A 72089-nucleotide genomic window follows, 5' to 3' on the forward strand; every position below is an offset into this window, starting at 1 on the left:
TTTCATAAGAAATTAATTTATTACTTTTTCAATCATAGGAGTGAGGGCTATGGTAATCTCCCATTCCCAAAACAAGGTATATAATAGCAAAGACAGAGCAAATGCCTCTTTTATACAATACTGTTTCCAGGAGAAATCAATCAAACAACTAAGTGACAAATTTTAACAAGTAAAAGGTTACTTGCCAAATAAGATAAATTGGAGACAGAAAAAATGGTAAAGGAATGAGAAGAAGACTGAAGAAAATGCCAGTGCTGAGACAGTTGTCTATTCCAAGATTAGTTTTTACTTAGTGCTGCTTCACTGACATGCCATATTTCTATGTTAATGAATTAATATGCTCTATTGCAGGTGCTACATGCAAATCTCTGACACAACATTCACTGGATGATTCCGAGTTAGTAATTCTTTGCCAACCTTATCTGTCTCAGAGTTTTTTGTGAGCCTAAGATAGGTGGGGTGATGTATAGCACCTTAAAAAAATGGGATACATGTTATTCTTTAAAAATGCTACAATAAATCTGGATTTGTAGTCATGCATGCCAGATTTCATACATGTAGAATTGTTATTCACTTACCATTGCATTCCTATATGTCATCTGTACAGGAATGTTAGTAATAAAATAAAAATAAAAATCTAAATGTTTTACTTTAGATTATCTTAACCTAGTCAAATACTGCTAGGAGTATTTTAAATAGCATATTTTAGTATAGATTATTTTTTAACAATTTGTCAATCTTTATAGAATTTTTCCAATAAAAGACATTATTGAAGGATGAGCTATTTCTGTCTAATTGCAACTGAAAAATTACTGTATTTAGGCATTGTTACTTTTTTCACCAGCATTATTTACTGAGTTGCTTGCTCATCTTCCCTTAGTGAAATATTCAGCTGGGAGCAGGAAATCAAAAGCTCTTTTGGGGCAATAGCATCTACACTGATTTTTCTTGTGTTCTACTTCTGCTAATTTAAATATGTATCATTTTATCTATGTATCTGGTTTATGTACAACAAGAACATAAAACTGGTATGTCTAAAAAAAAACATTTGTAATAGGAAGCAACGTAAAACTAAAATTCTACCAGTCATTCCATCCAATCAAATGTGATTACGGACTTGTGTGACAAAAATGTTGCAGAAGGCAAAAGAATGTCAATATGCTTATTTTTACAATTCAATTTTTTCTGGAACAGTATTGCAATTTTACCTTCCAGAAATAATATTACCAATTACTTAATGATTCCTTACATAGACTCTAGGGATCCTGTCCAATAGTGGGCTTTCTCATAAACATTTCATAATTGTTACTGCACCAATCAATTCTGCCCAAGCTGAGAAACTAGAAAATTGTTAATTTAAGTCAACTGATCCTAGCAATTCTCAGTTTTGTACTTGATGACAGAATAGATTGTGATTGCAAAATGAGTTCTTACTTTGTTATGTTATCATCACCAGTAGGTGTCTTCAAAGTTCAAATATTGAGCAATTTGAAACCATCTCACTGCCGTATCCCAAGCTTTCCAGGCCATAGTTCTCATCCTTGGCTTGGGTCAATAAAAAGTTGTTTTATTATTTATTCATTTATTTATTTGTCTGCCCCTCTTACCATAGGGTAAGTCTGAGTGGTTTACAGTGTTAAAATATTACAATATTAGCTGTTTCCAGCAGCAAGTTTTTTTCTAATGCAGCAAGACCAGTTCTGCCCCTTCCATTGTTTGGGAAAAGATTGCTTACTACCTACATTCAACTGTATGCTAAAATTATACCACAGCAAGCTACAATGCCATAAAATGACTACAAACTTTAAAGAACGTCTTGCTATATAGAATATCCTGGCATAATCTTAGCTATGGCAGTGTTTAAATTACGCTGGAGTAAACAGATTACAGGTAATCCTTGATTTACAATAGTTCAAATAGTGACCATTCAGTTACAATGACACTAAAAAAAATGGCATTTTTCAAACTTACGACCTTTGTAGCATCCCCATGATTATGTGATCAAAATTCAGATGCTTAGCAACTGGTTCATACTTATGACTGTTGCTGTGTCCCAAGGTCATGTGATCACATTTTGCAATCTTTTGATAGCAAAATCAATGGGGAAGCTAGATTCACTTAACAACCATGTTACTAACTTATCAACTGCAGTGATTCACTTAACAACTGTGGCAAGGAAGTTCGTAAAATGGGGCAAAACTGACTTTAAAATGTTTCACTTAACAACATACATTTTCAGCTCAGTGGTGATCGTGAGTGGAGGACAAGCTGTATTGAAGAATAGATGGTGTGTTTTAGAATGAAGATGTCTTTGGAATGTAGACCTTTTGCACATATATGCAGAGAATATATTTGGTCTGCAATATTGCTCCAGAGGGAGTTCTAAAAATGCTTTTCTCGATGTATCATTGCTTTTCAAATACAGCTGGAGTTCAGAAATAAAATCCATTTGCTAACCTGTGACATCACATGATTCAACTTAAACCAGCAAGTGTTTGCTAGCTTCCCTACTACACTTATTTATGGTTGTTTTAATACAGGAAATCGGGCTCCCCTAAAATAAAATGGCATTTTAAAATGGAAAACATTTTTAGGAAATAAAAATGGAAGATGGTTGCTGCCCAATGCTTCATTTGAAAATGTGTCCACTGCAAAAAAAAAAAAAAAAAGAGTGATTATGTTGGGATGTAAAAGAGCATTTTGAAGGATTGCAGGGAACCACCTTAGTAGTTTTTCTTCTGTATGAGCATCTTTTTAACCTTGGTCATGCCTATAAAAGCAGCAGATAATAAAATATTTTCCCCAATAGCTGTTTAAGGATGCCTCTGCCATACTCCCAAAATTCAAATCTATCCACTGTCCCCAAAATGCTTACTTACTCCTGGCACAAGTTATCTCAAACCAGACAATTTTCTTCAAAAAGAATAATGTGTACAACATCAAACACTTCCTCTTCTAGTGAGAAAAATTTAAAGGATCTTTGCAGAAAATTTAGCATTAAAAAAAGAGCAGGGTCAATATGAGGCAGCCTTTATAGAACCTCATTTTAGCTTGTGAAGGGTAGCATTTTGTGACTAAGGAATCTGAAAAGTTGCCACCAGATGTTCTGTAATAAGCTGTTGAGCAGAGGCCCTTGAAGGGTTTGGATACCAAATGCCTGTGTGAGGTTTACAATACCTAAGAAAAAAAAGGCCCTCTTAGTGACATGGATACCATGGGCTTCTTTGGCATTCACAAAAAGATTACCAAGAATTTCTGTCCCTTTAAATAACAAACACCAGTTGTTGTGGGTATGTCTAATAAATGGCGTTTACAATAACTGTAAAGTAGAATATCCAGCTTATTGACCTTATAAATCAACAACATTAATGTTTTAATGCAAGTGAAAGCCTAGGAATCTGAAGAAGCAAGTGGCTGAATGCAAAAACCCAAGGCTTTGAAACCTGGAAAGCATCAGGTTCTGTACCAGAATGGTAGAGAAACAAGCTGCAACCAGTTCACAGAATCACACCTGTGAGTGCACCCTTTAGTTAGAACAGAAGCACATAAAACAACCTTGTATATTTTCAGACCAAAAGATTAAGATTGATCAGAATTTTTTCATCCTCAGTTCCATGTAATTTTCCTTCAGAAATCAGTACTATTTTCTATCCTATTGTTACAAGTACATCCCCATTTAAATGAAACTTAAGAAGTTCCAGGACAGCAGAAATAATGTACAAGAAAATGATTTTATTTATTAAAGGAAGCCAGTTTACAATGTCTCAAGTGAGAGCCATTTAAAAGAGAGAAAGCAGTTGATATCTAGAGATATTGAAACAGAGAGCAGTAACCATATTCCACTAATTAGAACTATAATTAAAATAATCCATGGAATACTATGAATTATATGCAGCATCTCTTATCTGGAGTTCTGAATTTGGAACTTATTTGTATGGTATATAACTGCTACCATATAGAGATATTTCTTAGCAGGCAATAGAATATTCCCAAAGAAAGATTAAAAAATTCCCAAATACATATAAAAACAGTTAAGAAAATTGATACAAATCTTTTATCACCTACTTCTGTGTCTTATCTAATGCAATCTTCCATTATATTCCAGAGTTTCTCAAATTCATGTTCATTGTGTCAATGACACTATCTAACTATCTTATCCTCTTCCCTTCTTCTGCCTTTAATTTTTCTCAACATCAGGATTTTTTTCCTATGAGTCCTCTCCTTTCATTTGGTGGCCAAAGTATTTGTATCTGTCCTTCCAAAGAACAATCAGGCTTGATTTCCTTTAGGATTGGCTGATTTGATCTTGCAGTCCAAGCATCTTGCAGTCAACAGTCTTATTCAACACCACAGTTCGAAAGCACTTGATAACATGGGGGACCAAGTCAAAGGGTAGAAAAGGGGAACCAGAAGATCCACCAGCAATATTAAAATACGAGCTATGTTGACCAATTAGAAAGAGACAGTTTTTAAAAACAAACACTTTCATCTTCCCGCTGTTCCGCACCAATGTCATCTTCCCTTCGAACCAATAGGAGGCAGCGGAGAAGTACAGAAGCGGAGCCCAAGGGCTCATGGGTAATGTCGTTTTTCAAGGGCAGCTTTAATTACAACCGCCTTGAAGTGAACTCTATTTCCCACAAGTCGCGTCTGGATTTTTTTTTTTTTTTTTTTTTTTGGCTTAGTGCTCCTGCAAGCAAGCTCGGGAAAGATATCGCACAGCTGATTCGCAGCGTCGGGCCTACTGCTCTTCTCCCCCTCCCCCCCATCTCACCTGCTCGCTGCCTCACAGGTGAGGAGGAGCAAAAAGGCAACTGCATCCTAACTTCTGGGCGGGAGGGCTGTTCCGGACTTTACCTGAGATCCATGCTCAGTGGCATTAGCGAGCCTGGGAGTAAAAGCCTTGCGGTCCCTGAGATTATAAGAATTTATACGGGTAGATGCTAAATAATAGGTTTGTTCTCGCTCTTAGAGCTGCGGACGTATTTCTGAACTTTAGAGAAGTTAGTTTTTCCACTTCTGTGGGGTATATTAAATGCCTGTAATTTTTCATTCGTGTACTGGACACAAAGCAGAATAGTTACCTATTTTATCAGTTTATAGAATGCCAAAACAGTCCTGTTTGTTACCGCTTCTGTTATTGAAAAGGACAGGCTGTCAGAGCAGATTTTGCTTCCAGAGGAGAGGAATCAATCTTGCTCATATAGATTTTTTTTTCTCCTATAGATGGAAGAAGAGAAAACACTAAACAGCATGAAAACACAGAGGGGCATTTTGTTCCCAGATGACCAAATAACAGTATTACATCAGCAGATGATGGAAAACCGTGCATCCTATCGTCAGAAACTGCAAAGTTCCCAAGAAGCACAACACCGTCAGGCAATACTTGTTCAAAAGCTACAGGCAAAGGTAAAAAAGCAATTCTGTTACCAGTGACACCCAAAAGAAAGTGGTGATGTTATCATCTTAGATGCACAAATAAATAAAAAAGTTACTGAGGTGTTACTGGGGCTGTGCAAGAATGGAGAAGAATCTTATTCAAATTCCCACTCAGTTATGGAAATTACTAAGGAACTTGTGGAAAAGCAGGATAGAATTGTAAAAGATACATTTAAAAATGACCAGCTTGTGCTTGAAAATTGTTCTAAAACTGGAATTTATGTGAATATATGTACATAGGCATTTATTTATTTATTTATTTATTTATTTATTTATTTATTTGTTCAACTTGTATGCCGCCTTTTTCCAAAGACTCAAGGCGGACTTATAAGAGAAAGCACAGAAAAAGAATTAATTGATAACAAATGTGAAACTATTTGAAATGTGCTGTAGCACACAAAAAAATATACACTAATTTTCTGTTTGTCAGGTTTTGCAATATCGAAATTGGTGCAAAGAATTAGAAAAGCGTCTGGAATACAACAGTGTGAGTAATATTAGAAGTGACTAGCATGATTTTTGTAATTATGTGTTAATAACAGTGTGCCATGGAAAAGAGGAAGGTGCGTGAAGTATATTCTATGAAATACTTGGTGTTCTTTGAGATTGGTTGTTTGCTTGCAGACATTTTATTATTTGAAGGTAACATCAGTGCTAGTGAGCGTGAAGTTTGCTCCTTCTTTATGGATATAAACTTGCCCTTCAGTGTTGGTGGTATGTGTGTTTTTTTCCTTGGTAGTTCCTTGATTACAGTATTATTTTCTGCTTGTTTGTCTGGTGTCTGGTGATAACCCCTGCTTATCTGGGTGTTAGCTGCTGGACAGGCTGTGTTCTGATCGTTTTGTTTCCTTTTTAGTTTTTTGTGGTCTTTTGAATAGTGTGTAAATATGGTTAATTTATGTGTGTCAATTGATGGCTTTGTTTGAATGCTAAGCTTCCAGGAATTCCCTACCAGTTTGGATTTAGTTTGGTCTAGAATGCTCATTGTTTTCCAGTTAAGGTATCCCAACTCTCACAAGCACTGCTGATGTTACCTAGTTAGATAATGAAACATTTGCAAGCAAATAACCAAGCTCAGAAAGCACCAAGTTCTGAGCTACAAATATTCTCTTCTGTCCTGAGCATCTTTTGTCCTGGGCTTTGTGTCCATGATCCCACCTAGTACTTTTCTGAGTTGGCTAAAATGGACTCTCCTTTGCTTTCAATTTCTGTTTCTGTATATCTTGAACCCTAAGATGACTTAATTTTTTTCAAAATTCCCTTTGCTTTTATATCTTGAACCATCTTCCTTATTGGTTAAGGAAAAATTGTTCAATAGAACTGATCCCCTTACTTCTGCACCTTCTTAGAATGAAACAATTAGAAAGACCACTGAGAACATTTTTAGGATCTTCCAATCTTAGTTGTTACCAACTGATTCAAGAAATCCTTGACTTACAACCATAATTGGGACTAGAATTTCCATTGCTAAGCAAGACAATTAAGTAAGTCATACCTCATTTTATGATCTTTTTTGCCACAGTTGTTAAGCAAATTGCTGCAGTTAAGTGATTCACATGGTTGTTAAGTGAATCCGGCTCCCCCTATTGATTTTGCTTGTCAGAAGCTGTTTGGGAAGGTTGCAAATGGCGACCACATGACTCCAGGATGCTGCAACTGTCATAAATACAGGTCGGTTACAAACACCTAAATTTTGATCATATGACCATGGTAATACTGCTTTGGTTGTAAGTGTGAAGATGAGTCATGAGTGGCCATGAGTCATTTTTTTCAGTTCCATTGTAACTTTGAATGGTCGCTAAACAAATGGTTGTAAACCTATATTCAGATAGTGGATAATTATTGTTATTCCCCCCTGAAAATTCTGGTACAGAAGGCCATTATCCTCATCTGATTGGTGGTTTACTGGACATCCTCAGAATAATACTCCTTTTCTTGTATTCTTACAAATATGTTCTTGATTGAATTCTCCTCAAATTACTGGGTCTCAGTATGTGGGTGCACATATAATGCCATTCCCTGTTACCTTTTGTCTGGTGTATTCCTTTTGAATATGTTTCATTTTCTTTCCTGGCATTCCATTCATGAATTTCATTTTACCAAGTTTCAATAATACCTTTCAAATTGTATTTGCTTTTGTGTATTCTTCTTTGACATAATATTCTGTGCATTTCTATAGGTCCACTGAAATCATCACATCATGTGTTTTGACCTATACCTTCCTATACTTTTATGCTTTGGGCACTTCTACATCCTGCATATCTCTCCCAGTCCTATTATCAGTATTTGGCATAGCACTGTTTTCTGGATTCTGATAACCATCCCACTTCAGAGCCATGCGCTTAGTTTAATTGTAATTAAATGAATATGGCTTAATACTAGGCCACTGATTATCCATTTGATCAGTGTTTGAACATAATCTGATTTTTAATTAAGACTTTGCTTTCTCACAAAGGATTCTCATCCACATCTACGGGATCACAAAGTGGAACAGAATCTAGAAAATGTATTGGTTCATTTGGAAGAAGAACAGCAGAGGTAAATTAAATCTAATTGTAGAAGTGTGTTGAGTAACAGTACAATTGCAGTAAAGGTAGTCCTTGCTTTGTGATTGCTTTGTTTAGTGACTGTTTGCAATTACAACAGTGACGAAAAAGTAATTTTACATCCATTCCTTGCATTTATGACCTTCACAGGTCCATAAAACAAAAAAACCCTGAAAATCATAAGCACAATTGTAGTTTCAGTTAGCAACTGATTCGCTTAATGATCAAGTTGTCAGTCCCAATTTTGGTTGTTCAGTAAGGAGTATTTGTACTGATGCTAGCTCATCTTCTCAGAATCATGCTCATTTGTTTAAACTATCACTTTTATATATCAGATGTGAGAATTTGGGTAGAGTTAATATCTTGCTTCGGAAACACTTGGACAAAGCCAATGAAGTGAATGGGGCACTCCAGGAAGATATCAATAAATTGACAGATGATTGGACAAGAGCCAAAGCTGAATTAGAGTACAAAGAGAGTGACTGGCACAAGGAACGGGAGGTAAGAGTGCATTTTAGTAAGATTACAGAAAATGTAAGGAGAGTAATTTTTTTTCATAGGCAATCTTGTATTCCAGTTAAATAGAAATTCCCATGCTTCAGATTGAACAGCTATTTGCTGATAAAGATTAAGAAAGTTGGTAAATATTAAGTAATCAAACTAAGGATATAAATGAATGTATATGATTCTAGAAGTCAAAGATTGCTAGATCTTTGGGAAATGGGAACCAAATGTTTCCTTTCTTAATAATTGATCAGCTAATAGCCATATCTTGAAAATTGATTCATATTTCAGAAAAAGAATAGTAAGGATAAAGTTTAAGGATACAAGCCTTAAGAAGCTTTTTTTTTCTTTGAAAAAGTGTATTCCAAATTACTGTGGTGGGGTAAAACAGAGACAATGTTGTCACTTGTAATTTTCTTGTTGTTTCTAGCTCTTTGAACACTATAGGCAATCTGAACATGATCGTATCCTTGGCATTTGGCGGCAAGTGGTGACATTACGTCGGCATTTTTTGGAAATGAAGACAGCAACCGACAGGTGAAGAGGAATGGATTCTTCTATCAGATAAAATTATATACAATTAAATTGTATGTGGAAATGTCCTTTTTCTATATATCAGTGAAAGAATTATGATATGTTTCTTTCACTGCTGAAGAGGAAGGAAAATTCTTACCTACTCCATCTCTCCTCTGAAGACTTTTGGTTTACTAGTGTTTGAGTTCCACTATTTATAGATTGGTAGAACATGGTATTATTTATTTTTACTCTAGGGATCTGTCTGAATTAAAAGCTGACCAAGTGAGGCTTTATGGCTCTATATTGATCAATTGTTTCCATGTGAGCTCGGATGCTCAGTTTTGGGAGACCAAGAATTTGGAAGATTCAGTCCTAAGATGCCAGTTGCAGGAACGGCAACAACTTGGTAAAAAATTAGAGAAAATAGATATGGAGAAAGAAAAATACCAGCAAGCAAAAGCAATTGTGACATTACATGTCAAAGGAGATATTTCAAAGGAAGATCTTCAGAGCAGGTAAGTTCCATTTAAAAGGTCTACTTTTAAATTAAAGGACTCTAGAATTTTAACAATTGAGGGACACGAACTCCAAACTGGCTGGCACTCCTTTATGTGGGATGAGAAATACAAAACACATTCATATTTTAAAAGACACACAATAAGAAACTCATTACTACAAATTTGGCTTAAAATTAAAAAACAACATTATATGAAGATACCAAATTGGCTAGCACCGGCAGAATCACCGGCACCCAAATTTAACAGATAAGACAAAAATAATTAGATATAAAGATATAATTGACTATCAAGGCAAATTAAAGACAAAACAACAATTGGAGACAGATTTACACAGAGAAATAGACTGGTGGACCTATACTCAAATACAATCCAAATACAGAGAACATATAAAACATATGAAATTTATAATCAAAAACAAGAAATAGATAAAATTATATTAGATTCAGAAAATAAATTAATTAGTAGAATTTACAAATTTCTTCTACGCTATAAATTGGAAGAAGAGACAGTCAAAGAAACGATGATTAAGTGGGCTCAAAACATCAAACACACAATACCTTTGGAAAAATGGGAAAAGTTCTGGCAGGTAAACCTAAATTTAACGAAAGCAACGGCGTACAAGGAAAACCAACTGAAAATGTTTTATCGGTGGCATATGTCTCCAACCAGATTGGCAAAAATACAACCTAAAAACAGCCCGATTTGTTGGAAGTGCAAAAAGACACAAGGGACTTTCTATCATTTATGGTGGACGTGCCCGGCAGCAAAAAATTTTTGGTCTAATATCAAAAAATGGTTGGAACAAATAACAAAAACACAGATTGAAAAAGAACCAGAAACATTTCTATTAGGAATCTTTAACAAATCATACCCTAAGGATATCAAATATCTCACAATTCACATATTAACTGCTGCAAGAATAACCTACTCAAAAAATTGGAAGCAAGAAAAAACACCAAGTGAAACAGAAGTAATAGGAAAAATTTTTGAATGCGCTGAAATGGATAGGTTAACCAAAGAATTATAAGAAAGAGAAGAATCAGACTATTATAAAATATGGAATAATTGGTATAATTGGTTAAAAATCAGAAATATACAAAAAATATAGGGGGAAATATTACCGATTTAAATATATATATATAATAAAAAATGTTATTAGATTAAGGAGAGGTGAAGGAATATATCATAAGTAGAATTGTAGAATGTCACTCTGAAAAAATGCTTAAGAAGAAATTATACTCTTTTTGTGTATATGTTGTATAAATGTTTGTTGTGTATATGTTACGTATGTCTTTTTTAATGTTTATATTCAATAAAAACTACTTAAAAAAAAAGGTCTACTAATTGTTCTCACTGGTTGTAATTCTTTATTCAAATTATACTGGCTGTTAGTGCCAAGACTTTATCAAGGAAGACATTTTTGTTACAAATTATAGTAAGAATGAATTATACTAAATAAGAATTTAATTAGTAGGGAAAACTGGAAAGATAGTGTTAACAGAATTTGGGTTTGCTAGGGTTATCCTGTTCTTTGTAATTTGGATTATTTTGTTTTCGTTATTTTGAACAAAGAGAAACCCAGTGCACAATAAATCAGTGCTGGATTATGTTGTACAAGGAAAATCTGCCTAATCTGAATGATCAAGAAATGTATTCATACTGATGTATGCCAAAACTAAGCTTACGTAAGGGGAATACACTATATTTCTTCAAAAATTTTGAATACTTTGATGCATTTACTATTGGCCCAAATAATTTATCAATACAATTCAGTCTCTCTTGGTAAAAATGCAGATCTACTGATAATTGTGATATATGAACAATAGTATGCAGGGAAAAGAAGGTAAAATGCATGGCTTTATATATACTGGTATATAGGCTATATTTTAAAGTAATATAATTTTGGAGATTGGAGATACTTTCTCTATTAAAAGTGTGTATGTAAGTAAAATCATGGCACACTATACCACAATTAGTGATATATTGAAAAGGGAGCTTGGTTTCCAGATGGTGGCATTTAGTTCCTGTAGGAATATTCTGTCCACATAAAAATTCTGCTTTAGCACACTGAGAAAATGGATACAGGAATCCCTCTTTGGCTTTGGAAAGTTTATCAACTGCAAATGATAACAAAGATTGTAAAGTGTTTTGCTCCTTCAAGAGATTAATGTAAATTATATAATTAGATCCCCCCCATTTTAAAAATGGGGGCTCTGCTGAGAGGCTGGGATTACTAAATGCATAAAAGTATCTGCAGGAGTCTCATTTTCATCTTGAGCTTTCAGGGACAGTGAGCCACTTTTAGAAGCAACAAGGTAAAATTGTGTTAGCCAAAATATCTTAGTCTGGAAATATTGCTGTTCTCTTTTCAGAGTGCTGGAGTTGACTGCTTTGCTTGAAGAGTCTCATAAACAGAATGAAGAGAAGGAGAAGATAGTGAAGGCTCTAAGAGAGACGGTGGAAATGCTGGTATGTTGTCAAGGAGTTAGAGAAAATCCAGCGGAAGAGATACTCAGTTCCTTGGTTTGTTACCATTTAGGAGACTTTCCAAAGCCAAAAAATATTCAGTTCCTTGATTAAAAACTCAAAGTTATACAGCTTACTTCATGCAATTTTAGTTATAACTGCTTTCAGAAGTTAAATGTTGGAGCACAAAATGTTTTGGAAAGAAATGTACTATTTGCTACATCAGTAAATACCTAATGTTTATATTATTATACTATAGGAATGGGAAAACAAGTTGTGCATTTATAAAGCCAAAATTATTTTTGCTAATGGAGTTCAAAAACATGCATGCAATGTAAACTGAATATCAATTTTAACAGCTAGTTAAAAAGTACTAATTTCCCTGTACTGCTCTGGAATCCTGTGATACTTGATGGATTTGCCTACAGGTAGAACTCTTTTTGGTATGCTTTCATATATATTTTGAACAGTGAGATATGTCCATTGCAGTTTTATTGATATGTTGTCATTCAGTATTCCCATTAAATTATGTTCTAAGTCCCAATGTTTGTGAAGATTCAGATTCTATAAACAGTGATTCAATTCTAATACTTTATTATTTTCAGAATTTGAAGATAGATTGTAATCAAACACCAAGCAAAGATATCAGTGAAGAGATATTTTCTCTGCAACATGTATTAACAGAAATTACCCAGGTAATTCAGGATAGCTTTTCATGATTCTGTTACTTTTTAAAATATAAATTAAATATCACATTCTTTTGTCAAGAGGTACACGGAGGAGCATACTTTGTAGTGTATGGCTGGCCTTTGTCCACTCATAACATAACTACTATGATGATCTACTAACTACTATGATGATCTACTAACTACTACTAATACCGATCAGGCATTACATTATAGACCCCCAATTTACAAAAAATGTAGAAAAGCTTTATGCAAAAGATTTACTGATTTACAATAATTGTTGTCATCTCAGACTATAGGGGTTTTTAATAACCAAAAATCCATAGTTTTAAGTCAAATCAAATCAAAGTAATATTGCCCTCCAAAACGCAGGTACTTCCCTGTGTTAGCTGATTGCTTATACCTCCCTCCACCAGAGCATCTCTAAACCTGCTGAAGAACATAGTATTGATATTTTTTTAAAGGACAACAAAGAAAGTGTCATCCTTAGTTCGAGTATAAAGTGGTTTCCTATTGAAGGAGTTTTCTGGGGCTTTCCCTTGTCTTTTCATGAGGGAGGACTTCTTTCACTACCCACTTGCCTTTGCACAGTGGTCAGATAAATTTTATCTCGCTTACCTGGTACCCAAAGGTAAAAAAGACTTGAGCCATAAACAGCTTTATAGTTAATAATCAGAACTTTGAATTGGACCTAGAAGCCTTCTGGTAACCAGTAAAGCTTCAGCAAAATTTGTGTTATTTTGCTATCCTTGTATTATCCAGTCATCAGAGTCCAATCAGAGTGGATTGTCACTCACTGGAGGCTTTTCAATAGATTGGATAAGCATGGTGCTGGACTAAATGAGTTATAAGACCCCTTTCACATTATATTTTCTGTTATTCCACAAGAAGAGGTAGATTGTTGGTTATGGATTTCTTATGTGTTTAGAAGGAAGACAATGCTTTTCTTAATCTATTAGAAATATGTTCATAAAATTGTTTTGTATTTAATAACAAAATAATCATATTATATTGTTACTTTGAGACACTCTGGAGAACATGTTCCGTTGTTTCAGAAAAATCTACCTTCCACTATGTGATGATAGTCATTTAAATGGGAGAAGTTGTTTTATATTCCACCCGTCATGTAAGTCATCACTTGGGAAATACAGACACTCTCATTACATATTATTTGGATTTAAGGTATTTGGAGGAACATTAAGGTTATGTTTTTTCAATTGTACATCTCCAAAATTCAACATAATAATAGTGTCATTATCCATGGAGCACCTGCTTATAGATCTACATAATCAGGCTGTTATTCCACAAACTCATGAATTGCAAGTTCTGCAGTACTCAGGTTAATGACTTATCCATTGTCCACTAGAATCTTTCACAAGAGTAGAACCTATTTAGGAGATTCTGGGTAGGTGATGGTTTTAATATGAAAAACTAGCAGAGTGATATTGGTTTGGATTTCAGGCACTTATTAGTGAGAATGATGCAACAATTGGCATCAGGCAAGTTGAAAAGTATGCTGACCCTTGTGGTATCGTGGAACTGAATACTGGCGATTCAGATGGGACCCTTCTTCTTTTACGTGATGTGCTTGCTAGGAGAAGAAATCAAGTAGAGGTAAGAGGACTGATAAAAATACTTCTTTCTTCTATAAAAATTTAAACACTTGATCTCTGTAAATATCTATTCACTCTCCATTCTCTCATCATGCATTTTTGTTAAACCTTATTTTCTTAGTTTTTTTCTCCTTTTGCAGCAATTGAGGCAACAGCTATTGGAAAGTCAAGATTCTGCCACTGCTTTGGAAAAGCAACAAAAGCAGCAGGAAGAGCAGTGCAGCTTCCTAAGAGATAAGGTAGAACAACTAGAAGGAGAACGAGACACATATGCAAGCCAGCTTCAGCATTTACAGTCTGTATTGGAGACTTACCGTAGGTATGCATTAGGTTAGCTTTCTCTAGCTTTAAAGTATCAGCCTTCAGATGTGTTGTGTTTGCAATTCCTGGAATTCTTTTGCCTCCCCTGATTAAGAATTTTGAGAGATGTAGCCTCAAAATATCTCGCAAATGCCAGTAATTCTTTTTTTAAAAAAATATACTATTAATTAGTAATATTAACATTTACCTTATGTATCTGTTTGTTGTTGCCATGTTAGTTATTATTCATTTCCAGCAGTATAAACAACTACTTAATTGGAGGCTGCTGTTTCACAGTGATCATGAAACCCTGGACAAATCTAGAATGGAACTGCAGCAACAGCTGGAAATTTTGGAACAGGAGGCCCAGCATTTACGCCAAAGTAATACAGAGCTACAGTTGAAAGGAGATATGGCAGATGGAGAGAAAGAAGAAAAACAGGATGAATTGGAAAGGCTAATGCGTGAGAGAGAATACATGTGAGCTTTTTTGCTTGTTTTCTTCACACATTCCCCAAAGAGCAAAAAAAAAAAAAAAAGACCTGCTCCCACATTATCTGTTCTTTTTTTAATGTAACTTTTTCTCATTCATTCTGTTGGAAGATTAATTTTCTATAAAGACACATATATTTATCTACTTGTTCTAGTTGTGGTTTTAACATAATACCTTTTAGTAAGTTAATGATAGTGTTGACTAGGTTACCAGCTTTAGTGTCAGATGAAACATATCCTCAGAATTAGGGTAGAATGTAATCAGTTTGGGCACATTTTGGCTAGTATACCACAAAAACAATTAAACCTTTACCTATGATAGTCTGTGTAAGCTACCTTGCAAGATAATATACTTGTATGTATATTTAGAGCATGTATATTTAAAATTATTTAGAAAATAAATCCAGTATATTGACACAAGCTGCAATGCTTCAATATTCCAATCCTGGAAATAAGCATCTTCAGTTTATTGATACAGCTTGACAGGAAAAAAAAATAAGAGTGCTTTTCTCTCTATTCCCTCCCATGTACCGTATTTGAGTTTTGTAAATTTTACTACTTTGAGTGAATTAGTAGTATTTAGGCTGCAAAACCAGCTTTCAGTACTCTCTTAGGACAGTTTTCTTAAGGCAGAATATGAAAGATGTTTTAATAGAAAATACATATATAGTCTCCTTTTTTAAAATATTTTTTTTTCAGTCAGGAAGATCAAAATGCTCTTGAAGAAAAGCATTCATTAATAAAAAATGAATTGATAGCTATGAGAGAATCATTGGAAAAATCTCATCTTGATGGAGAACTGATGAAGCAAGAAAAATATGAACTTGCTTTAGCATTAGAGCAGGTACTATTAATGTACTTTTCTTGTTGAGACCTTATCTTATACTTGAACTTAAACTGGAAATGTGTAAAGTATAAATGTCATATTAAATGTTATATACTATACCCTTTCCTCATTTACTAACTACATTCAGATCATGTTTTCATAAGAGTGTTCTCCCCCCTCACAGGGCTGAAAGATTGCTTAAACAAGCTATCTCTTCTTGTGCTGCTTTTCTCCACAGTGCAATGCTTCCTTAAAAAGTTAACAAGCTCAGCTCTGTGACCTTAATTAGTTGATTAGAATCCTCCTGCTGGCTGCAATGCTGCCTGAAATGTGTGGGACCTTAATTAGTTTTATACTAAACGTTTTTGTTATCAGGCAAAATGCATTTACCACAAAATGTGGTAAGGCTAATAAAAATGTAATTTATGTTATATATTTCCTGAGTTTTATATATAATTCCAGTTAATAAGACTTGCATTTCCTCATTATAAAGAGGGAATGCAAGTCTTATTAACTGGAATTATATATAAAAACTCAGGAAATATATAACATAAATTACATTTTTGTTAGCCTGGCCATTACAGCCATTCCTCAAGTGGGTTAAAATATAAAACAACTATCACCCATATCCTCCCACTTACGACTGTATGATTGTAACCTTGTTGCTGGTATCCTTACAATTTATATTGACTGTTTCCTAATATGATTTGATTGCTTATTTGTTCCCTATGAGTATCAGTAAGTGTTGTACCTTATGATTCTTGACGAATGTACTTTTCTTTTATGTATACTGAGAGCATATGCACCAAGACAAATTCCTTGTGTGTCCAATCATGCTTGGCCAATGAAAAATTCTATTCTATTCTATTCTAATCTGTCCTATTCTAAGTATGTTAGGCATGGAAGTATGTTATCACATAGAAGACAATTACAACACCATCTTTTCCTCTCCTTATCCGTAATGCTACTCACGAGATTACATTGTTTGGCCATAATTGGATGAGCAGAATTTGGAGCATTTTCAAGCCACTGAATAGAAATTTGTCATAGTGATTAATAGATGTTTGTTTTTAATGTGTTTCATTCTGTAAGGCTGAAGAGTCTCTTGCAAAGCTCACCAGTGTGCACAATAGGCTGAAGGCAGAAACTGCTAACCTTCATGATACAGTTACAAAGATGAGTGCCCTTAATGAAGCACTAGCGCTGGATAAAGTGAGTTTAAACCAACTAATTTTGAAGGTAAGAACATATTCTAGATCCATTGTTTTTATGCTGACTGGTATGTAGATTGAAAATAAGGGATATGTTAATTCAGTGATTGTGTTCACTCAGAATAAAAACAAGTGTTTCTTCAAGCTAAGATTATCTTTATTAATCGTTGGTCTTTCATTACATTCAGTTAGAACAAGAAAACCAGGCTCTCTTGGACAAAGTAGATCACCTGGAAAGGAGAGGGGCTTCCTTGCAAAAGCAGCTTAACCAGACAGAAAGAACAAATGAAGAATTAAGTGCAGAGAAGTTTCGGTTGGAACAGTTGCTGCATAAGGCCGAGGAGCAGCAGGAAAGCTTACTGAATGAATTGAGAATATTAATAGGTGAAAAGGAAGAGGCAAATGAGAAGCTGAGTCAAGTGAGTATTAAAAGCTAACCTGCATAAATATATTAGAGCATTGTTTCCCATGGCAGAGGTCGATGATTGGAGTACAATCAGGCAGGAGCCCAGCAGGGTTTAGTACACCAATTTATAGAAGAAAGTTGGCCTGTGGTGCCAGACGTTTTTATTGTAGGGACGATTTTTTTTTTGCTGTTTTTATTTGTTTTACGAGTTGCTCAGAGTAGTTGTTTGCAATATGGGCAGCTGTATAAGTTCTTTAAATAAAAGTACATAATACAGTTTAAATTTAAAGATGTAGTAGATTTTAGTATTTGTTTTATTGATTTATCCTGGTGGGTAGTATACAAATTTTTATACATATAAGTAAACAAATAATGAAATAATGAATATTTCCTTTTTTACTATGGTATCTATTGAGACTATTTTGTACTAAACTTTTTTTTTTGTTCTTGTAGGTACATCATCAGAATGAAACATATCATACTAGTTTGGAACAAGCAAATCAAGAGCTAGTTCATACAGGGGAAATGCTGTCCAAGGCTTCTAGAGAAAAGGAATCGCTAATGCGTGAAAAAACTGCTTTGGAAGTACGATTGAAAGTTGTTGAGAGAGACAGACTGACTCTTACAGAGCAGGTGTCAAAATTTAGGTAAGAAAGTGATGGATGAAGATGATTTGAATAAATAACTATCTGTTCGTGGTAATCTGGATTCTGAAAAAATCTTCATATTTCATAATACAAAGCTCTTGTATTAGTGATAGGTCTGCCCTTGCTGAAAGCAACTTAAGAAATACATAGCAGTTACATTATTATACCACATTATTAAGCCACTTCTTATACACCATATTATAAGAGCCATGGTGGTGCAGTGGTTAGAATGCAGTACTGCAGGCTATTTTTGCTGACTGCTGGCTGCCAGAAGTTTGGCAGTTCAAATCTTACCAGGCTCAAGGTTGACTCGCCTTCCATCCTTCCGAGGTTGGTAAAATGAGGACCTAGATTGTTGGGGGAAATATGCTGACTCTGTAAACTGCTTAGAGAGTGCTGTAAAGCACTGTGAAACCGTATATAACTCTAAGTGCTATTGCTATTATTCAAGTCTTATCCAAGTTTTAAATTATGCATATAATTTGTTGGATTTCCTTTCAAGGAATCAACATAGTGAACACACAAAGTGTGTTCTTTCCAAATATTAACTATCTGGTATCAGCTTGCAAAATCGATACTTACTAAAGTTATTATTGTTTATATATGGAGATTCTAGCTGGAGTACTTCAAATGTGACATTTTTTCTTATTTCAGGTTTCATAGTGTTGTAAAAGAAAGTGACAAAGACTAAATGCCAATTTTATGTCTGATTCTTGTAGGTCAGGAAAGGATCTTTTGGAATCAAATTTCTTCCAGGCTCAACAGCAATTATCTCAACTAGAAGTTACCCGAGATCAATTGGAAATGAAAATTCAGACAATTAGCCAGGCCAAAGAAGTGATACAAGGTGAGAAATAGTTGGAGTTTTCGTGAAAGAGTAGAATACTTATATTTTCCTTGGTTAATGGAAAATGAGATTAAGTAGAAATTCAATTTCTTCTTTGCTTATTATTTCAGGAGAAGTGAAATGCCTTAAGGCTGAGCTGGAAGCTGCAAAATCAAAAGTTGAACAAGAGAAAGAAGAAAAAGCACAGCAGCTCTCACAGATAGAGCAGAAGTACCAAGAAACCTTCAGCCACTGCAACGCTGTACATAAAGAAGAAATGGACATACTCTCCCAGAAGCTGGCAAGCATTTATACAGTTACTCTGTCATTGGTTCTGTTTCTCACATGATTGTTATACCTCACACTATTATATTATACACTATTTATACAACCATTTTTTTCTTTTCTCCAGATGCTCTGTTTCACCACAACCTATGTGTTCTCTTTTTGGTCAATTCTTTTTTTGGTCATTATATGACATTAGGGCATAGTATCTTGTCTTTAGTAAACCCATTTCAAATCTTTGCATAAAGGCAGAGCCTTTGCTTTAGTGGTTAAAGAAGAAATAATTCTTTTTTCTCTTAAGTATTGATTAGATTTTTGCCTGATGTATTTCTAGAGAAATGAACGTGAACGTCACCAAATAGAATTGGAACAGGTTGTCAAGGAGAAAGAAGAGATTGAAAGTGTCTATGAAAGGAAGCTGCTGGAACTGCAGCAGAAAATCACTGAAATTCAAACCCATATGGAAGATGAGCTCATTAAAGCTGAAAATGCCAAACAAGAGGTAGTATGGCTTGTATTAGAACTTCCTTCTCCACCCTGAACACCATTAGGAGTCTAGACTTTATTCCTCAAAATTCTCTTGCCAGTATGGTAATTGCTGAGACTCTACATATGTGGAAGTTTGTGCTTCAGCCCCTTTGTTTTTCTCTTTTATTATATTATTTATGACTCCAATATATTGTACTAATATGGAAGATTATTGCTACTTATTCCTCTTTTTTATTGCTTTAGATATTTAAAAAATTACAACTGCATATCTTCCAATTGGCTGTTTTTTACACACATACCATTCACACATAAGCCTGCCCATGTTAGGTGTCTATCATTCCTTTAGGTTATAAGAACTCTTGAGATGAGGAAATGAAAATGTAGTAGTGATCAAAATAGAATTGCTACTATGCAGAATCTGGAGTGATAACAATTCAAGATGTTGAATTGAAGAGATATTCTCTTACTTGTGTTAATTTTTAAGCATATTTAAGACTTTCACATTTTATATATCTTCTGTGCTGACTTTGGTCTCTTGGGTTTTTTAAAACTACTTAAAATTGGTTTTTGAGTACTTATATTCCATTTCGTGCCATGCATTGCTAAAACACATTTATCCCTGATTAATATCAGGGAATCTAATTTGAGGATACATTGTTGAAACTGCTGTTTGTAATTTTAATATAAAAGCTTCATTCACACTGACTAGGTGAAAACCTATTTCTGACTAGCTTCACCCTTTCTGAGAATTAGCCAGAAAGCTTATGAAGCAAAATCAGGAAGTTCAGTAAAATTGTTAGTCTCTCAAACAAAATAATAGAACACAATAAAGAAGGAATATAAAGGAAATTTCTTATTCTTTATTATCCTTGTGGTTAACTCTGAATGTCTTGCAATACTTCAGTAATGTATTAGTGGTATTTAGGAGCATCTCACTTCTACCCTCTACTTAATAAAGGAAGTATCTGAAACATGTAGAAGAAGAAATAGAGACATACAGTATAATGCAATCACTGGAGTTTTCTTTTTATTGTCTTTATAGAGTTGTTTAGGCTGTCTTTCTTCTTTCATTAACATTTGGAAGTAATTCTATAGTAGTTGGAACCACTGGGCCTATACTTAAAAAAACATATATTTGTAATTATAACCAGCTGCACTAAGAGAATGTAGAGAATAAATGTTTAAGATCCAAAAGGACAAAATTTGTTAAGAAATTACATTAACTTTTTGAAAGCTTCTACCTCTGAGTTTTCTATGACCAGAGAGTTGGGGATGGACAGTAGGGGAAGAAAAGAAGAGGGCAGGATGCTGTTCTAACAGGAACAAAAAGGGAAAAGTATTTCAAGAAAGTATTTCAACAAGAAAGCAATTTTTTCTATGGGGAAAACAAACCAGAGACAAATCATCAAATGGGGGACTGAAAGAAAAAAACATATTTTCCTTGAGTTACTTCTGGGAAAAGATACATGAAGCTGAAGTTCTAGAGATGCATCTCCAAAAAAAGTTGAGCTTAAGTCAATTCCTCTCTGGCACCTCTTTCTATTTCTCAAGTTTGGTGTGAGGATAAAGTGGAAAGACATAAGATAATCTTGTATGTTTATCTTCTTAAGGTACTATGTGTGTAATTTCATTTTCTTTCCTGAAATTCTGTTCTAGCATTGGTTCGGCAGTTTACAGTGACTATGCTCAGTTTTCATAGAAAACTGATCATTTTCAAATAGAACAAGGGAGAGGTAGGCCTCATGGTGATATACAAGAAAACAGTATATTTTATGAAAAATGTTCAGCATAATTTGATTCTTTTTAGGTACTAAATTAAATTTTAGAGTGGATATAAATTGTTAAAACAAATACAGTAGATGTTTCTGATATTTCATACTTAACAAATTGCATTTAGATTAGAAATCTTGGGAAATGAGTCTTTTGAGAAGGCCTGAAATGCTCATGCTTTACTCAAGTCTAATTGTGCAGCCTGGCTTCAGGTTATTGATTTCTTCTAGCTTTAAAATGCTCATGTATTTAATGGATCCAAATATATTTCTATGTAATCTCTACCTGTATAGGCTCTTCTAGAAAAAGAGAATGAAAAGAAATTGTTAAGAGAGGAAATCTTCCAAACAAATGAGAAACTTGCTCAGCAGCTGGATTGTCTTCATCAGGAGATGAAAAAGCTTGAAAAGAGGGAGCAGGTAAGAATAAGCAGATTAGTGAAAAATACTGTGAAACCTTCCAAGAACCCAGCTCAAAGCAATATTAGATGTATAAAAACTACTCTTTCACATGATACAATACCCTCATTTGTCTTACTGTATAGAGCCCAAGTTCCTAAAGGTTATATAAGTGAGGGTTAGCAACCCTGTTCAGGCTGGTGGATACATTTGAAATTTTTGAAGTATGTTGCAGATTATGTTGCACAATTGTTGCCCTAGGAAGTGGCTATCATGGTGAGTTTAGCATTGCAAACCTCAATTTATCAAAAGGCTTCATCTTATATCCCCTAGCTTCCATGATATTCTATATAGCCCAAGCTCAGGGGTGTTAAACCCATGGCTTGTGGGCAAGATGCGTCACGCTCTGGCCAACCCCACCACCATTTTAGCAAAGGGGGAAAAAGTTGCGATACATCATGTAACTATGTGAGTTTGCCAACCCTGCCCTAGCTTTTTTTTTTTTTTAATATGGCTGTAGGCAGGGTTGAAATTCCTGGTTTTCACCAGGAATTTCACCCTGGTGTAACCTTTTTTTTTTACCCTTTGTGCATGCGCAGAGGGTCCAAAATCACACATGGACATGTGTGCGGAGCGTGTACTTCCAAACCAGTCTGGGTCTGGGGGGGGCATTTTTTGTTTGTGAATTAAGATGGTACTTAAGTTAGCATGCTGTCTTCCAGTTTGTGATGGGGAAAGAACTTGATGGGTACCAAGGAAAACATCTGGTGGCTACTGGAATCCACAAACATTAGCAAAAGCAGGTAGATGCTGAGAAAGATTCAGGGCACATCTTAGTGGACATGACTTAAAACCAATCTATGGGTTATCATATGGCAGAGATAATATCTTTCTCTGCCACCACAGCATCAGCATAATACTATCCAACAATGTTTTTTAAATAACTTCGTTCAGTTCTAGGTTTTGAAATGATGAAAAGATGCTCTTCACAACCTACTGTAACAAAGCTTATAGTACATTTTATTAGTAAAATTGCTGGTAGACCAACTGCATCCTTCATTATTTATTTATTTATTTATTATATTTTTATCTTGCCATAATCATAAAATGTCTTTTATCCACTCACAATAATAAAAAACCCAACATATCCTAGAGATACATTATAAAAATCGCAAAACAATACATGATATTAAACTCCAAAAGCCCTCTGGAAAATCTTTACTTTAAACTTCTTCCAGATCCAGAATTTGGAAATAAATGAATCATTTCATAGGGCTGATCCCATGATGAAAAAAAGAGGTTTCTGATCCCCTAACTTCCTGGAAATGGGTGCCTCTGCTGGCAAGATTGAAGTGATTTGGCCGACTCTAGTGGCAAGTGATGAGAAAAAAATGGGTGACCTTTTTATTTTGGGGTTTTGCAAGACGTGTAATCTAGCTCAGTGTAGTTCTTGGTTGAACATTTTCCTTTTACAAATCTACCACTGTTTTCCAGCCAAATTTTGATGGTGTACTTGAATAGTGCAGAAAAAAAAACCACAATCAAATTTAATTGTTTTCCATATATAGCCATTATTACGCATAAAACCAGTGAATGAGGTGGCTGGGTGGAGTCACTGAAGCAGTCTGCATGAGTTTAAATGGTCTCTGGGAGATGGTAGAGGACAGGAAGGCCTGGAGGAAAGTTTTCCATGAGGTCGTGATGGGTCGGACACGATTTCGCAACTAACAACAACAACTACTACTCATAAAATGTGTATAAGTCATGGGTCAGAATAAATCTCACATTACTTCTTAAATAATAGATCTACATTACTTCTTACACAGTATCTCGTCCACATTTTCATTATCACAGGTATACATATAATTTAAAATTCAGATATACAAATAGAATTTATATAGGAGAATATAAGGCTTGATGGCACTATTATTGAAAGTATATAGATTTTATATTGTTTTATTTTTTTGATTATTGTACGCCGTTCAGAGCCTATGAGAACAGAGTGGCACAGTAAATCAGTCAATCAATCAATACACACTTCTGAATGCATATGCATCCTGTCAGGTTCCGGTGTATAAAGAAAACTCCACACACACAAATGGTGGTTTGAATCCTTTACCGGCACGAACTAACATCCATAAATCAATACAGGAAAATTTTGTTGGAAATAATGCTTTGTGCTCCCCATCACCTTATAAAGCTTTATCACCCAGGTGACCTTTAACCCGGCTCCTCCCCACTCATTAATCATTGTTCCCTTAGATACTGCAATTAAGCATTACTCCTGCATGCTCCCACCTCGCTGGCTATTCCTCCAGTTTAGCCATCATTACAGACGTTTCCAAACTTCTCCATGACCCTCAGTCTCTCAGCCTTCCCCAACAGCTGCTCAGTCAGCAGCTCCCAGCTGCATTCGCTGTCCAGTCCATTCAGAAAGCTTGCTGCCAGGCTGGGAGACGATGAAGAGGCAGGCAAGGAGGGATCTTCATGTTGCTTGGTGGCCAAGAGGTAAGCTGAGGAGCTAGGGTGCCATGGGAGCTACCGCTTTGCAAGAACCTCTGCACCCACCGGAACGGCAGACCCGACACATGGCCGCGTGTTGGGGCAGACACATGCAGGTGTATATACTCCTAGATTGTATAAGTATGTAGAAACTTAATAAAAGAAAAGTGTTGTTATAGAAACTAAGCCTGGATATGCACAGATATAGTTTGAAATTTTAAATCCCAATTCTTACATATTTATATATTGGCAGAGTAATGTACAACTTCTGGAAGCTGAGCTGAAAGATAGCACAAATACAATGAAAACATTGAAAAAAAAGCAGAAGGAGGAAATAAAATCTCTCAAAGAAGAAATAAATCTCCTACTTAATCAGCGAAACAGTTTACAAAATCAGGTGATTTTACTTTAACTTATTCTTGCCTTGGGTTACTTAATATGCAGCCTTTCTGAAATTGTAATGAGAATCTATGAATGTGGGCTAAAACTGAGCTTGGTCAACTTTTCCAAAACATTATGGAAAGCTGTACAAATAAAAAAAATGAAAACATTTCTAAAAGAAATATATATTATTTTAAGAAAAGCCAGATATTTTGGGTTATATAACAAAACTGATTCTGGTATCTAACTTCCTTCTGCCAAATTAATTTTTTTCCTATCTCCTAATGGTGTAATATCCCATCACATTGGTACCATTTGTAGTATGATCAGACAAATATTGAAATCTTTAAAAAGCTCAGGCTGATATTGAATTAATTTATCTTGAGATGTTTAAACCTCTGCAGCATTATCTCTTCATTTATGGTAAGTCATAATCAGTGGTGATATTCAGCCAGTTCTATCCAGTTCGGGCAAACCGGTAGTGGTGACTGCGGGAAGCTCCGCCCACCCACCCGGACATCATCATGTCCCGTTTCTGACGCTCTGCACATGTGCAGAAGGCATGCGTGGAAGGCACGTGTGCGCTCACATTTGCGAACTGGTAGCGAAGATAAGTGCATACCACCCCCTTATCATAATGTACCATCTTTACACTTGTGTCTAGTATAATGTACCATTGTGTTGACATTTGTGAAAGCTATATGATCTGCCTCTTCACTATTTTATTCTCTCTTTTAAGATACAAGAGTTGGAGTTCCAACTGATGGCTACAAAAGATTCTTGTAAACTGTTTAACCAAGAGGCTCAGCAGCATTTAAGAGAAAAGCAAGAATTGTCTGAACGGAGGGAGCTTGAAGTGTCACAACTACAAAAGGTGCTAGAAACAGAGAGAAAACAGAGAGAGGAGGTCGTACAGCAGAACATTAAGTGGCAGAGACAGAAGGAAGAGTTGGAACAAAGAAACACAGAACTGACAGCTATGCTGCAAAGCCAGTGGGAGACTGAAAAACACCTAAACAACAAACTACTAAGAAAGCAAGAAGAAGTAGAGCACCACCAGACCACTCTTCAAGCCTTGGAAAGAAAGCAGAATCAGTGGGAAAAGGCGGAGCTTCAGAATTCTGAGCTCCAAAGGCAATGGGAAGAGGCCAAATCTCAAATCAAACTGCTGCAGAATCAGAAAAGGGACACAGAGCTTCAGAACAGAAATCTGCGGCAACAGAAAGAGGAGGTGGAACTTAAGAATGCCAAACTGAAAGCTGTACTTCAAAGGCAGCAGGAGGAGGCAGAAGCTGAAAGTGCCCTGCTTCAGAGCCATTGGGAAGAGGCACAAAAACGCTGTTCAGAGTTGCAGAATTGGAAAGAAAAAATTGAATATCAGAATGCAGAATTTCAGGCCCTTCTTCATAACAAGCAAGAAGAAATGGAAAATAAGGATACATGTATGAAGAAAGAACAAAACCAGAATTTGGAGCTGAAGGCAACATTGCAAACCCTGGAGCATGACCGAGCTAGGTAAGAACAAACTACAAAAAATCGTAAGTGGAAAATGAGGATCTCAGAGACAGTTACTTTTTGCTGATTCTCTATAAATATTAAATGTGTTTTTTTAGAATGTACTTGGTGAAAACTTCTCTTAGAAAAAGACAGGATAGTCCTTGATTGTTTATTCCAAAAGAGAATTTTGTAATTTTATATTTACAAATTGGCAGCCTTTTATACGTCTTAAAGTTTATTTCTTATAGTTTGCATTGTCTGACCAATTATTGTAGTATCCTGCCAGGAATGTTGCTGCCATGTAATGATTGCAATATAATTTCATGCATCTGTATCTGTTAATGCTGATATGATCTCCCTTGTTTTTATATTACATTGTTTACATTAAGAGAGATGATCTCTTGATAGTTTAATCTCATATATTCCTCCAATTATGTGACATGAATAATTTTTGTATTGGTATCTTCTTTTACAGATGCACACTGTGCTTGACACATTTTTGTGTAATTATTATTTTCTGGCATATATACTGAAATTTTGCCTTTACATCATAATTTATAACTGTGTACCATAAAAGAACTAAAGTTGCATGTTGATAGCATCTAAAGGAAAGAAAATTGGGTTTTTGAACTTAAATATGGTTATCCTACAAATTTTGCTTTTTTTTTTAGCTTGATTCTCTCATTGGAGGAGAAGGAGTTCAGACTCAAGAAACTGCAAGAGAGGGACGATGCTCATCAGGATGAAATCACCAAATTGAATAGTGCCTTACACCAAGCAGAAAAGATGCTTGCTGAGCACAAACAAGAAGTGCCGGAATTCATTAGCCAGGTATCATCCACAACAATTCCTTTTTATTTTTCTCTTTATTTCCAGTTTCTTATCGATGTACAGTAGTATTTTTAGAATAAAACCTGATTTCAGTGTTTTATTTTTTCTAATACATTGGCCTCTTTCTTGCATTGTTTGGAATAACCTGACTTAATTTTTCCTTTACTTGCGTAAAACTGATATAGTAATATGTAGTGCCCTACAGCTAGTCTTTGATTTCCATACAACAACCATCATACAGCAACCCTTCAAAGTTATATTACACTGAATGAATGATGGTTATAAGTGGTTCTCAGAGTTCTGGGCATCCCAGTACCCTTGTGGCCATGTGATCGCAGTCTGGATGCTTGGAAACCTGTTGGCACTTAGGACTGGTTGCCAGGTACCCCATGCTCATATGATCAATATTTACAATCTTCCATGCCGGTTTCCCCAGAAAGCCAAAGGGGAAGCCAACAGGGAAGATCACTAGTCACTGGGTAAGTTTCCCCCATCTGCACACCCGCAGCCTCTCTACGCTCATATCCTGCTGGCCACTCATGTGTTTTCACATATCCTTTCTGACACTTCTCATGTACTTCTGTGCATCTTCCCTGTATCACACAGTGCTTCTCGCACACTCCCTTGTGCAGTCTTCTTAACCCATGTAACGCCTCTTGCACACTCTTGCATCCTCATGAACCCTCCCCAACCCACATGCACCCTTCACACACATCCTGCCTATACTCCTCAGTGCCTCTTGTGCACCCCCTCATACCACTGTGTACCCTCCCCCACAGTGCAGTACCTCTCATGATCCCTTCACAAATTTGCACATCCTCTCATACCTTCTTGATTTACATGGCACCTCTCACACCCTTCATGACCTTCCCCCACCCACCCAGTCTCACTGCCTCCCCCACCTGGCAGCAGCCTGTTATCTGCCTGGAAGAGTGGCTCTTGCAATTTCCTGCTGTCCACCCCCCGCTTCCCCCCCTGACTTTGATTGTTGGAAGCCAGCAGGAAGTTGCCTCACCTAATGACCATGGGATTCAATTAAAAGCAGCAACCAGAACTGCAAGCACTGGTGCCACTAAGCAATGTAGTCACACTTTACAACTGCATCCCTTAGTGATGGAAATTCAGGCCCCAACTGCCACTGTAAATTGAGAACTACTTATATTTGTAATAATATACAAAGCTTATTCTTTTGTCTATTTAATTAACTTTTCCCAGTTTGTCTTTTATTTTGTCTAGGAGGTATTTACCTGCCTTAGAGTTATCCTTGTTCCTATGCCCAAATTTTATTGTTTTCCCTATAGATGGAATCACTCAAGCAGATGATGGTACAGAAGGAGGCAACTTTGATAGCTCATGAGGAACAGCTAACTCAAGATCTGGAAGTTTCCCATGCAAATGAACAACATGCCAAAGACACTATACAAAAGCTGGAGGCCGAAGTGTCCCAGTTACGCTTAAGCCTATGTAGCACAGAGAGCAGGGCAGAGGCACTGGCATCTGAATGTCAGCGTGTTTGTTCAGTTCATTGGGAGGCCCAAGCTCAGCTGATAAAACTACATTCGGTACTTCATTACATGCTGTGTAACAGTCCTGAGCCAAAAGTTAGAGGGCAAGGAGACCAAAACATTTCATCATTCCTTAACAGAGGTAAGTCTAAGGAGCAAGTGAATGAGCATTATGTCATTTTTTTAATCAAGTATCACAGTCAGAATTCTAGTGTATTAGAACTATATTTGGGGGGGGGGGAATTGTAGCTAACCTTTATAATTCAGCTTGTTATTAATTAAAATATAGTGATAGAAAATAGAAAATGTGATGCTTATTTTTATACCAATAGTATGTTACTAATCAATAACCTTTATAAACTTATATAATTCATGTCAAACTATTGGCTCTATAGGATATTCAGGTAGAACTTGACTTTTTAAAAAAATGTTGTTTGGAATAGAACAGAAGAAAGAATTGAAGGTTGCTGGAGTCAGCCTAAAGAGTCCAAGTATAAAAAAATCTGGTTCATTTCTGGGAAATACGTCCTCATTGTAAAAATTGCATGTGTGTCATTTCAATATTTGTGTGTACGTGTGCCCCTTCAAATCAGATGACTCCTGGTGACTACCTGCAGTTTGCTTGGCAAGATTTCAGAAGTGTCTTGCCATTGCCTTCTTCCTAGAGCTGACAGAATGGCACCATTTTTATAGAAGGAAAAATAACTAATTCTTAATGTCGATTTTGATCATTCCTGAGACATTATTGGAACAGCAATTAAAATGAATAATATTGGCTTTTGATTTTTTTAAAAAAATAATAGTGACCTTAACTCCAGCTCAAAATCTTTTGGCTACATATTTTTAATTGTGTTTATTAAGAATATGCAAATCCTTCAAAAGAAGTGCTTCACAACACATGGGAATATAAACTGGGCAATTATCTTTGAATAATTAAAACATCCATTTTTTTTCTGCAGACCTATGCAGCTGCTTCAGAAATAGCTTCTGGCAGTCCCTGTCTTCATGGGTATTCACAGATACTTCATTTTTTTTTCCTCAGCAAACATGCAGCTGTTTTAATAAGTCAAAGAGAGATGCTTCATTTGTACTGTGTGTTGTGAAATATAGGATTAAGAATTTAAGTATTACTTTTATATTGTGTTTGTATTGTATAGTGTCACTGTGTTTTTATTATTCATCATACAAGGTCTATTTGTATAAATGGTTGTTTATAACTTTTCAAACTGAGTAAGTAAAAATCAGAAAAATAAGATTGGGATTGCAGAGTATAAATTTTGAGTTCTGAATTACTGCCTGTGATAAAATAAATAAATGAGGCAAGATCTGGTTACAAACTACATTTGATATTTGGCTCCTTGGCTGTGAAGCACTAAGGCATTAAAATTATTAGTTTATATGAATGCAGACCAAATGGATGTTACAGGTGACATGGGCAATACAAATAATGCGGAGCCCTTAGTACACAGTGCACTGGAGATGTTACCTAGCTGGTAATAAAAACATCTGCAATAAAACAACCAAGCTCAGAGAGCACCAAAGATTCCCAGTTCAACCCTGAGCTACATATATTCTCTTTTATTGGTAATACAAATAATGTTTGACAATCACCAGTGCCCGTTTGACTGAAAATCCTGTGGAAAAGTTGCCCTGACACATTTGGAAGCTACCTGGTTGGTGAAAGCAATATTCCACATTCTAAGAAACTGTAGATAGAAAGCAATGCAGACCCATGTCAGTTTCAGAACTATTACTTTGACTTTTAGTCAGACTTAGATTTGACTAAAAGTTTTCTCTAGATTCCCCTTTCTTTCTAATTAATAACCCTAACCTGAAGGTGCAGTTACCAAACAGGTTTATTTCTTCAGAACAGGATAATGTGAAAGAACTGGCTTTGTCTCAACCTAAGGACTGTTCCACAGAGCTTACAGCGGAGAGAGTAGCAGAAGCACTTCAAGACTTGCGGCAAGATCTCTGGCGGGCTCACCTTCAACTGGTAACTTCCCTTTTGGTTTATGAATATGTTATTCTTTGGGTTGCTTCCAGGCATTTTAAATGAAATGTAATAAAACTTTTATAAAGTTATTGTGATAGCTGCATGTTATCCAGCACAATATTCTTTAAATCTTTTTCTTGAAAGAAGAACATGTATAAATAATTCCTGCAGAAAACATGCTGGTCAGTTTCCCATGGGCATCTCAGTGGCCACCGAGGAACAGACTCATGGACTAGATAATCCTGTATTCTTGTCTGTCCAGTGATTTTTCTTATATTATTAAGTTAAAAACACATAGAAGTATCTCTCTAGATATTGATAATCAAAATAGATATTTTAAAACTCTAAGGAATAAAATTAAAATTACATTCTATCTTGTTAGGTGCTGTATAAATCTTGACAGTTATCAGGACATATCATGGCCTTGTATTTGAGAAGCTCCGCAAATATATATCAACTTACTTAATATAATGAATGCCTTTTTATTATACTGATAGGTTGTTTAAAATTACTTAAGAATTGAAAAAGATGGAAGTACCCTGTTTCAGACCTATCCTGAAAATAAGCCCTAGCATGTTTTTTTACGTGCCTAATATAAGCCCTGCCCTGAAAATAAGCTCTACTTAAGAGCTTGTGCAGCTGGCTGCCCACCCGTTCTGTCCCCACAGAGTGTCCCCACACCTTGGGCCCCCACAGCCAGGCCACCCATGCCCTGACACCTGCCTCACAGTGGCAGCACTGGCATCCATATGCAGCAGGAGCCCACATGGCTGCTGGCCCACTTCTGCTTGCTTATGGTCGCAATGGAACAGGAGGTGAGTGATGTGCCAGTACCAAGGCTGCGAGGTGAGGCAGATGTTGGGGCATGGATGGCCTGGCTGCGGGGGCCCTGTGGTAAGCCGGTGCAGGGCGCATGGGGCAGCTCCACCCACATCTACCTTACCTCATGTCTGTGGCACTGCTGTATCGCTTGGCCTCCTCCATTGCAGCTGTGAGAAAGCAGAACTGGGCCAGTGGCCACACGGGATCTGTTAAATGGGGATGTTGGATCCACTGCTGTGAGACAAGGCAGGTGTCAAGGCGTGGGTGGCATGGCTGCGGAGGCCCTGAGGTAAGCTGGTGTGTGGCGTATGGGGCAGCTCCATCCCCCTACCTCACGGCAGCAGCACTGGCATGCTGTGCGGCCTTCTACCCAACCATGAGCAAGCAGAAGAAGTGGGCCTCCCATACATGGGAAAAAAATAAGACACCCCCCAAAATAAGCCCTAGTGGTTATTTTGGGGCCCCAATAGGACCTGGTCTTATTTTCGGGGAAACATGGACAAAAAAAATATACAATTAAAGGTATAGCTAGTAGTTCAGATAGTTCTTGGTTAATGACCACTTGTTCAGTAACCATTGAAAGTCATGACAGTGTTGTATGAGTAGTAGTTATGACAGGTCCTCAAAAGCCTGGTCATCCCATGACCCCATGATTATGTTCTGGGTGCTTGACAATGATTTATATGATTATTGCAATGTCCTGTAGTTATGGGATTGTGATTTCCAATCTTTCCTGCCAGCTTCCCACAAGCAAAGTCAATAGGAAGGTTGCAAGTTGGTTGAGTGAATCTCCCCCATCGTGATCACAGTGAATTTTGCCTTTTTATGAACTTTCTTTCCTCAGTTGTTAAGTGAATCACTGCAGTTGATAAGTTAGTAACCCGGTTGTTAAGTGAATCTGGTTCCTCATTGACTTTGCTTGTCAAAAGGTTGCAAATGTGATCACATGATCTTGGGACACAGCAACAGTCATAAATACGAACCAGTTGCCAAGCATGATCATGGAGATGCTGGAAAGGACGTAACTATGAAAAACAGTCATATCACTTTTTCAGTGCTGTTGTAACTTTGAACTAAATGAACGATTCTAAGTTGAGGACTATCTGTAGACAAATTCTTGTGTATTATAAAACTGAAGAGCTTCTTGGATGAGAAGCAAAACATTTTCAAGGAAAAAACCAAGGAAGCCCAAATTGCCAGTTGCTTTGGGACACTCAAATTAGGTATTTTCCACTACTTCTACCCCAGTTAGAATTGTATTTTTGAAGATTATAAAAAAGATCAAAGATGTGTCAGACAGCAATATGGAAGAGTTTTTGAACAGGCAGATTGAAGATGGAGGATACAAATTTAATGTAGAGTTGTAATGTATAGTTTGCAACACACAGTGTTTTCCAGGAAAGTGTAATCTATAGTTTGTGCAATGTAATGTATAATTTGCTGCAAGAAAATTACTATTTGTTTAAAAAATATTTTTATAAAGCTCTCCCTATCTCAAGCGTACCTATACCATGTGTTGGGCTGGGTTTTTGTGGCAGGATGAAGCAAGGAAGAATTCTGAGAAGTTGAAACAAGAACTTAGCGAGAAGGAAACAGAAAGGATACGCATTAATGCCAAAGCTGAAGAGCTGCAAAAGTGGCTGAACCAATGTGAAGAAGGTAACGCAAACTGTGATAACGCAAAGATATGATCGTTTCCCTAAACAAGAGTTGAGAGCTACAGAAAATCTTGGGCAAGCAAGCTCTTTTCATTATTGCACTTGTTATGTCAAGCTTAGTAACATTCCCTTTATAAAGCAGTACTGGGTATAATATCAGAAGGACAGAGACTCCATCAGTTATAGAAGATTCAAACCATCTTCTCTGATGACTTTTGAGAAAATCAGGTCTTAACAATGGTTTCAATAACAAATCAGTATTTCATTCTGGAGCTATTTTTTCCTATAAATTGTTTATAGATGCTTTCTTTTCTTGTTCCTTGATATTCCATGCTGAAAATGTATTGATATTTTAAAAATTATTTTGAATAGTAAATTAGTTACTAGCATCGTCTAAAATATCTCCAAATTACTTTCTTTTTAGAAAAGGTACTATTATGTGGATGGAGAGTTATTTATTTATTTTCATTATAGAAAAATGTGTAGTTGAAGGCAGACGCAGCTCCCTAGAGTCTGCCTTAAAGTTAGAGGTCATTGCTTTCAAGGAAGAGAATGTGAGTCTACGTGAAAAGGTGACCAGTTTGGAAACAAAACTTGAAAACACAGAGAAACAAAGAAAAGACTTGGTGGTAAGGATATCAGACATTTTGTAGGTTCAGCTACCTAAAATTTGATAAATTGTTGAAAACATTATTTTTTCTAAGGGAGTTACCGCTAATTTTTTTAATGTTGTGATTTTATAGTGGGATAGATGGCATATAAATACTTGTTTCTTATTGTCTATTGTGCCTGCTTTTCTCTTCTAAGTTTCTTTTACAGCTTTTGCACTTTTGTAGAGGTACATACTTTCTAATATACACATTAGTGTTAGAGTAGTAACCATTTTCTGGTCCATGTTTTCTGCTTCTAGCTTGTTCTCTTGTATTGATCTTCAGGGATGGAATAGTTCTTGATAAATTAGAAATATGTCACAATTAAATCTTTAAGAGAGTTAAATTGTTATGGAAAAAATAAAGTTTTATTTAATGGACATAAAAAGACTCAAATTCTGAATTATTAATAGGATTTTAGGAATCATCAAACAGAATTACTTGATTTACATGCTTAATCGTAATTTAATGATTTTCTCCATGTAGAGGTACTGGCTGCCTTCTAGTGAATATTTTGAATAGATAACTTATGTATATTTGGAAGTGATATATTTTAGCAAACATTTCATTTTTAAAAAATGACAAGCATTTTTGTGCAAGATTTACATTTGAATGAATGCTGTCTCTAAATAATGTAGCTATGGAATAATGAACAAGAAGAAAATAATTCTTTTTGCATTTCAGAATGAACGGGGCACATTAAAAATGACTAAAGAAAAGCTCACAAGGGAGTTGGAGCTTCTTCGGGAATCAGTCAAAGCTTCAGAACATCGAGCAAATGCCCTGGAAAAGATGAATGAGTCCCTGGAGCAAGAGCTTCAAACAGCTCTCTCCACTCTCAGAAATAAACATGAAGAAATTGAGACTCATCAAACGAGATCTGTGGCTTTGCAGAAAGAGGTAGAGGTAGGAAGAGCACTTCAGGAAATTGTGGATCGGCTCAATGTTACTTTAGAAAAGAGAAATGAAGAAATAAAAGACCAGCTACAGCAGATTAGGGATTTGGAGAATGACAAAGAAATGCAAAAAGCTGCCTTAGAGCAGCTCACTAAAAATCTAGAAAACAGAAGCAAAGAAATTGACTCTCAAAAAATGCAAATTGAAGAAATGACAATGCAAGATAATATGCAAAAGGCCGATCTCAAGAAATTAAATCTAGATCTAGAAGAGACTGCTCAGACTTTGAAATCCCAACAAGAAAAGCTTCAAAAACTACAAGAGTTATCAGAAGGCCAAAAAACAATAATTGAAAGCCTATCTCTGAATCTGGAGGAAAAAATCAAGGAAGCTAACATCAAAGAGGAGAAAATTCAGATTATAGAACATAATGAATCAGCACAAATTGGAGCTTTGCTGAAAGAGCTAGATGACCTGAAAATAAAGATGAATGAAAAAGGTTGGGAACTTGCATCTCAAAAACAGCTACTTCAAGAATGGGAAGAGCAAGGGGAAAAGCGTGAGAAAGCTCTTTGTACGAGCCTAGAACACATGAAAGCCATTATTAAGGACAAAGAACGGGAAATAGAATCCCAGAGAGAACAGATATCAATTTTCCAACGGCTTGAAGCTCAGAAGGAAGAGCATCTCAGTGAGCTTTCTGAGAAGCAGAAGCAGATGACATTGACCTTGACCCAAAGAGAACAAGAGCTCAAGGCACAAGAAAACCAAATGAAAGAAATGAAAGAAGAAATGGAAATAGAAAGAATGGCTTTTCATGAACATAAAGCAAAAACACAGGCCACTTTGGACGAAAAGAACAGAGAATTGGAGTTCCAAAGGAAGCATGAAGAAGAATCGAAAAGCCAAATAAGAGTTCTACTTGAAGATATCCAGTACAGCTCAGGAGTACTAAAGGAGAAAAATGGTAATGCAGTGTTTCCAGATGAACAAATAAACCAACTGAAGAAGCAAAAACTACAGGAAACTACTTTTGATATACTGGGACAACTCAAAATATTCTTTAAGAGGCGACAACAAGAAATTGAGTCCCTGAAAGAGCAACATGAAAAGAATACAGAAGAGAATGTAGGGCTAATAAAAGGATTGCAAGCAGAACTTCAACAAGCAAAACAAGCTTTAAAAAATGGAGAATTGCAGATCAAATATTTAAAGGAGAAGAACCTCCAACAAGTTCAACAACAGGAGGCACAGACAAAATTTATCTTGGATAAACTGCATCTCACTAGATCTTCCCTTCATGACAAAGAAAAGGAAACAAAATCCTTACAAAAGCATATCAAGGAACTTTCAAAACAGAAAGAGGAAGTACAGCATAATGTTTTAAGTCTACAGCAGGATCTGGATAGGATTAATCGGTTGAATGCAGAGAAAGAAGAAGAACTGCTCAAGCAAGCAGAACAAATTAGTAAATACCAGGCTAAAGTAGAAGCCACACAGAGAAAGCAAAAAAGTAAGGAAGATCTTTTGCAATATCAACACAAAAATGAGCAAGAACATGAAAGACACCCCAGAGAGCGAGAGAAGTTGCTTGACCAAAAGAACAAAGAGATAAATTATCAAGACGAGAGAAATAAAAAACCAATAAAAGATGAGTCTGAAGAGCAGCAAGAGCATCTCCATCTTATACAGAAGAAAGACGATGAGATTAAATTGCAAAAAGGAAAAATTGAGCAACTGGAAGAGAGACTCAAAGATAAAGGGAGGGAATTACTGACCTACAGTGATCAGATAAAGCAAATAATCTCAGCTCTGAGATTGCATGATAACAAAGAGTACAATTTCCATAGTTGTATTGAGAAAATTTTTATGTGGAAGGAAGAAGAACTAGTTAAAAGCAAGGTTATTAAGGAAAAAGACCAGTGCTTGCAACGGCAGAAGGAAAAAATTGAACATTTGGAAAATGAGAAAATGATAAACAGACAGGAATTGAATCATATGATAGCTGTTCTAAAACAGACAGAGAGTGGTGAGATAGAATGGAAGCAGAAGGCCCAGAAGTTGGATCTGACCCTTGCCCAAAGTGAAGAGGCTCTGAGAATTTTAAAGGAGGAAATGGCTGTTACACAGAGCATGTTTTCAGAAAGGGATATGGATAGGTTTCATCTCCAGGTAAGCGTTTTAACTTAAAATGCATGCAAACTGTTGCAGGTTCAGCATATTTTATAAAGCATGTAAAATTATATTTTATAAATTACATCTTATCATTCTTATTCTCTTTAGAGATGCACTGTTTATATTTTAAAAGGGAAAGTGGTTTAAAATGAAATTTTCTTGGACTTAAAGATATAAATAATAAAGGAGAGATGAGAAAAACCAAGAGGCTGTGAGTTAGATGTTGCTAAGATACTATATCATTTACACTCACTTCATATGAGCTCTCTAATAACATGGCTATAATCTTTTTGAGGAGTTTGAGTTTGGATTCAAATACTAACATACTGTTTGCCATATATTCTGCCATGGAACATCCTGTTCTAGAAAAAACTTTTCTGGCTATGATTTGACATTGAAATGTGCCATTTTAACTTTGAAATGCTTTGTCTTGATGTCAAAGTATTTTCAGGCACTGTAAATGACATATTCCAGGATCTGTTCATTTTGTAACAAAACATTTTTCACACCTACCGTACTTAATTAAATAAGCAAAGAGTATTTTTGTTTTCCTATAGGAACAATTGGATACAGCTTTCAAAACTCTGAAGGAGGCAAGGTTTATTATTGAAACTCTGGTGGGAGTTTCTGATCTGCTATGCAGTGAAAATGATATACCAGGGGTTGAGCATAATGAGGCCGGAAAGGTAAGATAAAAGAACAGATATGAAACATGTGAGATGGCAATGCATCATATAGAAGAGCAAGATATCTTTGAATTTTCATCAGGGCTTTTTGGCACCTTAAAGTATAACTTTATTATAATTCTATATGCCTTTTTGCTTCCCATTCTATCAGTCATATTATGTAATAATAAATTAGCACATTTTTAAGATCAGTCTTTATTGATTTTATTGCAAATGATTAAGAATTACTCCTATAGGAACTGATGTAACTGACATCTCTACCTTAAGTAATTAATTGCTTAAGATTCGGAAATGTACAATAGCAACATATTAAGAAGGTTTCTTCAGAAAAAAGTCATGTCCCATCCATGGGACAAAATCGCCCTCATTTGTGAATGGCTGTCAAACTGCCTCCTATTTTTTTGTATATATTCTGACTTTTATATTCTTATTTTGTACTGCATCATTTCTGTGTCATGCAGCCTTTGAAAAAAGAGGGACATCTGACATGGATAGCTGAAAAACGACTCTTATGTAGGCGTTTACAACTTCTGCAGCAAGCTGTGGCCAGGTTAGAGAATGATAAACATGGTTTAGAGAAGCACAATGCTCAATTGAGAGATGCGTTGCAAGAGGTAAGCTTTTCTGTAAAGGTAAAATAACCAAGGTCAGCATTATTTTTCTGTGCAATGTAATTATATGTTAGCCCTCATTATACACTGATTGGGTAAAGTAGTCCTTTGTCCTATAATGTGATCAAATTAATCTAAACTCTCTCATTAAAGAGCTTCTGATTGAACAACAAATGTGTAAGACAATGTGTTGTGTCATGTTTTTATTGAATACAGTGAGTCAACCTTTACTATGTTCAATATTAAATAATTGTTCAATAAATATTACAAATATTGTTCAATAAACAATATTATTGAATATTGCATTATTTTCAGTTGATTGAGGAAGTAATGGATTTTGCATTCTATCAACGGATTTTATAGGAGACTGTCAGAGTATTTATGCATAAACTGAAGAACAGTAGTTTTAAACACAAAGTAAATATGTAAAAATATGGCTGAACCAAAAGAAGTTGTTATTTGAATGGGAGGATTAAAGCCATGACTTAACCCAACATAAATGTTGTAATATGACCTGAAGCAAGCAGTTCATGCAAGACAGCCCAAGTATATCAGTGAGTCAAAAAGGAATGGGCCAAAATAACTCCAAGCCAATGCATGAAAGATATCATTAGGCACAATATACACTTGGTTGAAAGAGGGGGCATCTGTTTTTAAATCTAAAGCTTCATATAGTTTCTCCAACAATCTGCTTTTATATATTCAGTAAACATGATATTTTCAGAGTTATTTATTTAACCAGAATCTTTTTATCTATTAATATATAATATTAATAGGATTTAGATAAAGCTCTACTTTCCTATAGGTCACAGTACTGCAGTATTATAAAGGGTTCACAAACTTATCTCACATTATAATTAATAAAATAAAACCTGCTTGCTTTTTTCTGACTTCCTGAGTCAGTTTGTTTTATTGATTTCATTGGGTGGTTACAATTAAGATTAAGATAACCTTTATTGTCATTTTTTTCTGTGCGCACTCTGGCACACATTAAAAATGAAATTCTGTTGCCTGCTCTCAGAAGTGTACAACTACATAACACACACATATACAGTGGATATGCTATATACATACATATGTATATGCCTTCACCCTAACAAATAAATACATAAGTACGTATTAATCACTGTCCATCTTGAATACAAAGCGAAAAGAGGAGGATGCTTGAGAGTTCACAAAGTTAATACTATATGGAACAAAACTTTGGCTGAATCTGGATGTTCCGAATATTCTTATAAAAATATTACCTATTTTCCGAAATTTAGGGCTATTCACAATTCAGTGTTTTGTGCTTGGTATTCTTTGCCTTATGTTCAGTGATCTGCTCAGTATCAGCAGTCAGTTATTAGCCTGTTTTACCTAATTTAGGATAACATTTTTGTTTCTCTTATCGATTGCAGGTAGAACATGAACGAAGGAAACTGAAAAGGAGTCATGGAGACTTTTCTCTAAGTTTTGAATATTCACAAGCTGATTCTGGGTCACAAAAGATTCTCTCAATTTCAAAGGTTTGAACATACATACATATAAAACGTTTATGCCACCCATGTCACCAAAGGCAGCTTGCAATCATTAAATAAAAATGCTACATAAAACAATAAATAAAAGATCTTAAATTTAAAATGAGTTAAAATTAAATTGACCAAGATGAAGAGGAAGGGAGCAAAGTGAAGATGAAGGAAGTAAAGTGGGGTTTTATCTAATCCATTGGCCGCCTACAGAATGATATGCCGTTATTGGGATCACAGGGCTATATCTTCAAGCTCTTTCAGAAAGCCAAAGGGAAGGAAAATGGATGATTTTAAGTGCAACTTCTGATAATAAAATATGCAAGCTCTTCATTATATTTAACTAGGGGGCGCTATGGCTCAGCAGTTAAAGATGCTGAGCTTGTCATCTGGAAAGCTGACAGCCCGGGTTTGAGACCCGAGCATCACACAACAGGGTGAGCTTCCATTACTTGCCCCAGCTCTTGCCCAACTAGCAGAATGAAAGCATGAAAAGTCAAGTAGATAGATACCCCTTTGGTGGGAAGGTAACCTCGGTGTATGCTGGCTACATGACCACAGAAATATCTTTGGACAAAGCTGGCTCCCTCAGCTAAGAAATGGATATGAGCACTGCCCTTGAGACTTGGAAACGATTGGACAAAGGAAATCCTTACCTTTATATTTAAACTAAAGATTATAATTGTTGGGTTAAACCTGAATAAATGAGAGAAAATCTAAGCTGTATAAATAGTTTTCTTTTCCTAAATAATAGACTTCTTGAAGGTAAGCATCTGACTGAGTTTTCTCTCTCCTTTCTCTCTAGAAAGAAACCCAGGTTCTCCAAAAGCAACTGGCAGAGTTACAAAAACAGGTGTGTATTTTATAATTGGAATACACCTAGGTCTCTTAGAACTGCTTTTCTTATCTTCCATTGTTGAAGAGCTGCACCGCTGTAGTAACTGCATTTTCAAAGATTCACAATAGTTTTTGTAAGCAACGATTTTAAAGGACAGTTTAAAGTAGAGAATCCTTTTGGCAACAACAAAACAGAACAGTTTGGGACATTTTGTTCTCAAAATCAGTTTGTACTCTAATTTTTTTTTTTTAAAAAAAAATCAAGGTATTTTTATCTGCGTCATTTAAATAATGTAGTTTTTGCTGTTGAATGCACTGTTTTAAATGCACAATGCATTGTTATAAAAAATGTTAATTATGCACCATCAACTCAATGTTGATTATTAGTGATCACATAACATTTTCTCAGAATTTATTAGTAATATTAGATATTGCTAGATATCTAGCAATATTATATCTAATATTAGATATTAGATATAGCACTTAGACTTATATACTGCTTCACAGTGCTATACTGCACCCTCTAAGCAGTTTAGAGTCAGCATATAGCCCCCAACAATCTGGGTCCTCATTTTACTGACCTCAGAAGGATGGATGGCTCAGTCAACCTTGAGCCAATGAGAATCGAACTCCTGGAGTGAGTAGTGAGGTAGCCTGCAGTACTCCATTCTAACTTCTGCACCACCATAGCTTAGATATGTTAAATACTAAATCTAGCAGTTTTACTTTACATAAGATACTTACTATTCCTTGAGTTGAAAATTAGAAATTAAGTTCTTCAGAGAGAAATAATTCATTAGTCCTTGATGTCATTTGTTCTTGTTTTAGGTTTTTGTTCTACAATCACAGCTATCACTGGAACGGAAGCAGAAGCAGAATTATATCATCAGCTGTACTAAAACAAATCAAGAGCTTTCAGATTTGCATCAAGAGCTTGAAAACTCTTTAGCTGTTGTGGCTAGGAAACCTGATGCAACTGTTTTGGAATCAGAGACTCGCAGGCTTGATGAAACCTTGAATAATAGTTTCACATTGGGAACTGTAGGCTCAGACAGTGTCTTATCTGGAAAACATCTACCAAGCTCAACACCCAAAAGTGTTCATCAGAAGTCCACAAGGTAGCATAAAAGTGGCAAAAGCAAGAAATTACAGAGGCTCCAGCACAAGCAGAGTTTAAAAAGTTGTTGACATGATGGATCCTTCCTCGTATTCAGCTAGCTTTGATTTCCATGGTCTATCTGCCAGTTTTGATCATTCAGAATATAATTCCAGATTCTTTGGAATCAGTGAAGATCATCTTAATACAGCCTAAGAAAAAACAAAAGTAGTTGAAAGGCTGCGTATTAAGTGGCTGAAGATACGCAATGTGAAAATCTTTGGACATAGCAAAATTCAAAGCCAGTGTATGAGAACAAAATAAAGAAATGACTCCTTGCAACCATTTCCGATAAGAAGAATGGAAGTTCATTCCAGGAAATGAGTCATGAAAAAACTAAACTCATTAAAGATTTCCCACTTTGTTTTGTATAGACACATGGGACAGTACTTGATCAGAGAGGAATCTCAATCTAAACAGTCATTTTGGTTTAATAATCTTATTGATTGAAATATCATTTCCTAAACTATTGTACAGCAATTTGGTATAAGATACATCTAGATGGTTTTTATAACATTTTGTACTAAGCAGTTTTCTTATAATAAAAATTTTTATTTTTCCTTTCTTTGCTCAAATATTTTATATGAAGCTTTTCTAAGATTTTTTCCCCTGCTTTTTTGTGGTATATATGCAAATAGATAGATAAAATGCATGTATAGCCATTTTCTACAAGAACTTCTGGAGGTTCATGTCGATAAGGAGTATATAAGACACATTACCATTGTAATTAAAATAGAAGATAAAAAATAAGTACCAAAGTAATAAATTTACTTTTATTATATATAAACTTACTGTACTGAAAGTACTAAGTTAGAAGTTACAACTAAGAAGTAATGTCTGCAAAACTGACTCCATCTCATAAAATTTAAGAGATTACCAAAAAAATGTTGGGAGTGATGAGACAGATGGGTTGCTACAACATAGAGTTGTTCCTGAAAGTAAAGTAGCTACACCAATTCATAATGGAGTTTATGGGTTAAAACCAGGAAATAAAAACAGGCTCATGATCTAACAGAAAGGAGGAATTATCACTAGCATTTTGGAAAAAGAAAAAAGATGGCTACTGAAGTCAAGATGCATTTAGGCTATTTACATATTGAAAATTTACTGTTTCCACAGTGAATTAAGTCCACTGAAGAGTTCCAGGAAAGGTCCAGATTTTAAGGGTTCATTCCTACTTGACCAGAGGAACAAAAGCCTGAAAAGCTAAGCTCTTGGCTAATTCTAAACAGAATATCTATGAATATCTCCATAGAATCTATGGAGATTCTAAACAGGAGAGGTTTTAGTTACACATTCCTAGGTGCAAGCATAAATAGATGCTGCCTTGTTAGAAGATTACATGGCAGGCAATGAAATAATTAATTCAGGAATGCTAGAAGTTTTTTTTTTAATTACATACCAGTACTGGCTTGTACTCTTACCTCAAATTCTGCTATGTTGTCTTATTGTGGTAGGAATTGGGGTAGGGTTCCTGGGAAGGATGAGTAAAGAAGCAGGAATGTACATCATATGTTTATACTCCCAGCAAGGTCAACCAAGGTATGAAGCTCATCCTAGCTGTCCAGTTAACGGAAGGAGATCCATATATCGGGCAGAAGCTATACAGAAGATGCTGGGGGCAGATGACCACTTTAGTGACAATGGTAAAGGCAACCATCCATAACCTGGAAGAAATCAACAGTACACCAAAAACAGACAAGTGGTTGACAAGTGCTGGATGATGGGCTCTTTAGATTAGATGGCACTCAGCATGCTACTGAGGAAAAGCAAAGATTCTTTTGGATTACTAAAGGGTATTTATGACATGGCTAGATACAAGCTTTCAGAACTTCTAGTTACTAATGCTGCCAAGCAAGAAAAGAAAATCCTAAATTGTTAAGGAAATTGCAATAGGAACATGGAATATAAGAAGCATAAACATGGAAAAGCTCAACAATGAAATATGACATTAATTAACTACATATTGACATCTTAGACATAAGTGAATTGAGCAAACAATGGCATTGTTCTCATAGGAAGGATATAGCAAAGACTACTGGGGTACAATCCCTGGTTCTCTTTCAGCTAGATAAGTACCTATCTCCTGCTATTTTCAATAATGAGGTAATCATGGGATAATAGTAACCATAGAAGTTCCTCTCCCCTTTTTTGCTATTTGATCATTACAACTGTGAAATTAAAATATATATTAGTGGCTACCAAAGTCCAGGTTTTTTTTAAAAAAAGTAAAATGTTGAAAAACTGCATAAAATTAAATCTATTACAATTTTGCTGTTTGATCTGCATGGGAGACTAGAATTTATGGATATTTACAGCAATGGTGGGTTTCAAATTTTTTTACTACCGGTTATGTCGGTGTGGCTTGGTAGGCGTGGCATGGCTTGGTGGGCGTGGCAGGGGAAGGATACTGTAAAAACTCCATTCCCTCCCCAATCCCGGGGAAGGTTACTACAAAATCCCCATTTCCTCCCAATCAGCTGGGATTTGGGAGGCATAGAATAGATGGGGGCGGGGCCAGTCAAAATTTTTACTACTGATTCTCTGAACTACTCAAAAGTTCCACTACCAGTTCTCCAGAACTGCTGAAACCCACCTCTGATTTACAGAAACATGAACTGAGGTCAAAATGTGTATTTCCCAGTTTCAGATTTAATTCCCAGTGAGGTATAAAATGTCACTGAAACTTGAATAATTACTGCATATTTGTGTTAACTTCTAATAGCTAGGGCCTAGTTAGCTCCGGAATAATTTAATATATTTTATACTTCAAATTGCTCATCCTCCAAATGGACTAATTCAGAAGGAGAATAAAAGTAGAAGTGTTCCCATATTCTTTAGCTAAGTAGGCAAATGCCTTGCAGCAGCTCATTTTAAATATTTCTCAGAATTTATTTTTTTAAAGAGCACTTTAAAAAATCCTGGATTTTGTACAAAAGTTTGCTATCGCGTATTGCAGATATTCCATAAGTCTCTAATAAGACATTTCCCTAATAATAATTCTATCTTTCCATACCCACATTATGTATTTCTAATTTTCTGAGATTCTAGAAACTCAGCCCTTGACTGGCTACTTCATTATATTCTATGCCACCACTTTTTGCAACTAGTAGTCAATAGTTGCTTATTATGTTCTCAATAATCCTTTGCTCCTCTACAATTAGAGAACTTCAGCTAGGCAGCACACATCTTAGTAACTGAACTGGGTATTTCAGGGACCAGAAATAAACGTCCCTATCCTCAAAGGAAAAAAAAAACCCTTTATGCTAGTATATCATTCGTGTGTGTGTGTGTGTGTGTGTGTGTGTGTGTGTGTGTGTGTGTGTGTGTGTGTGATTAGAATGATTAGAAAGAAGGTGCTTTATAACCATCCTGAAGGTTCATTCGAACTCCCCCATGTCTAAACCTCTGAACACTAGAAACAAAACAATGTAACGTTTCCACACGCGCACACTCTGACCCAGGTTAGGCAAAAGATTCGCCGTTGCGCAACCCAAGACCTCAATTTACTTAAAGCTCCTCAAAATTGTTCCACCGAAATCAGGCTTTCAATTCTGAGGGAAAGCCAGTACCTGTCGCCACCCCCTTGATAACTAACGGAGGGCGGGGCGAGGGCCGGAAGTTCGTCGTGTCTTCTGGTTCGTGGGTGGGGGAGTGTCCATCATGGAGTCGCTTTGGAGGCTGAAGCGGTTCGATGCCTTCCCCAAGACGCTGGAAGATTTTCGGGTGAAGACCTGTGGCGGCGCTTTCGGTGAGGGACCGCCGGCTGCCCGAGGACTACAGGACTCAAGAGGGCTGCCGTTGGGAGGGAGACAAGAGGGGTGCCTCTTGGAGAGACGCTTGCTAGTTTAAAGCAGTCCTAAGTTGAGGCATAGTGTTTGTTGCACATGCAGACAGATAGGACCCGCGTAATGTTTCATGTGTGAACTGAAAAGAGTTTGGCGCATTTGTTATCGTTTGGTCTTGGGGATTGTTTGTGAAGTTGGACCTTTCGCAGCTTGGTGATCGGGAGCGAAATTGTGATATTGAAAAGTATCGAGGCTGAACTTAATGTGGTTTTTCTTCTGTGCGTTATGTTCTCATACCTAACGTTTTCTCAGTGCCCGCAAACTGCATCAATTCCTAAGGCACTATCTGTTGTTATATGTGCGTTGAATGTGTATGTGAGGACATCGTTTAAAGAAAATCCAGCCTAGGCAGTTAAGTGTTTCCATTTTTTAAAAAAAGGCAAAATCATATTTTAAGAATGCACAGAATAGTCAGGATTGTGAAATGATTGCTTAGTACAGCTTTGGTACCACTTGCTGCTAAGGAGCCGAAATATATTTTTGTAGCAATCTAATGAACTGTTGACTCTCTTGAGAAAAAAAAATCAGACTCAGTAAACCATCTTATTCACTGTACTTTCTCCAGTCTAAAACCATATGGTAGATTAGATTTGTTTTTAACTTCGATCTTTCAGCCTTTGCCAGATGTCCTGTGTCATTGAATGCTCAGTAAAAATCCAAGAAAATAAGTCTTCTATTGAGGAATGGTAAAAGGAGTCAAATTATCTTATAATGGCTTTCTTTATCATTGCTTATTTTAAAGTTCAGTAATCTATATGCTTTTAAAGTAACATAAAGATGAGACAAAGAATCAGAATTGATCTTGCACAGATAATGAATGGATGCTTTTTAGTGATTTCATTGCTTGTTTAAAATTTAAATGTTCTGAAATATAACATCTCAAAACTATTTTAAATCTTTTAAAATATATATGAAGCAATACATAATCTCTTTTAGGAGTATTTTTTTAAATTTTTTTTCTATATAGTACTTGCCATAATTTGTTTTTCACTTGTATTGATCCAAGCTTTTTATGTATTTGTCAGATAGGTATGTGTTTCTGAATCTTTTGCTGCCCAGGATTCAGAATCACTCCTTTAAATGTGTGCTTATAGATAGATAACAATAATAGAAATTTTAATTAAAGCAGCTTCCTGGAATCTGAAAAAATGAAATATATGCATTGCTTTTTAAGCATCCCTTTGAAAATGCAAGTTGATTGCTGCTGCTGTTCAGCTGTCCTTTGGGACCTCTTTGAGGCTCAAAATACATTCACCAGACTGGAGATCAAAAGTCAACAAGACAAAGGAAGACTTTAAAGAAAGCTTGCATCCTTCTTGGAAGAAAATAAATATCAGTCTTCCATGGAGAATGAACATTTGCATGCAAAAGTTATAATATTTTACAAATAATCATATAAAAAGTATACTATTGTATAGCTTTTAAAAATTATGGCGAGAATAATGGCTGGTTGTTTAGTATATGAATATTTAACAGTTTATTATTGAAGAGAAATGAATATTACCTAATATTTTATTTTTTCACTTTTTTAAAGGTCTTAAAAACTAAGAAGGGACTTTTCCCCTGATTTTTTTATTTTGCTGGTATAGTAAAAGCATTGCACCATATTGCATCTGAATAACACAAACATGTTTGTTTTACCAAATGGTCCTGCATTAGGAAGTTTCATCAGGCATTTACTTTTCCACATGCAGCTGGCATGCAATATATATTTTTCACATGTTTTTGTATACGTTTCTATGAATATAATATTTGTATATAAAAAGTTTCATACAAGGAATTATTTTTCAAGCATACAGCAAAAGTCAATCAGGTTATATGGTACTGCAGTTCAAGACTAGTTAAATTATTTCTTGGATTGGTTCATCATTCCAAAATTTAATATTGATTCAAAATTTTGTTAGAAAGCTTTCTTTCAGAGGTGTGTGGGTGGGTGGGGGAGGTGGTCTGCTAATTTGTTGTGCCTAAAACAGCTGTTACGTTGTCGTAAACCAGTCCTTATTCCAGCTACATTTTTATGGACTAGAATTCAGGGGTGTCAAACTGGCAGCCTATGGGCTGGATGTGTCACATACAGGCCACACCCACCCCAGCTCCACGAATGGGAAAAATGTCGTGAAATGTCAAGTGATGGCAATGTGACTCGGTGAGTTTGATACCCGTGGACAAATGGATACCTTTGTATTTTAAATAAAAAGATGGTGTTGAATCCTTTTCTCTCAACAAGGAGTTCCATAGAGGCTGATTGGTTTCCTGAAAAATCTTCAAATTTTTATGCATTCTTATAGTGCTGGGCATTTTAACTGGAGGCACTAGGTCTGTGATGGCTCTGCCGCGTATGCATGCGCCTCCCGCCAGCCAGCTGGTCTTTAGGTCTCTGCCGCACATGTGTGTGGGTGGGGGGCATGCACGGGGGGCGGGGGCATGTGCGGGGGATGCTCGCATTGCATTTGGGGGTTCACGTGCATGATTTAGGCACTCGGTTGCAAAAAGGTTAACCATCACTCCACTAGGTGATCTGCAAAGGGCCTAGCCCTAGGCAATTCATCCAGGTATTCCCTGCATGATTTCTTCAGTAAGCCAAACATGATTTTAGTGTTATTTTCTTAAAAGATATATGCATTTTCATTTCCTGTCAGGGAAGCCATAGTGACGGCCCCATATGTTTATAGCACATATAGAAATATACAAAAATTCTTAGGGAGATGATGATGATGATTTGCAACCCAAAATCTCTGAGAGTGAATTAGGCAGCCATTTAAATTTTCTTGAATAAATAAAAAAATCGATCAACCTTGTATGCTGCTCAACTCTCAATGATCACAACAAAGAAGTTACAATAAAATCAGTAACATATAAATGGCTGTTGTTTGGTGATAGATCAAATGCTTTGCGATGCAGAGCACTTCAGGCTCAGTTCCTGCTATTTCTGTAGAATGGGAAAGGTATGTTTGAAATTATAGAACAACTGTCTGTCGGTATAGATAGATCATTGATCTGTCCAGTTAAATACTTTACAGCTTCTACGCTCAAATGTTAATACAGTGATAAATGTATGAGTTTTAAGATATGACAACATGTAACTTTCCTGTCTTCATATACAGTGACTGTAATCAGTGGACTCATCATGTTCTTCCTGTTCTTCTCAGAGCTCCAGTACTATCTTACAAAGGAGGTAAATGAGTCTGTTTCTTTCTTCTTGTCCTAGGATACACATTTCTGAATATAAACATTTGATTTTCTCACATGTTCTTTAGAAGCAGATACTATATTAGATATGACCAAATGGATTCAAAGTTTCTTACTTGCCCTATGAAATCTAGGCAGCTATGGGCCAGTTATTGTCTTTCAGGCTAATTTATTTTACAAGATGCCTCAAAAGATAAAAGGTAGATCAAATGCACCATTCTGAAAGTGGAATAAAAGAGTAAAATTTGCTTTTATAGTCCATTTTGAGGGCTTATACAAGCAGAAAGTATATATTTAATGATATATTTTAAAATATAGGTGTATATGTTGAAATCTGTCTATTTGTATTATACATTTGATTAAAATTAATGTAGTTGAAGTCATTAATTGCTATTCTCCCATTGCATTTTTTGTTGCCTCTTTTGCCCTCATCTAATCAAAGGAAATATTACTTCAGGTTCCTATCTTCTACCTTAATATGACTGTTGTGCCTCAGGAGGATTTTCCTTTTCTTTATAACAGGTGTCTTGAAAGATAAAAATTGTGTGTCTCCTTCTCACTACACTGTAGTATGTTCCAGCTGAATTCCTTACCTTATTGCCCTCCAGATATATTGGGCTACAGCTCTGAGGAGTCCAGAATATTGGCTCTGCTGACTGGTCTTTATGGGACCAGTCCAAAATCAATTTCTTTGCTTTAGATTTCCAAAATCCACAACTAGTCCTCTTTAGTTCTTTGAATATAGGATGCTTAAAAGCAAGCTTGTTTTCAAACCATTTAAGCAAATTAAAAAAAATTCCTGATGAATTTTTGAATTGAATTTATTTATTCATTTATTCAGTTGTAATATGAAAGAAAATACCAGAAATCTCTTTTGGGTCTCACCTTTATTAAATTCTCATGGAGTCTGGTTTAAAATTATCCCAAATAAGGTGGGAGGCCATAAAGTTGGGATTGTAGGATTGTCCTCACTAAATAAATCAGTCATGTGATATCATGCTAAGCAATGACAATCTTGGTCTCAGTTGCCAATATGTGAGCCAGTTACTCCTTGAACACTTTGCAAGGTAGTAAAAACTGTTTTAAAAACAATAATAAAATATAACATAAAATGGTAGCATTAAAACTCCTGGAAAAACAATCATATTTTAAATCTGCTTCTAAACTGAAATAAAAAAGGAACTTGCTTTAAATCTGGTAGTAATTTGTTCACTAATATGAGCCTTGTCATCAAGAAATCTGAATTGGTGCCTGATGTCAAACATATCCCATTGTGTCCCATTGATTTAAGAGGGCAGTAAAAATGTATGGGAAAAAGTGATCCTGTAAGTAGCTTGGATCTAAGCTATAAATGACTTTTTGCTTGTTTATTTTCTTTATCTTTAGATTCACCCAGAATTATATGTTGATAAATCAAGGGGAGATAAGCTACGGATAAATATAGACATTGCTTTTCCACATATGCCATGTGCTTGTGAGTAAAGGGTATTGAATTTTGCTTTTTAGTTAATTGAAATGATGGAAAATGGACACTCCTTGGCTTCACATAGTATTTTATAATATTGTAATTAATCTTCTTAGGAACATGTGTTTGGAACCTCTGCAAAATAAAGTAAGATTTTACCTAAAATTAAAAGTAAAATCTTAAAAGTGAGATTTTACTTAAAAGCCAGTACAGTCCTAGGCTGCACTAACAGAGGGATAAAACCAAGATCACACAAAGTGTTAGTACTACTTTATAATGCCTTGTTATTACACCACACTTGCATCCAGTTTAGGTCGCCATGATTAAAAAGATTGAGACTCTAAAAAGTGCAGAGAAGAACAACAAAGATGACTAGGAGACTGGAGACTAAAACATGAGGAACATTTGCAGGAATTGGGTATGTCTAGTTTAACAAAAAGAAGGAGTAGGGGTAACATAATAGCAGTGTTCCAATTTCTCAGGGCCTGCCACAAAGAAGAAGGAGTCAATTTATTTTCCTGAAACACCTGAGGGCAGCAGAACAAGAAGCAATGGATGGAAACTAATCAAGAAGAGAACCAACCTAAAACTAATAAGAAATTTCCTAACAATTAGAACAATTAATCAGTAGAATAATTTGTCTCCAGAAATTGTGGGTGCTCCAAATCTGGAAGTTTTTAAGAAGAGATTGGATAGCCATTTTTTTGAAATGATATAGGGCAGTGATGGCTAACCTTTTTGCCATCGCGTGCCAAAAGTGGGGGGAGTGCGTGTGTGTGTGTGTGTGTGCACACGTGTGCCCACACCCATAATTATATGTGCCCTGCCCCCACGCATGTGTGCACAACCCCCCTGCGCTCCCCCGCTTTTGGCACGTGATGGCACAGTGGGCCAGGCTCTCCCCAGGCTCCAGAGCCTCTATAGGGGCTTGGGGAGAGCAAAAACAGGCCTTCCCCACCCTCCCAGGCCCTCCGGAGGCAGGAAACAACCTGTTTCCCTACTTCTGGTGGGCCCAGAAGGCCCGAAAATCAGCTGGCTGGCACGCACATGTGTGCCAGAGCTGAGCTTGCGTGCCCACCATAGGTTCGCCATAACGGGTATAGGGTTTCCTGCTTGAGCGAGAGGTTGGTTTAGAAGACCTCCAAGGTCCCTTCCAACTCTGTTATTCTGTTAAGATGGATGCTGATTACAAGGTAGTAGTATTGAAGTGGTAAAAGGAAGTACTACTTTTAAGGGTTCAGACATAAACAACCGTGAGATATAAGTAAATGTTATTTAACTTGTGGCTTGATTTTCAGTAACTCATGTATTAGTATTGATTCAGAATTCTTCCCTTAGATCTTAGCCAGTATGATTATGGATCTACATAGATTTTTGATTATCCAGTCTTCTAATTGCTATAGTTTTCAAGAAAACTTCAGTGTTCTCATTAATGGTCCAATAGATATGTTGTGTACTATAATTGGCTCACAAATCGGTTTGGAACAGTCTGTGTTTGTTACTTACAGATTTGAGCATTGATGCAATGGATGTGGCTGGAGAGCAACAATTAGATGTTGAACATAATCTCTTCAAACAACGCTTGGATAAAGATGGCAAGCATGTGACTCCAGAAGCAGAAAGACATGGTAGAATAGATATACTGTTCCAGTGTGGGAGCAGTATTACAGATGAGATGGTAACACTGGGTTTAGTTTCATGACATCTGATTTTCAGGGTATAAAAGTGACAGACTGGCATAAGTTTCTATTGTGGCCAGATATTTGGTATAACTAATAGAGATGGACCAGTATTAAGAGCCATGGTGGCACAGTGATTAGAATGCAGTGCTGCAGGCTAATTCTGCTGACTGCCGATTCTCAGCAGTCCGGCAGTTCAATTCTCACCGGCTCAAGGTTGACTCAGCCTTCCATCCTTCCGAGGTTGGTAAATGAGGACCCAGATTGTTGGGGGCAATATGCTGACTTTGTAGACCGCTTAGAGATGGCTGTAAAGCACTGTGAAGCGGTATATAAGTCTAAGTGCTATTGCTATTAGTGATGTTTGAGTATGCACTACACCAGGGGTGTCAACCTCAATTTCATTGAGGGCCGTGTCAGGATTGTGTTTGACAGGACGGGTGGGTGTGCACGCGGCCCTCCCAAGCTCTGTTTTCACTGGCAGAGGGTTGCAGGAGGCTATAGCAGCCAAAAACAGCTCGGGAGCCCATTTTTACTCGCAGAAGCACTGCGGGCCGGTCCTTTGCTGTTTCCAGGTGGCCCCGCAGGCCAAATCTGAATATCCCACTGGCTGGATCCAGCCGCCAGGCCTTGAGTTTGACACCCCTGATCTACACTGATATGCTTAGTCATACATTACTTTTACAGTTTTTATGTCTTTATTTCAGAATTAGGAAAAGAAGAGGAACTTTTCTTTGATCCAAATTCATTAGATCCTGAACGCTGTGAAAGCTGTTATGGAGCAGAATATGAGGATATCAAGTATGTTTTACTTTTCTTACTATGATTTGGAAGCAAAAAAATGGTTTGGGGAGGGAGCTGCATAGCTACATCGTTTTCTGAACTTGCTAAGAAGAATTAAGTTTGTGGTTGTTTGTAGTTTTGTTGATATTCTTGCATGTTTTCTTGCCTAAAACATACGGGTTTACCAGGCTTTTCATTGTTAATAGAGGATAGGAAATGGATTTCAGTCAACTATTTTTCCAGTAATAGCAGACAGATTGAATCTAGTTGAAATTGAAATTAGTGGAAGTTTCAGCCACTTAATTTGGGTTTGGATTGAATCACTGGTTTCACTCCAGGGTAAACCCTTATAAAGTCTCTAGGCAAATAGGCAGATAGGATTGCAAACTGTGCAATAAGAGTTTTGCCTGAAACAAAGCTGCTGGGTGGAAGTCTTTTATTGCATTATTTTCTTAGATTATTTCTTAGGAAGATTAGATTCTTAGATTATTTTCTTAGGAAGATTACTTGCAGGTATTTGTAGTACCTACAAGTTGTTAATTGCAACAGTAACTTACTATGCATGTGCTGTCTCCCAAATATAGTCCAATATCTCCTGTCCCTATAAGTTAGCAGATGTGAAGTCTGCTGTGTACCTGGGAGCATGAAATATTTCTGTTTAATTCCTCATCTGGAGATCCCCTTTTGAGACCTTCTGACAAGCAAAGTCAATAGAGAAGCCAGATTCACTTAACAACCATTACTAACTTAACAACTGCAGTGATTCACTTGACAACTGTGGCAAGAAAGGTCATAAAATGGGGCAGAGTTCCCTTAACAAATGTCTTGCTTAACAACAGAAATTTTGGGCTCAATTGTGGTCGTAAATTGAGGACTAACCTGTACTATTGTGATGTCTGTCTTAACTTTTTCTGTCTCTCCCAGTTTTCATACACTTTGGAAATGCCATGGCAGACATCTAGCAGTCTATCTAACATTACTTTCAGTTCATACAGGACTCTGGGAAAAAAACACCTGACAATCATAATTTTCAGGCTTTGTAATGTATGTGATAGCAGCAAACTATAGTAAACTTTTTCCCCTATTTCTAATGAATGTGTTATGCATGTTGTTTTCTGGCAGATGCTGCAATACTTGTGATGATGTGAGGGAAGCATACAGGCGTCGAGGGTGGGCCTTCAAGAATCCAGATACTATAGAGCAATGCAAGAGAGAAGGTTTTAGCGAGAAAATGCAGGAGCAAAAAAATGAGGGATGCAAAGTATATGGATTTTTAGAGGTCAATAAAGTAAGCATGGCAATTTTTTATCATCGTTCTGCATTGGCATTTCACTCAGTATAAAAGGTTAATCATGCTAAGTAGAAGTTTAGTATAAATAGTCCTCAACTTCTACTGTGTTTCCCCAAAAATAAGACCTTGTCTTATATTTTTTTGAACCCTAAAATAAGTCCTTGGCCTTATTGCTGTGCGCTCAAGAGCCCGATTGGGCTTATTATCAGGAGATGTCTTATTTTGGGGGAAACAGGGTAGCAGTTCATTTAGTGTCCATTCAAAGTTATAACAGCATTTTAAAAAGTGACTTATGACCATTTTTCACACTTACAACAGTTGTAGCATACCCATGATCACATGATCAAAATTCAGATGCTTAGCAGCTGGTCATATTTATGACTGTTGCTGTGTCCCAGGGTCATGTGATAACCTGTTGTCACCTTCTGATAAGCAAAGTCAAGTCAGATTCATTTAACAACCAAGTGTGACTTGGACAGAACACCACATATCTTTAACCATTCAAACTTTCACTATGAAATAATTGTTTAATGCAATTAAACAATTCAATAGAATGGATTGTTTCTGAGTATGTGCTCTTCAGTAAGAATGGCATTGAGTTTAAACATAGTTAGGCATATGTTTGAGGCAGTGCCTATTTTCAGTGTGCAGTTCAGTAAACAATTTGCATTTAAAATGAGGATGGGTATCTTACATAAGGGCTATATATGGCTGATATATTGAACATTTTTTGTCAAGTTGAATTTAACTTACAAATGAAAACACAAAGGATTTATATATGACACTATTTAAAATATTAGAAGCATCTGTTCAGATTCCATTTCAGGCAAAGGCATGTGCTCCTTTTAAATATTCAAATAAGAGGGATTTTCTTAATTTAAAAAGACACACTTTTCAAAGCTGCTGCTGTTTGGTGTAGAGAACTATATAATTGAATGAAATCTGAATTTCTCTTACAGGTAGCTGGCAATTTTCACTTTGCACCAGGAAAAAGCTTTCAACAGTCCCATGTTCATGGTAAAGTAACACATGCATTGAATATATTACAAACGTCCCTGCCTCCTTCCTTAAATTTTAGAATACATTAACTGATTGATGGTGCTTATATAATATCAGTCCAGTTACTGCACAGTAGTTGTCATTAACTCTAGCAGTATAACTAATATATCATTCCTGGAGTGTAGAAGAACTAGCAAGAGGAAAGATTTCAAAAGTACTGTTTTCATGAGAAGAAAAAGGGGGTAATATCCAAGGTTCTGTGTGTGTGTGTGTGTGTGTGTGTGTGTGTGTGTGTGTGTGTGTACACACACAAACAATATAAACACAAATAGTTTCTTATCATAATTTCCTTCTGTACTGGAAATGCTATAAGTACAATTTTAAAGGCATTCAGATGATATGATTATCTGTTTCCTTTGCAGGACTGATTTAATAAAATATGTTTTCAACATATAAAAATAAAATATCAACATACATGACATTCAGTACACTTTAGATCAAATAAATGTTGGATATTTGAGACTGAACAATTCATATGTAATTTAAAGCAACAAACATTAGGTTTGTTGCTTTAAATGATGCCCAGCAATTTTATTGCAGCTGTGGCACTGTACTGTAGTGCTATTTCCTTTTCTTATGTGGCACTTGAGACTTTCTACATGAAACTGATTGGAAACTATTGGTTGGATTGTGAGCTAAAACTGAGTAAATAAGCTTACCCTCTTCAAGAGGAAGAAGGACCTTGGCTTCTGCCCAAAGCTTGCAAATTTACTTGAACAAACTGTGTATAATAATTTCATGAAAGTTGAGTCGAATTCTGTGTTGCCTACTCTCCATTATAGTTTTTCATTTTTGTGTGGAAAGTCTCTTTGGCAGTTCTTTATTCATTTTTCTGATGTTTGACATACAATTGCCTGCAAAAGGTATAAGATCTTGGTCAAAAGTATTTAGTTCTTTCTTTGTATTCTAAGTATTTATTTTCTAAAAAGAATTAAGTCAAAATGCCCTGAGTAGGATAGCACCTCTGTAAATTTATCATTTATTATCTATTACATGCAGTCCTAACTGAATTAGGTAATGTTCAAACATTTGGAAATATGCATGCATGCTGTTGAAATTAAAATCTTGGTGATTTATTTTATTTGCTAATTCTGTACTGTTATAATAAAGGGGACTAATTTCTCCTGTTAAGGCTTGGTAATACTTAAGGATTTGATCAAACTGAGGATGATATTAGATATAGCATTTTTGGTTCAAGGATTTGGGAATGGGCGTTATATGGCTATGATGTTCCATTAAAATATTGAGGTTGTTTTGATGACAATTTTGTTCTTAAAAAAACAATTTTCCTGAACATTTAGAGGGTGTACTACTACTTATCCTTTCTAATCCATTGAATCACACAAATTTCCTTATACAAGCTATATATGTGTGAAGTAGTAAGGCCCCCTTCAAACTTTCTGTAGAATATATATAAAGAGCAGAGATAACACCATTGCAAAGTTAGCAAACATAGTTTTGAAGAAGACAGGATTTATAACAAACAATGATTTAAGGTAAACTTTGTAGAAGCATCAATGTTAATCAGTTATCAACTCTTCACGCTGCATTATGTTCCAAGAGGAATACATTGGAATTTTTATAAAGCTTATATATCAGAAGTAATTGACGTCTATCATTCAATAGAATTGTCAGATTTGTCCCATAAACCTAACTCTCAATATCAAATCAAATCTTTAAAAATGAAACAAGTATTTACATTTTTATGTTGGTATGATTGGTTTGGTAGGGTCTGGCTGTTATGCTTTGTAGGTTTTGTGTTTTTATAGTGCATTTAAAATTGAAATTGGGCTGATTTGTTTGTGCATGTTTTAGTACCTTGCTGATGTTCAGTGTCAGAGTGCAAGTTTAGATGCAGGTTCTATCAGTTTGTTTATTGAAACACAACAGTGCTTTTCTTCCTTTTTTTTTTTTTTGCTGTTGTAGTGTAATAATATTTAAATAAATAATAAAGTTATTTATTTAAAAGCAAGTGGTCTGGTGATTAAATAGTCCAATAGTGATGATGATGATGATGCTAATTTGTACTCTTGGTGGTGGTAGTTATTGTACAGCAACAATCTATTGCTTATTATGCTTTTCTTTTGCTGTGGAAGAGAAAGAGAGAATTTTTTTGCATGTCCCATCTCTCGTAAGAAGCAAGGGCCTGGTAATGATTACTTCACCCTTCCAGACCCCTAAGCATCAGCAAGATATTACTGTACTTGGCTGACCACAGAAAATCACATTAGAGCATTTTCTTCTTTCTTTTTGCTGTGGGAAAGAGAAAAGTTGTTTGTACTTTGTCATGAGTTGACAACAGGCCTCTTAGTACAAGTAATGCCCATCAATTGCATTATTTTACTTTTTTGTGCCTTAAACCCTCAGAACATTTTAAGCTTTAAAATGATTGACAGTTTAGTGCTGGATGATGATTCATCCTCAAGTTAGATGGCATGCTACTGAGGAAGAACCGGAGTTATTTTTGCCATTTTGTGTTTGTGATACAATTACATTAAAGCCCTTGGGATAGTTAGTTGCTGATGCTGCCATGCAGGAAAAGAATATCTGAAGCAGCAAAGAAAAAATTACAGTGGGAAACATGGAAGGTAAGAAGCATGGCCATGGGAAAGCTCAACATGGTGAAAGATGAAACTAACTAATTACACCCTGACATTTCAGTGATAAGTGAATCAAATGGACTGAAATTGGACACTTTCAATCAGATGGTTTTATTTATTTATTTATTAAATTAAATGCTGCCCATTCTGCTATCCAAACGGCTATGGGAAATTTACAATATACTACGATTATACTATTTAGTGTTCAGAACACAAATAAAGAAATAATGGCCTTTTTCAAGTCAGGAAAAATATAGCAAAGATCATCCTTGAGTACAATGCAGCCAGTATCTAAATAATATCAATTAAATTTTGCAGACAACCCTTTAATACAACAGTTAGGCAGCCACTGATGCAGGAGGGGCTGACAGGTTTCATAGTCAAATTCAATCTGAAATTGACTGAAAATGCAAGCAAGATGTGTTGTGCTTAGACCCAGGAATTTCAATGTTGGAAATAGTAGCTAGCCAAATATTCTCAGGAACAGAAGTGAAGCAGGAGAACCACTTTTCAGTGTGTTCTACTTTAATTATTTCTTCATTACATCATATTGATACAAGGAAATGGAAGATCTCAGTTTTAACAGCAAGATGTAGCTAGAAGCTTTGCAACAGATCCTCGTGTGCAAGTTCTAAGTCAAGATAAACCAGAAGAATAAAGTCAAAATAATTTCCAAAATATGATCTGGAGCATATACCCACTGTTTTCAAGGAGAACATCGGGAATCACTTTGAACTCCTGAATCTCATTGACAGGGAACCAGAAGAACTCCGAAATAAAATCAAAGAAACTTCCAATCTCAAACTGATATGCTGAAGAAGATGAAAGATGGAAGGAATGTACTGAAATTCTGAACAGCAACGATGTCAATATTCTAAATACCTATTTACAACAACAACAACTTGATAGCACAATAAAAAAATTTGTATGAAACCTAGCCAACTTGAAATGTTCCAGTGGAGCAGGGGTTGCCACAGAGAGGAAGGAGTCAACTGTCAAGCTATTCTCCAAAGCACCTGAGGGCAAGACAAGAAGCAAGGCATGGAAACTAATCAAGGAGAGAAACGACCGAAAACTAAGAAGAAATTTCCTAACAGTTAAACAATTAATCTGTGGAACATCTTGCCTCCTGAAGTTGTGAATGCTCCAACACTGGAAGTTTTAAAGAAGAGATTGGACAACCATTTGAAATGGTATAGGGCAGGGGTGGGCAACTGTGGCCCTTTTACAACCTGTGGACTTCAATTCCCAGAATTCTTGAGCCAGCTTGGCTGTCTCAGGAATTCTGGGAGTTGAAGTCCACAGGTTGTAAAAGGGCCACAGTTGCCCACCTGGTATAGGGTTTCCTGCCTAAGCAGAGGGTTGGACTAGAAGACCTCCAAGGTCCCTTCCAATTGTTATTCTAGCATTCTGAATGGGGTTGTATTGCCCAGTCATGAAATAGAATGTTTCTTGTTTTATGCACATTCTATTTTATAGATCATTGAAACCAGTTTCACACACATTTTAAAAATATGTGTTTCAAATACCTTATACTTTACACAGAGCAAAGTACTATTTTTCAACTAAACACGGGTAGAAATTCCTACTATAAATGATAGAGATCTATCATGGTCTCTGCATATATGCACAGTATTTACATTTGCTACTGCATAATATGAGAAACAATAATTTTGAAAATAAACATTATGATTTTCCAAATGTGGGTTCAGTTAGATATTACCTTTGCATTTCATCTTCCTGCTTAGTTGAATACATTCTATATTGCCTTGATCAAATCCTTAAGAGTTTATGTTACAGTAATGTTTCATGAGTTTAGTTGCTAAGAGGAATGTTTAAACAATTTATATCTAAATATTCCTTTATATTTCTTTAAGACCCTTGACATTAAAGAGTAATTTTTATATATTTGGTAGATCTTGCTGAAATAAAGTGTCTCTGAAATCAGTATTTTACAGAATAATTTACAGAATAATTACAACTAAATTGGGATAAATTTATAGAAGCTTTTTTTTCTTTTTAATTTATCCCGAATGAGTTTAGACATCAATATAGGCATAGTTTTAACACTAAAACGATTGTGAAATTGTGGAGAAGAAGACAGTTTAGGGTCATAATGGAAAATTTTAAAAGATTTATGTATGCATTTTCTATTGAGGAGCTATTTATTTAATTTAGTTATTTAAATTAAATTATTTAAGTTATTTAAGCTATTTCAACTTAAGAGTGTATCATGTATCAGTTACTTGGAAATGCTGATTCTAAAAAATTCAACTTTTAGATTTTTTTAAAAAATACATAATTGTGTTATACAAAAAAGGCTTGCTCCAGTAACTTTATGTGTTGTCTGTCTTTTTGCAGTTCATGATCTTCAGAGTTATGGACTTGACAATGTAAGTTCCCTAAGGGAGCTTGTATCTGAGCTTTCTATTTATATTGGAAGGGAGAAGAGATCTATCAGCTATGTACATGTAGATAATTTGTCATATATTACTGTGGCATCTGTAGAGAATAACAACATCATAATTGTAGGAAGAATAAAATTATTCTATTTAAAATTATTGTAGAGTTCATTATGCAATGCGTTCATGCTTTTAAAAAAATCCCTCTCCCCTTTTGCTAGAATTGTTGTCCTCTTTGATAGAGGACGTAGCTCAAACAAACAACCTATCTCTTTCTTACGGCTGCTGTTCCCAGGAGGGAGTACAGATGTATAATTGCCCAGGGAGAGCTGCACTGCTTCTGCCCTCTGGTAATGTACACACAGAAAGGAAAAATAAGAGTACAATATGTCCTGGCATAAACTGGCACAGGTGCTAAATACTTGTTGTTCCAATCCACAAAGATGGAAGCCTGTAAAATGCATGGGTGTGCCTAGGCACGGGCTGGGAACTAATGAATAACAAGAGTCATATTTCATCCATGATATGAAATGGTACCTGTGTTGTGAATGGCCCCCAGCCTGTTCCATCTGTGCTATTTCTGCAACTCCTTGACATTTTGGGACTTTGTTTCTTTGCTTGTTTCAGATAAACATAACACATATTATCAGGCATCTTTCATTTGGGAAGGATTATCCAGGTCTTGTGAACCCACTTGATGGAACCATTGTCACAGCTCATCAAGGTATTAGTTTGAAGCAGCCTTTCAATCTAAACTGGTAAATAAAGGTGACAATCAGCATAACATTTGTTTACCGTTTGTTGGGTGCTTAAGTAAAATAGATTTGACTAAACTAAACTAATAATTTTAATTATAAAAAGGAGCTTGGTAACTTTTCAGCAGAACCATAGAAATGCAACTTTCCCTCTCTTTTTTACTTCAGACTAAGAAGTATATGCCCAATGGCACCATATCCTCTCTTCTTTCTCCATGTTTTCATTAGCAATGTGGATAGAGTTAGGCATTAATGGATATCCCCTAATTGCATGGTCGTCTTTACAGTATCATCTTTTAATTTCTTTTAGCTTCTTCAATTTGTTTGAAGGGGAGAGCAACAAAAAGAGAGAAGTTTATCAATCTTATTGGATGATTATTTTAAGGAAGAAGTCCTGGAAGAAGTCCTCCTCTCATTTTACTCTCTTCATATGTCATCTTAGTTTGATTAATTGTAGATCCAAATTGTTATAATAAAAATAATTTTATGATTGAGAGTCTGCTGAAATTCATAAAAATTCATAAAACACCATCCCTAAAATGGCTGGTGCTAATCTATTTCAAATTGTTGCTGAATCCTAAATCATTGTTTTAAGATTCTTGAAGTTTTAAAATTTCTTGAGGTTTTCTCCACAAAAGTATCAAAACTACTTTTTGATAGTTGCGTGCAATTACAAGCCACTTCCTGTTCTGAAAAACACTTTAAGATCTGTGCAAAACGACACTGTTTTGCACATCCCTAGTTTTTAATGTCCACAGTAGGTGGCAGCACCTACAAATCTTGGCTTATCTGAGGAAAACTAAGCAAGGTCATACCTGATCAATACTTGGGTGGGAGACTATAAATAATCTCAGGATTATTAACTGAGAAGTCTTAAAACATCCAGGAAGAAAGTGGCTACATAAATATTATCACATAATCATCAGGAATCTATGTTAATAATTAATTTGAGGAAAACTTGGGGGTTTTTTCCCCTCAGGCAGCAATGTAATAAGATGTATGGTGGTCTTTTTTTGATATTGAGTAGAGTTTCACAAGCTGTGTGAAGAGAATGGGAAGATAAGATCCTGGTGGATTTCATGCCCAAATCTATTAATGCCTATCAAATTACTGATTGAGTTCTACTAAAGTCAATTTTGGTTACTTTATACTTGGCACGAGCTATTCGGTTGTTTGAGTCCCTGTATGGAACAATGGGGGGGGGGGGTTTGTTCCAAATACAGTGGCCCAGAATGCATTTTCCAGTTAGAAATGGTTTGAGGAAGAAATGGGGAAAAGTCACTCTTGGTTTTCTGTGCCAATAATGTATGTGGATATCCCTGGCAGTGAGGGATTTCCTTTGCAGTGGGATGTGCAAACACTGATGGCAATTGTGGTTGTTGCGGGGAAGCAAGGAAGGAAAAGTGTTTGGTGATGGGATGGCTGACAATATAAATGCAATGAAAAATGAGGTGATGCAAACCAGCTTTGTTATGCCCTGTAAAATCACTCTGGGATTTCTTCCAATTTTATTTCAGCCTGAAGTTGGAACAACCACAGTGATTTTTTTCCCTCCAGCTGAACCACATTTAATCCAAAACAATCCACCAGAGTCATTAGACACCATACAGTATTTGTACTGGGTTCAAAAGACAGAATATTTTCTGTTTCACCCATTATGATTTTATTTTGTCTTTTAGCTTCGATGATGTTCCAGTATTTTGTAAAAGTAGTCCCCACAGTATACATGAAAGTTGATGGTGAGGTAAGAGCTGAATATTGTCTTTTCTTTAAATAGTTTTGTTTAAATTTGGTTAAATTCAACATTAGATGAACAGTCTTTTATTCAGATTCTGTTATTGTTTTCTTTTCCTTTTACATATCCCCCCAAATCTGCTGTGAGAAACGCAGGTGGAGAGGTTACAGGATGAAGGAGAGTTCAGATTTTCAGCAGAGTCCTTTCTGGGGGGCAAGTAGTCTGCTATATTTAATTGGGAGTGGTGAGATAGCATTCATAAATACAAGATAGAAAATTACAAACAATTCTAGATACTTTGTTATTAAGCCATGAATAGCAGGCATAGGATCTTCCAAAATATGAATCATAGATATTTTAGAATTTTTGAAAGGATTGCAGGTCACTGTTACTATGGTTGCAGTCTCCTTGCATACATAAAAGAGAAATGAGTGACATGTACTTCAGAATGCTTCTACCTAAAGAATATGCAAAGCCATACACAGTTAGCTGCATTTTTCTTTTCTTCAGTTTAGATGATGCCTAAACCTAATCAACTATTTTAACGTTTTTGTAGATGGTGAGGACAAATCAATTTTCAGTAACAAGGCATGAAAAAATAGCTAACGGACTAATTGGAGATCAAGGCCTACCTGGTGTGTTTGTACTATATGAGCTTTCCCCAATGATGGTGAAATTAACAGAGAAGCACAGGTGAGAGATTCTCAACATTAGCCTGAGTGTGAAGCTCATTTTCCCCCAGACAAAATTTCATTTAACGTGTCTATAGAAGCCATGTGAAATGTGTGATGCATAGAGATAGATAATAAATGTGGTTTCTGGAAGACAGTCTTTGAAATAGAATCAACAGATCCAAATTGATCTGACTATGCATCTGACTTTTGTCTGCCTATAAATGTAATCATAAATGTAATCAATGAAATGGCTTTAATAAAACAATTTTCTCACTGATTTCAATTTTTGCCTTCAGAATGTAAATATATGTTAATCTGAGGAATGTTTTTTCCAAATCCAGGTCCTTTACACATTTTCTCACAGGCGTCTGTGCTATTATTGGAGGAGTGTTTACAGGTAACTGTATTTTTGTGTTCAAAAATTTAAATAGTTTTCTATTCATTTTGAATCTGAAATTAGTTTGTAAATGTTGATCAATGCATCATACTTTCAGGTCATTTTCAAATCAGTTCTGCTACAAGATTTCAGAATTGCCATTATGAATGGAAATAAAATGATAAATAGGGAAAATTTGACAGTTGCTATTAGTAATAATATTTGTGGCTTCTACTTAATATACAGCTTTTGAAAAACTATAACTCCTGATTGATTCAACAATATTAAATTGACATGGTTAAGAATGTATTATACCATAAGAATAGAATTTGGAACGAATGCCAGCAGGGTTCTTTTTATTTTGTGGCAATATTGCAGGATTTTTTTTTTTTTCTTTTCTATATGGGTAATTAAACTGACCTTCCTTTCCCTCTTTTCAGTTGCAGGACTCATTGATTCTTTGATCTATCATTCAGCTCGAGCCATTCAGAAGAAAATTGAACTTGGAAAAACTACATAGATTAGTATCTACAAACCTTCCTAAAAGACTTGAAAAATTGAAAAATAACCCTAACATCAATGTCCAATATGAATGTGCCAAGTGAAGATAATTGGACTTTTGAGAAGAGACTGACATTCCAGCCCTGGGACAAGTCAAACAGGGATTAAATTTAAAGATCAATGTTTGTGGCTGTTAAAACATTTCTGTTTTAATATTCACATTAATCTGTTGGCATATATTTCAATTTCTATATTCCAAAAGTGTCATCCAGAATATAGACCACAAGAACTTCTATATGTCTAAACTAGTTATTTCTAATTTAATTTGTATTTAGTGATACTGTAAATTGTGTGGTTGAAATAAATTCTCAGGAAAATGTTTTACTAAAGTGATGTGATAATTTACTTTTTAAAAGCTTGTTTATGTAGTATCAAGAGTTGTTATATCCCCAAATATTCCATATGGCAGCCATTTTTCCCCTCTTCATTGGTATATAATACTTTAATTCTAACCCCAGTCTGCAATAGGTCACATGTTCTTCATCTTTGGGTATTCATTTTCTAAACTTGATTAGAATATTCACACAATACAGTGGGAAGTTATTGGTTCCTGTCACGCACTTCTTTTCCCAGTGCCTCATATATTTATTAGCAGTATCTCATTCTTCATTTCACTGTCCAGCTGATGGAAGTATCCTGTTCATTAATCATTGTGATGATTGATCAGGTAAGGCAATTATTTATGGTTGTGATAATGATGACCTATTGAATTTATGCCTACTCTAGGCCAAATATTTTGGAACCTAATGTACAAATAGTTTCCTTACTGGCTTCCACTCCATCTTGGGGATATATATTAACTGTACCACTATGGCACTTTACCCTTCATGACATTAACTTACTGTAAATGCCTATAGCCATGTAACTGAACTTTTGCTGTTTTACTGATCACATCATTAATGTGTTATCTTTTTGAGAGCAGCAGTGGTTAAAGTGCAGCACTGAGTGATATTTGGGATGGATAATCTAGCTGTGGCTAGGAAGCACATTGACATTTTGTGAAGTGTTGAGAGTCATAATGGGTTAAAGAATAATACAAACTGAGCAGGAACAGCTGGTCAGGATTTTCCAAGTTTGGGGAATTAGGTTAAATATTGTGTTTAGAGGGAGGTTCTCTGCTTAAAACCCATCAGAGCAGTTGGAGAGAAGAGCAGGGGTCAATTAAGTAGGGTTGGGTGTGAATCTGACCCTTTATTTACTTACTTATTCTCTAATAGAAGCAGCATAAAAGTACTTAGATGATAGTGTGTTTTTTGCTCAGTGCAATAGATTTATCTTGCATTTCAGTTTTACTTCACAGGGAAAATGTTTATCATGCAATACGTCTAATCATGGGAATGGTCATGCCAACAAAAATTGATCTACTATCATAGAAAACTGTGTTGTTTTTTTTATTTGATTTATATGCCGCCCTTCTGCGGAGACTCAGGGCGGCTTACAATGCGTTAAGCAATAGCCTTCATACTTTTGTATATTTTATACAAAGTCAGCTTATTGCCCCCACAAACCAGGTCCTCCTTTTACCTACCTTAGAAAGGATGGAAGGCTGAGTCAACCTTGAGCCTGGTGAGATTTGAACTTGCAGTAATTGCAGGCAACTGATGTTAATAACAGTGCTTTAGTCTGCTAATCACCAGGGCTATGAACCAAATCATTGGCTATTTGGCTTACCATTGTTTAAATAAAGTTTTAAATAAAAAAATCAAATAATGTGAATTTTCCCATTCCCCAAACTAATATTAAATTTAACGTGGTTTGTTATTGGGTCTAGAATTGAGGAAGCTAATGTAGAGTTGCCAGTTAGTGTATTACACAGTCCTAAATAATGGCTGCTGTAATATATATCTAGAATCACCCCAAACAGCAAGATGTATATATATTTAATAAACATATTAAATGCAATCATTTGAAATAATATTAAAATAATCATTTTCAAGTAATATTCAAATAATATTAAAAATCTGGATAATTTATTGAGAACTTGATTTATAAATTGTGATGGAGGGAAGGAGAAACACCAAATGAGTTATCAGAAAGCCTAATTTTCAAATTCAAAGATATATTTCACATTCAAACACCTATTCTGAAAATAATCAGAAATATGTTTCTTTTGGTGTTCCAATATACTCTTCTCTTCTGCTGTCAAAAACACAGCTAGTAAATCTGAATTGTTCTGTCTATGGTTTCATACTCGGAGAAAATCTGAAGGTAGTAACAAATAGTGTTTATAGTCTCTGTTCTAAAATACATAAATTCAGAAAAGCAGGACCATGACACTCATGTTTTTAATCTTCGGTGCATGAATCAAACAGAAATGTTTCCTCTTCTTGTGTTTTATTCTAGTTTTGCTTTTCTTTGAAACCAGAACAGAGGGAATTTTTTAAAATCTTAATGTGAAGAACTGTAAGATTGTAAGATAGGGGAGGCATCATCCCTATTCCAATCTAGTCAGCAAGCTTAGACGCGTAGTGTAAAGTATAAACTATTTATAGAACACCAATTTGCCTTCAATTGTTAGCCTTTCAATGAGTTGTAGCTCAAAAGTGCCATTGTGTACTCCAGACTTGCGAAAGGCTCCTGCAAAACGGTTGTCTTCCCAGTAGTGATGCCAATTCCCATTGCTGTCTGCACCAAAGCCAAAGGCAGAAACCTACCACATATAGAAGCAAGTGAGAAAACAATAAATGTCTGCAAAAAAATTAAATGTTACACATCTACTGAAGAGACCAGATACCTAATCCCTGTTACATGTTTTGAATTACACTTCTCCCAGGTCCCTGTCATTGCCATGCTAGATGGAAGAGATGAGCATTGAAATACAAAACATCGAAAATACTGTATTAGATTGCCCGACACACTATAGTCAACTGCATTACATAAATGCCGGAGTTGCAAATGTCGATTTTACTTTTTATTTTAGAAAGTTATATATGGGTTTTGCAAAGTGGAAAGTGAAACAGCAAGTAGTTAAAATATAACTCATGTTGAATAGTAGGTTGATTTTTTTTTTTTGTCATAGTTTTTCATTTTGGTGATTAAAATACAAAGTGTCCTATAAAGTATCAATATTGGCCACATACTGTCCGCCATTTAGTAGCTTCCCAATAAGATTTTTATTACTAACTAAATTGTAAAGAGAAATTGTTTTGGGAACAGAGCTAAAAGTGGTTAGTGAAGCAATAGGAACTCAATAGCTGTTCAGCTCATAACCCATTTACAGCAGCGATCCCCAACCTTTCTGGGTCTGCAGACAGGTGGCAAAGGTGGCTGATGGGAAAGGGAAAGGTTTTGCACAACCAGTGGGAGAATGCTTGCAGAGCATTATACATTTGTGTACTCATTCAATAGGCCACCGCTTGTGCGGCCCGGTTTACAATGGGCTGCTGTCCAGTACGGGGCCACAGCCTGTGGATTGGGAACCTCTGATTTACAGAGATAAGAGGAGTGATTATTTGGTGCACTTACCTGTGTGCAAGTATGGATGGCAAAAATCAGTGTAATCAACCCAGTGGAAGGATACTTTCCATGATGCCGTGTCCATTTGTCTTGGATATATTTCAGGAAACCAGGGTGAATTATTAGAATCTAAGAAGAAAGTTTTGTAAAATAAGATTCACCCAGATTTATCATAAATTCTTCCTCAAATTGGTCCACCTATTGTAAGAATAACTTCAGAGCAAGAAAAGTCCTTAATGTTCTCAAGGACTTAAAGTAGAATGGATGATCCCCTCTCCCTGGATGCATCAGTCCCTGACAGTATGTGCAGTTATTCCATGGCTTCAGGGCCAAGCTACCACAAAATACCACACCTGTAGCCTGGAACAAAAATAGTTCATATTCCTAAGAGATTCCTAGTTGGATCCTCCCTAGTGCAAGTTTGCTTTGACTGTTAAGAATGTGTATGGTAGCCTCCGTAATCCTTTTTCCTTCTGCCTCCCATATTTTATTATTTAATAAGGAATATTACCAGCTTGAAATATGCATTTAATATATAAAATAAATATAAAGCAATATATTTATTTATGAAGTTGGGACTCCTGTACTGATTATTTTTAATCCACAAAAAATAAAAATATAATAGTTAATAAGTGCATTATTGCTTTTTAATTTACACCTTACCTTGCTTTTGTCGGCTTTAATAAATCGTTTAACTCTTTTGTATGTTCTGTGAAAGGAATGGAAGAATCTTTACCATTCAACATTATTTAATTTTCTTTTAATCAACATTGTAGACATTATAGAAAGAGAACTATATTAGTTTATGGTAGCCCAAAATCAGGAGACCTCTGATTTTAACCATAATTTTTTTTTCTTCTTCTGATTCAGGGGTGTCAAACTCAAGGCCCGGAGGCCCGATCAGGCCCACGGGGTGCTTAGATCTGGCCCATGGGGCTGACCTGGAAACAGCGAAGAACCAGCGGTGCCTCGGCCAGCCAAAACGGAGCTTGGGAGGGATGTGTGCATGGTCCTCCCGAGTTCTGTTTTTGATAGCAGAGGGTTGCAGATGCCGTCACAGCTGAAAATGGAGCTCGGGAGCCCATTTTCGTTGGCAGAGCACTCGGGCCGCCATAGGCACCCCCCAACATAAGTGACATACTGGCCACACTCACCTTGGCCACACTCACCTTGGCCACACTCACCCTGGCCACCCCACCCTGGTCCCCCCAAGGTCAAACACAACCCAGATGTCACCCTCAATGAAATCGAGTTTGACACCCCTGTTCTGGTTGGGAGACTGAAATCCATTTATGGAAAATTGGTTTTATGGGTAATTGCTTTAATAAGTGATAATGACAAATATCAAAGGAGCCTTGGTACTACAGTGGTTTAAAGCACCCTGTTATTAACACAGCTGCCTGCAATTTACTGCTGGTTCGAATCTCTCCAAGGCTCAAGGTTGACTCAGCCTTCCATCCTTTCTAAGGTAGGTTAAATGAGGACCCAGTTTGTGGGGGCAATAAGCTGACTTTGTATAAATATACAAAAGTATGAAGGCTATTGCTTAACGCACTGTAAGCCGCCCTGAGTCTCCGGAGAAGGGCGGCATATAAATCAAATTAAAAAAAAAAAAAATCTGATGTAGTGAGAAATGTATTTGCCATCTAAGAATGGAAACATGCTTGATAGCCTGATAACAGTAGGAATGCTTGATATCATGATATTACTATGTTATTGCCTAGCCTTTTATATTGCAATTACTTAGGGAGGATACTTACTGCTGGATATCTCCTGTTGAAAAAGCACTAGCCAACCATTTGAGATCCAGAGGTTTGAAAGGGACTAGTACAAGATGTACATTAGGATGGAGATTCATCGCACTCTCTGGGTACATGAAATGATGTGTGGTTCGTGTACCAACATCTTCCTCAAAACCTGTAACTTGTGCAGTGTTCATTCTTGGAGAATATTAAAAAAAAAAACCAATCAGAATCTTCTTATTCAAGAGATCTAGGTCACACACATGGAAAAAATTGTTACTTAAACTTAGTAAGTACAGATAAAGATCAGATCCAGATAAAGTTAGTGGCTATCACCTACATCACAGGTGTCAAACTCACAGTGTCATGTTGCTGTCACATGAGTTATCGCAATGTTTTTCCCCTTCATGAAGCTGGTGTGGGCGTGATCTGCGCATGATGCATTGGGCCCATGGGCCACTAGTTTGATACCCCTGGCTTACATGATATTCAATATGGATATTCTATTTTCTCATATGGTTATCACTTTTTGCAAAAAAATTAAATAGGATAACGTATATTGTGTGTTAGAAGTACATAATATGGTCCATAAGCTACATGCAATATGCCTTTTGTAGTCTCAACAAAAGAGAGTTTAGGATTTGGGGTGGATTTTAAGAGGCAAATTTTAAACCTTAAACCTTGTATAATGTAAAGGCATTCATTTCAGTGGTGGGTTTCTACCAGTTCGCCCTGGTTCGGGTGAACCAGTAGTGGCAGTGGTGGGAGGCTCCGCTCACCCACCCAGACGTCGTCAAAAACGCTCTGTGCATGCACAGAAGCGCCGCATGCTTGTAAAGCAAGCATGCACACTACTGATAGCAAACTAGTAGCACCGGGATTTGAAGTCCACTACTGGTTCATTTCATGGCTTAAATTACCTCATGGAACCTACTTTAGGTCCAAGTGCGTATACTTTTAGAATGTAACATGCTAGGCAAAGTATAAGCACCTATCTACATAACAAGATGTATACCACTACCCTTAGAAATGGATGTAGATTGGGATCTCTATATCTGGCCCACAAAGACCCCTTTTCTTCCCTAAGACAATAGATCGGGTGTCTAACGCAGGCCGGATGCATCACTTGCAGCTACTATTTTAACAAATCAGATGTAGATGCTGGGTTCGTAGCCCTGCATATTCAAAACACCACCTTTGAATCAAATCAAACATGGCATAAATATCCCAACTCTCTACCATTTTAGGGCAGTCAAACTAGTTAATGTAATAATAAAAAGAAAGAAATAGGAAAATATCACTCCTGGGAGAGGTCTACACCAATCTGCTGTGTCTTTTGAATCTAGGTTGAGGGCTGAAGATCTCTCTCTCTCTCATTCTTTGTGTATATGCTCTGTTCTACCCACTTACCTCATCACAAACTTGTGAGAATCTATCTTCTTTCCATATTTAGAGCCCCTCAGCCTTCCCGAGTTTCCCACCACAGCACAGGTTCCACAATGAATAACATCCTGAGCTCTAGCAGTGGGGGACTGAAGGAGATCAAACAGATATTGTACCATCTGCTGAATTTGACTGCCATCTTTTGATCTTTGTAGCTTCTGATGGAATAAAATAAAGCATTAGGAGCAGGGTGGATGGACTTCTAATAATGCCTGCCCAAGAAAATGTTTTATCTTGGAGAAGAAATACAGACCCTTTGGATACCTCTGAACTACACTAGTTAATACTGATTTCAAAAGTGGGTCCTATATCTATAGGAGACTGACCATGAAAAACCATTACTATTTCTTTCACAAACATGGAAGAAGGTACAGCTGTGTAGCCTCAATGCACTGGAGCAATTTTTGGTGAAAGGATTGATGATTATGTGACTGTTTCAGATTTGCATGACATACTGAACTAAAAACCAGCCAGTCACATTCCAACCTAATGAGTTATATAAATATTACCTTTCTGAATGGTATAGTTCAAGTGCATTAAGCAACTCAGAATACTGAGTCAATTAATATGTTATGGCAGAAACAAATTCTTAATCGTTTCTCAATGCGATACTGATCTTTTCCTACTAAATGGATTTGTCCTTTCTTAATCATGATTGATTAATTTGGGGTTATTCATGAAATTGTAATGATTAATGACACAGAAATAGAGAAATATTAAATATATGGAAAGGAGCATTTCAGTAAATATGTCTAGTTAATTTCTAGTAAATATTAATTAGATAAAATCAAAATTAATTTTTAATGTAGCTCACTATACATCAAACACCAAGTATAGTCCTAAACAGAAAAAAATGTTCTGTACCTTAGATACATTATAAGACATGAGAACAGAGCTGAAGGATTAATAGAAACCAAAGGACAGCTTGAGGATTTCCAAACTGGCTGACTTGGATTATGTACATTATGGAGAGGGAAGCTGTGGCCCTCTACAAATTGCTCAGCTCTAACTCCCATATTCCTGCACATTTCATGTTATGATGATGGGATTCAGATTGTAACAACATTTAGGGAGATTGCTGACTGAATAGGCAATGAATGGTTTATCTATAGTTAGGAAGTGAGTCTATCTTTCTTCATCTATCTTGCCAAAAGATAATACAATCTAGATCTTCAAAAAGAGGAAAGGAAGAGAAGCCAGGTTTCTAAGAAGTATAGGAAAAAATCAAGCAAAAGGCAAGTTGTGTAAAATGTTTTACATATAGTATATGAAGATCACGAATGTGACTTTAATGCTTTTACTATGCCCAGTCTTAGTTAAAAGAAAAGATAAAATGCTAAAATAAGCCTCTATCATTTATTTTCCACTGAAAGACAAATCT

The 72089-nt window shown here is 36.0% G+C and overlaps 3 protein-coding genes across 4 annotated transcripts in view; 2 read left to right on the top strand and 1 right to left on the bottom strand.

Annotated features, from left to right (window-relative positions):
* Positions 1 to 5226: 5226 nt before the first annotated feature.
* On the top strand, positions 5227 to 42210 carry CEP250 (centrosomal protein 250). Its single transcript, XM_070941617.1, has 32 exons — positions 5227 to 5409; positions 5870 to 5926; positions 7895 to 7977; positions 8321 to 8486; positions 8920 to 9026; positions 9260 to 9520; positions 11896 to 11992; positions 12595 to 12684; positions 14137 to 14289; positions 14429 to 14607; positions 14886 to 15068; positions 15780 to 15924; positions 16999 to 17145; positions 17306 to 17536; positions 17977 to 18170; positions 18890 to 19017; positions 19128 to 19297; positions 19616 to 19783; positions 21834 to 21959; positions 24694 to 24837; positions 25561 to 26336; positions 26990 to 27149; positions 28451 to 28796; positions 30523 to 30650; positions 33011 to 33131; positions 33605 to 33759; positions 34465 to 36849; positions 37410 to 37538; positions 38000 to 38152; positions 39550 to 39657; positions 40463 to 40510; positions 41323 to 42210. Exons 1-32 carry the CDS (start codon positions 5227 to 5229, stop codon positions 41614 to 41616), a joined length of 7815 nt encoding a protein of 2604 aa, XP_070797718.1. The 3' UTR covers positions 41617 to 42210.
* Positions 42211 to 45307: 3097 nt separating this feature from the next.
* On the top strand, positions 45308 to 64396 carry ERGIC3 (ERGIC and golgi 3). Of its 2 annotated transcripts, none has more exons than XM_070941618.1 (13): positions 45308 to 45401; positions 48603 to 48673; positions 50074 to 50161; positions 51661 to 51780; positions 52539 to 52632; positions 53737 to 53902; positions 54865 to 54922; positions 59926 to 59957; positions 60594 to 60690; positions 62401 to 62465; positions 63013 to 63149; positions 63472 to 63527; positions 63947 to 64396. In XM_070941618.1, the coding sequence occupies exons 1-13, from the start codon at positions 45314 to 45316 to the stop codon at positions 64024 to 64026; spliced, it is 1152 nt and encodes a 383-aa protein (XP_070797719.1). In that variant the 5' UTR covers positions 45308 to 45313; the 3' UTR covers positions 64027 to 64396. The 2 variants fall into 2 exon arrangements, with proteins under 2 accessions (XP_070797719.1, XP_070797720.1); XM_070941619.1 differs by having other exon boundaries at positions 51661 to 51747.
* Positions 64397 to 66363: 1967 nt separating this feature from the next.
* Positions 66364 to 72089, bottom strand: part of LOC139314334 (CMP-N-acetylneuraminate-beta-galactosamide-alpha-2,3-sialyltransferase 2-like) — a 6109-nt gene continuing 383 nt past the window's right edge. The window contains exons 2-6 of the mRNA XM_070939927.1: positions 70676 to 70866; positions 69284 to 69463; positions 68187 to 68232; positions 67533 to 67652; positions 66364 to 66717 (exon numbers count right to left, since the gene is read on the bottom strand). Coding sequence (XP_070796028.1) covers positions 66550 to 66717; positions 67533 to 67652; positions 68187 to 68232; positions 69284 to 69463; positions 70676 to 70866 — 705 coding nt within the window. The 3' untranslated portion in view covers positions 66364 to 66549. The remainder of the gene's footprint in view (positions 66718 to 67532; positions 67653 to 68186; positions 68233 to 69283; positions 69464 to 70675; positions 70867 to 72089) is intronic.

The sequence above is a fragment of the Pituophis catenifer genome, unplaced genomic scaffold (assembly GCF_029215685.1).
Source record: "Pituophis catenifer annectens isolate HBS135680 unplaced genomic scaffold, rPitCat1.0.hap2 SCAF_3, whole genome shotgun sequence".
Lineage (NCBI taxonomy): Eukaryota > Metazoa > Chordata > Lepidosauria > Squamata > Colubridae > Pituophis > Pituophis catenifer.

Bases quoted from the DNA above. Each gene is read 5' to 3' on its own strand.
- CEP250 (XM_070941617.1), top strand. From the start codon at position 5,227: ATGGAAGAAGAGAAAACACTAAACAGCATGAAAACACAGAGGGGCATT. The intron at 9,521-11,895 runs GTAAGTTCCATT...TTCTCTTTTCAG, and splicing joins AAGGAAGATCTTCAGAGCAG to AGTGCTGGAGTTGACTGCTT. The intron at 19,298-19,615 runs GCAAGCATTTAT...ATGTATTTCTAG, and splicing joins ACATACTCTCCCAGAAGCTG to AGAAATGAACGTGAACGTCA.
- ERGIC3 (XM_070941618.1), top strand. From the start codon at position 45,314: ATGGAGTCGCTTTGGAGGCTGAAGCGGTTCGATGCCTTCCCCAAGACG. The intron at 51,781-52,538 runs GTAGAATAGATA...TCTTTATTTCAG, and splicing joins TCCAGAAGCAGAAAGACATG to AATTAGGAAAAGAAGAGGAA. The intron at 60,691-62,400 runs GTATTAGTTTGA...TTTGTCTTTTAG, and splicing joins CATTGTCACAGCTCATCAAG to CTTCGATGATGTTCCAGTAT.